The following is a 69698-nucleotide window of genomic DNA, read 5'->3' on the forward strand; positions in this document are numbered from 1 at the left end:
TTTCCTAGAGACTGCCTGAGCTGGATTATTTACACTTGCACCTCAGTATATTAAGGCCATTCATTTTTGCCTTACAGCCAGCCATAAAAAGAATTTAGCTTATATTTTACCTGATGTACCTGAGGCTGAGGAAATGGAGTCAGTTCACCTCCATCCCTTCACTAAAATACACCACAAAATTCCAAGGGAATCAAGGCCTTCAGGTCGAACTTGTCCTGTGTGGGAGTGTCTTTCTGTCCCCTGGGTTTGTTGCACTGGTGGAGGAAAAAGCAATCCATGGGCCTTTCTCTCTTGTAGTTAAAATTTTTCTCTAGATAATTAAGAAGCCTTAAATCTCAGTAAGTGCAAAGAAGAAACCAGGCAAGCAAAACTGTGTGTCCTGCCAGGCCGACAGCTCCTCACGTGGTGGTAACTCCTGGCAAGAAAGGCAGCTGTGGATGCAGATCCAGGGCCACATCTCCTGGTGGCAGCTGCAGCAGGTTTGAGTGGGTGACAATCCCCTGGAGCAGGGCCTCTGGGGGCTGGCATTGGCACCGCTGAGCCACAGCCACGGAGTTTGGTGCCCATCAGCAAAGGCTCCCCAGCCTTGCCTCTGCCCCATTGCACACCAACCTCTGACCCTGAGCTTCCACCTCCAGCAGCATCGGAAGCCAGCACCAGGCGTGCTGGAACACTCCTGCAGCCAGGGATGGCGGGTGGTGCGCGGGCAGGAGCAGCACTGGGCAGCAGGGATTCCCCGGGAGCAGGTGGGCACACCTGAGCGACACGGGACAAAGCCTCGCTGCCCGTTTCCTCTGCCTGTGGGAGGGATTCCCCGGGAGCAGGTGGGCACACCTGAGCGACACGGGACAAAGCCTCGCTGCCCGTTTCCTCTGCCTGTGGGAGGGGAGGGATTGCTGCGAGAAAACAAAGGCAGTGAGAGCCCTGGTGAGCAGGAGTGTGGGTGTGAGTGTGGAGGGGTTCTGAGGGATGAAAATCCCTCAGCAAATAACGAGACTTGTACATTGGTTCTACTTAATAAAAAACAAAAGTGAATAAATTAATGTTTCCTGCTGGTTAATCTGCTCAGCATTTCTCTCTTGCCCCATCAAGCAAACCTTGGCAAGGCAGCTCACCCCTCCAGTGGGCAATACAGCTTTATAATGGCAATGTTTTCTATTTTGTCACACCTTTATCTGGCTGAGGAACAATACCTCTCAGGAGAGCAGAGCGATTTCCAGCAGCTCTGCCTCCTGCCAGTTCCCCTGTCTGGGGAAAACATGACAGCCCAATTCGGCACCAGGGACAACATGGCTGATGTCAGAAAGATAAGTCTTCCTGAGGAAAAACTCCTCTTCAAGTTGTTCTTGGAAGACAACATGCTGCTGGGATGGTTTGCTGTCTGAAGGCTTCTCTCCTCCCAGCTCCAGATAATTTTAGCTATTCAGTGGAAATCTTTTTGCTTTCACCCAAACAATAGAGCACAGGGCATTTTCCACAGAAACACCATGACAAAGCCCCCCAGTTGCTGTAGAGGCACAAAGGTGCTTGGATTGATCATCAGAACAACAGGACATTAAAACCCTGGGGAGGTGAATTCACCAGGGTTTTGTAAGTAGATGCTTTAAAAATATAATCCAAACATACTTGTTTCAAGTACCTCAGAAGATGAGAAAATTCAGTGCATCTGGTAGCAGCTACCACTTAATTTCTGACATTTAATCTCATTGAGGTGCATTATGTCAAATAATTACCTTAATGAAGACTTTAATGGAAGCAGGGAGGAAAATAATAGACATGCTTCGATAAATGAAGCTGTGAAGTTGCTTAGTTTTTAGCCTGGCAGGGATTTATCTCCCTCTCCTCTGGCTCCTGCAGAGGTGTCCAATGTGGCTCTCTATCAGAAATAACACATTTCAGATGCTGCCTAAGTGATGCATTTATTAATTTGGATACAATAACATAGTTTCCGAGCTTCAAACAACCCAACATTTAAAACAATGAAATCCAACCATTAACCCAGCACTGCCAAGGGACCATTAAAACATGTTCCCAATTCTACATCTTTGTGTCATTTAAATCCCTCCAGGGATGGTGACCCTACCACTGGCCTGGGCAGCCTCTGCCAGTGCTTGAAGAATTTTTTTCCTAATATAAAATCTTAACCTCTCCTGGCACAACCTGAGGGTGTTTTCTCTCATCCTATCACTTCATACTTGGGAAAAGAGATGGACACCCAAATTGACCTTTATTGATTGTTCTCATTCTCTTCTGAGGTCCTGCAGCTATTTTATTATATTTTCTTTTCAACAGACATTTTGAAGAGATTTTCTAAAACCCTCATGTGCTGATTTCTACCACCATGCCCAGGATGTGCCTCTCATGGTCATATTGATCTTGAATTTACTTCAGCAGGTTGAAGTGACATTTTCTTTGGTGAATAAACTATCTTCTAAATTTATCTGGTCTACCCAGTTTTCTGTGCACAAAGCCTGAAAGAAAAACTCATTGAAAGTTAAATTAATCAAGTCAAATAACTTTGCCTTTTTGTTGCCTGAAGGTATAACTTAAGAAAGAAAGTGTGTACTTCTTCCAGCACAGATGTGGTGGAGAAGGTGAATGAGCTCCTCCCTGACCCCAACTCCCATCTGTTTCTCAGTTAGCCTTGCCTAGCGCTGCAGATATGCAACAGCTGCCTCCAGACCTTCTTCCAGATGTTAAAATAATACAAAAAAAGGAAATGTAGCCCATTTTTCTCAAATTAATGCAAAAATGTGACATTTCAACTTTTTTTCTTTTTTAGCGTTGGGGTTTTTTTGGGTTTTTTTTTTTAGTATTTTCCCCCAAGCTCCAAACACTTCCCTAACTCTGGAAAATTAAACGCGTGACCCTTGTGGCAGAAGCCTGTGCTGTGGTATCAGACATGCAGCCATCCCCCTGACTTCCCAAAGCACCCTTCACAGAGTTTTGCTCCTTCCTGTGCCTCCTGGCCAGTTTCCTGTACAGGTGAAGCACTCTCTTCTCCTCGCAGCTCTGGAAGAAGGAGGCGGCGATTCCGCGGCACAGGCGCCACGCGTACGTTCCCAGGAACACGGTGCCGTAGAGGATGCAGAAGAGCAGCCCCACAACGAGCAGCACAGAGGGGTTGGGGGGCCTGGGGGGGCTGATCCTGCAGTGGGCAGAGCTGAAGATCAGCTGATGGTGGTAGGTCCTGTTGAAGTCCTGGAGCAGTAATGCCTCAGAAGGACGCCAGAAAACTTTGAATAGAAAGGGCATGATCCCTATTTCAGCCTGGAGAAAGGAGAGTTCAAATGTAAATGGGGTATGAAGAAACCAAAATCAACTGGTTACTACAAAACATCTGCCTGGGGGTATGGAATTACTGTTACAGCACTAAGAGAAGGACACTAAAGGGTGTGATCGCTTCAGTCTGAGTAACAGTGCCGTGTGTAGGCACTGAGCACTGGGCAGGGTGAGAGCCAGTCCCATCTGTCATCTTCATCCACTGGAACAGACATCATAGCAGGCACTCACTGCATGAGATTTATGGTGAAAGGCATCATCCAGACCATGGTATTAGTGGCTGAATATCTGAATATTAGAGGGTTTTTCTAAGCCCTGACTGTTTTCCTGTAAATCTGTCATAAGCAGGTATCTGCAGTAAGGATCCTGGGCTGGGGCAGGAGGCAGGCTGTATGGCAGAAGTGGGAAGTTAAAACACCAAACCAAAAAATATTGAATTAGAAACTTGGGAGGTTTGTGGAAATGATTGCAGAAGGCAAGAGCAAAGCCAGCAAGCAGGGATTTCTACTGAAGAAACAGCCTGTGCAATAGGATGAGGAGACATTCTCAGTGTTCATCAGCTGCCCCCTTCCTTTTGGAGTTGCACCCACTCTGCAGTGGGGGGACAGTGTCCCATTCCTCCACCTTGCTTAGGGAAGGGGTCTGGAGATACAGGGACGTCTGACTGCCTGGTCTAGCAGTGTGTTTGCAGCATGAGGCACTATTTGCTCCCCTTCCAGCTCCCAAGGGCTGTAACTTGAAGAGTGTCTGCTGCTATTTGATGCAGCTGAGCAGCTGAGGTTGTGCCACTGCCTCCTTCCCCAAAGCCTGTTGCTCATCCTGCTGGCTGCTGGGAAGGGAAGTCAGGATTGTGTAAATAAGAGTACAAAGACTGCAATCCCCACCACCCCCTCCCTGAAGGGACACAGAGTGGGGTCCCCCCACAGGGCAGGGCAGGACACCCCAGCACTCACCTTGTATTTGATGCTGAGTGTGACAGGCACTGCAGAGAACTGAGCTGCCTTTCTCACCGCCGTGTCTGCCACGCTGAAGGCAAAGTGGTCCATGGCCACCACCACCAGCATCAGCACCAGGGCCACGGTGACCAGCATGGCTTGCACGAGGCACAGAGCCACCTCTTCCCTGGACAGCTTCAAGCCTGTTGGTCGGATGAGTTTTTTGGATGAGCTCACCAGGAGATGAGTTGCTCTTCTGTCCATGGCTAAACGTTCCAGCTTCTTGGTGATGTAAAAATTGTCAAAGCTGATGTTGGTGAGATAATTTTTCAAATAACAGGTGGACTCAAAACAGAGATAGAGCATGAAGAGTCCAGCAGCCAGTCTGTTGGCAACTCGGACAGAGTCTTTGACCAGTTCCTCAACAGACAAGAACTCTCTGCTAATTTTCTCACCAGCAAGGTGCATTTTTTGGTAAATCAAGGAGCTGTTCTGAAGCAATGAAAAACGAAAATGTCCATTCATAGGCTTATAAATGGAACGAGTGGCTTCTTGGACTGCATCCCCAAACTCCCAGGAAACTTTCTCCAGCAGGGCAGTTGAGTTCAGAAGGCTGTCAGAGGAATTCTTGCAGATGCACTGAATAACCTGCAGTATGGTTTTGATGTTGCTTATGATGTTGGGTGTTATGTTCACCACTGCAATCATGATGCAGGTCGAGAAGAGAAGCTTCCTGCCCTGCTTGGTGCCTAATGTGGGCATGATCATGCTGAAGACACAACGGGCAGGATGCACCAAAAAGAGAGTCAGGAGAAGGAGCAGGCTGAAGGAGATGGCCATGGCAGCGGAGAGGTGCCAGGAGTACTCCAGGGAAGCAAACATCCAGTTGTAAAAGAGGCCTCCTATCACTGCTGTAATGCAGGAGCACTGCAGAAACAAGGTGCAGAGCTCTCTGCCGTCTGCTGGGACAGGTTTGGAGTAAATCCACCACAGGTCTGCCATAGTTCTGTGCACCTTTGGGAACAGAAAGTCTTCACAGTAAACACGGGCTCTCACCCTGGAAAAACAAGCACCTGTGTGTTAGCAGAGGAAGTTCATAAACACTGATTAGGGGGCTTTCTTGAGATGATCACTTAGGGGGGTTTTATATTGGCCTCCTCTGGGTGCCTCTGGTCTCACCCTTCTCTATTCCCTGCAAACTTCCCTGAGTAGCTGGGGCTGAGATCTCCCCTGGAAGCAGCAGGACAGGGAAGTTCAATGCATTTAGTGAAAAATAAATACTAAGCATGGTGCAACTGTTCTCTCTTAATGCAAGCACAGGAAAACATTGTGTTATTCTATAAAAACCATAATAGAGTCATTCTGAGGTGTCACCTCATTGACAGTGGTGGAGGCTTTAATGCTTATTTTAGAGGATGTTGGAGGGAGAAAGAGGAGACTATTGGCTTCTGTGGATACTGTTAGGCCAGCTCTGTATTTCAAAGGTGTTACATGGACAAGAGGCAGTTGAGTGGTGTTCTCTCTGCCTCTTAAGAGGAGGCCAAACACAAATCCACATGTTTAAGGGTGACAAACAGAGAAAACAGTTTCACACTGAAGTTGCAGTGCCAGAGAAAGTCTCCAAGGACAAGAATTTGGCCACTACAGACAGGATGAAATGTCCCATAAAGCTATTCAAATGTCTAATGGAAACAAACATTTGGGAAAGAATATAATTTCTCAGGCCTCACATCTGGAGTGACTCTCTGGAAACCAGAAAACCTGGAGGGGAGAAGAGCCTGTCCTGGGGGTTAAACCAGCCAGGCAATCCCTGTCTCCCACTGCTGGACAGCCCCCTCAAGTATCCTTTGAGGGACAATTTCAACTAGGAAAGGGGGTTTTCTGTGAAAAAGCCATACAATAGCTATCAAGACAGGGGGAAAGAGAGGGAATAAAGCTGACTCTACATACCCAATAGCAGTGAGGTGCCTCAGACTTGCCCAAAAACTCTCCATGTTGCAGTGCCTTATTGCTCTGAGAGGATCCTGGATGTGGCTGTTGGGAGAGGCAGGGTAGGAAACAAAGGCAGCACCAGAGAACCAGGACTCAAACCCCAGGATGTTTTAAGGCAATTCAGATCAGCAACACTGGCAATCTCTGAAGTGTGCAAAACCTGGTGAGTGAAGCCAGGGGAATAAAAGCACTACAGAACAGTGCCAGGATGCACAGCACTGCTCGGGATTTACACTTTTTCTGGTCTTACACTTATTGCAGAGAAGGCTTATTTTAATGACACATAAGTAAAAAAAATGAGTCAATGACACATGGGCTGACGAAGATGGAACAAGGATCCTGGAACCTGGGGTGTCATCATTCCATGTGGGGAAATCAGATGACTACTCCTCACACTGCCCACCAGCAAGAAGCGAGCAGGGCTGGCATCTCTCTCAGGGTGGAAGGGACCTTTTCCTCTTTCAGCTATCAGTCATGGCACAAAAGGCACAGCAGGATCCAGCAGCCCAGTTGGTAACTGCTCATCTGTTCTGACAGGCTGCTGCTCCCTGCTGAAGGGAGTGCAGGGTTCACAAATGGCACCAAGGCTCATCTCACAGTCCTAGCAGAGGAAGAGCAAGTTTCAGTCTCTAACCTTTCTGAATTCCTGATAGCCAGCAAATCCACTGCAGAGAACACCAGCCACAGTCAGGATTCCCAAACTGTTGAGAAGCTGCCAGATGTACAGGCCAGGATGTGCAGGTCCCAATGGACCAACCTGCCTGGCCCCCAGGATGTGCCCAGCAGAGCTCCAGCCACCAAACCTGCTGACCTGGAGATGAGGGCCAACCCCAGTGTTTGCTCCTCAGTTATGAGCTCAGGGGTTACAGGAGCCTTCCCTGCCCCTTTGCCAGATGCTCTTGTGCTAAGCCACCATTTGTGGGCAAAGGTGACACAGCTCACCCAGCTGCCACTGAGCCCATCCCCTGTGGGGACCCACTGTCCCAAGCCAAGCCCTCCCGCCAGCTGGGAACTGCCGGGCTCCCGGGATGTTCTCATGCTCCCCTGGGTGGGAAAGGGCAAAGGGCTCGAGGTCAGCTCTGTCCCAGCCATCCCTGGGGACAAAGCACGTGGGGCTGTGCCCTCCAGAGAAAGGTGGGAGAGCAGCACCTTCCCCAGGGGACATGGCTGGATCCCACGGCAGTGACAGGAGTTGGAGGACAAGGAATGACGAGCACAGAAGGCAGAGCAAACCTCTGCTGCTTCCTCTGCCCTTCCTGCAGGCACCAGGTCCTTTGTGCCCTTGCTGCTCTCCTCAACAGCTCCTCTTTATAGCTGAGGGTTTTGTTTTTCCCGCGTGGCTGGTGGAGCAAAGCTTTCCTCCTGGTGCCCTGGAGCACAGGGGCCAGATGAGAAACTCTGCCTGGCTCCAGCGGGGAAGAGGCACCAGCCAGGCGGGCGGGAAAGAAAGTGCTGTTTGTTTGGAGCATCCATAGCAATTGCTTGCACAGGCCATGAATTAGGTCTTTAATTCAATGTGCACACTAGAAGGGACTAGCCCAAAAGACCCATAGCTGGATCCTGCAAGGCTCATCAGCTTCTTCCACGGCTAAACTCCTTTCTCACTCTACTTCAGAGTGAACTGGTATTAGCATCAGCCCCTGGGACCCCATCCAGGCCATGCAGGCAGCTTTCCGGAGTAGAAAAAGAAATAAATTTAGCAATAGGCTATAAAGAACAAAAACCTCTGAAGCCCACAACATCGTGGTGTTTTCTGAGTCTTCCACACCATCTGGCAAAGGCACCTGAAGTCTGTGGAGACACTGAGCAGTAACTCTGGCAGCACCAAGAAGTGTTTGTTTCCACTTAGATTTTTTCCTCTGGCTCTACTCAAAATTGTTGTCTGCCAGCTGGACCTACAGCAAGGGCATAAATCTGGTGAAGCTTCAATTTTATGTACCATGAATGACCTGTATATGAGACAGAAACCTAAATGCCTAACCTTGCCCGGAATACAATGAAGAAGCTTGCTTTGCCAAAAAAAGAACCCAGTAAACAAAACACAGCAGCAAAAACCCCAGAAACAGCGTGTGTGTTCATAGGGATACCTGGGGGGTGAAGGCTGGGAGTGGGAAAGGGGCAGGACTGGGGCAGGGCAAAGGCAGAACCACGCATCGCAGCAAAGCAACTGTGACATCTTGTGGTCACACTCTGCTCAAGGACGCTGAGGTCTGGCTCATTTTGGTTCTGCAAAAAAATACTCTGTGGTTGGGAGAGTTCTAAGATAAGGAGGAATGCTGTGTCCTCCTGGGATGCTCCAAGGTGCCTTTTCCTACCCTGTGTCATTTCCAGATGGTATAAAAGGAATTTGCTTTCTTGATGAGCTCCAGTCTCTGTAGAGCCCAAGCTCTAAAATTTTATAACATCACCAATTTTGATTTTTTTAGCACTACAGGAGGAGCCCAAGCCCCACATGGCTGTGAGCAGTTTGCTGGAACTGTGAGACAGCAGAGGATTCCTTTGGCATCATTGCCAGGAAGCAGAGCCTGGCTTCACCTGCATAAAGGATGAACACTGAGATTGTACCCACCAGGGCAGGGGTTTTAAACTCAGTTCTGAGTGCAGACTGCAGTGTTTGGGGTGGGCCTGTGCCAAGACACCTGCAAGTTCAACCTGTGGTGACAGTGTCACCTTGTCATGGTGACAGGGATGGGAAGGGGTGCAACGCTGTACCCCAGGCAGAGGGTGGGGTAAATGAACAATGCAGCTTAAGAAAATGGCTGGAGAAAGAAGATGAATGAAGGACTAAAATAGAATTATTTAAGTCTGAAGATAATTCTTCATGGCAGTATCATCAGCACCTGTTGATCATGTTATTCTGCCCATTTGAGAAATTGAGGGTGTGGGAAAGATTAACTAATTAGGGGTGGTTCTTTGTTAAAATCACTTGCAAATGAACAAATTACAGTAACACAGAGCCAGATCATGTCTTCTTAGGTTACTACTACAGAAATATAGGAAAATCTAGCACTATCCTTTATAAGGGATAAATGTGAAAAGGGAACCAAGGCTGTCTGACCTGTAATAGCTGAATTCCCTATCATGCTGGACTTTCATTTGTTTCACGACTCTTTCCCTGCCTCTCCTAAAATTCCAGCATCACTGCTGAGTGCAAACTGACAAGCACAGCTCTGGAATCACTCCCTGCTGTAATGACCCACAGAGCAGCTCCTCCATGTGAACAGTTTGTAAAGGAACTCAAATGCTTCTGGGATAAAAGACAATGATGAAATGCTTTCCTACTACAAATAAACCAAAATTATTTTCTTCCGAGTGTCTCAGGAGAACATATGGATGTTAGTCCAGGACTTGATGGGGAACATCAAAGGAGTAAAGCAGAGATATTCTGGATGTTGAATTTCAATGAGTGGCATTTCCTGTTAATTAAAATTCACAAGGAGGCTGCTAATGTGAATGGCTTTTGTGATGGTTGTTGGATTTTTACATTCCTAGAGAAATAGTGGATAGACAAGAAAAGTTCCTTTAAAATAACACAGTCAAAGTAATAGAAGGTTACTACAGCACTTGAAATACCCTTTCCTGGGAATTTTCATATCTCTACACTTATCACAGACTCTTCAAGACTGTTGGGGTTGACTTGCCATTAAAAGCTGCTTTTGGCAAATCTTAGTACTAGCAGCAGCAAATGGAATCAGAAATTATTCATGCAGGCCTGTTCACCTTTGAACCTCAGAAATACTAAATCTTAAAACCTTGGCTCAAAAAAAAAAAAAAAAATTAAAACTCAAGCATACCAGATTAGTCCTACTTTCACAGAGGTCTGGGTAAAAAAGAGCAGAATTAGGTAATGCTGCTGTCCACATGCCTTAAATCAGATCCTCTGGGGAGCCCTGGGAAACACAGGGGCTGCTGGCAGAGCTGGCAAACAGGTCTTGGACTAAAGAGGTTTAGGATCCAGGTGCTTCTTACAGCTTTCCCAGGTGTGCCAAGGCCTCGTTGTGGACCTTGGGTAAGTCGCTGGTCCCCTCTCTGCCTCAGTTTCTCACGTTGGCAAGAGATCACAACCCTGCCCTGGCTGCATTTGTGAAATCCTTCCTGATCCCTGGACAGACAGTGCCACAGGCATGCCAGGACACTGGAAGTGATTTTTGGAGACTACTACACAAATTCTGTGGTCTCAGCTCTGCTTTCAAGCCAAAGAAAACCATCCTGGATTCGATCACCTAGGATGCACCAAGTCAGAGCTGAGACCATAAACAAACCTGCGACCCCAACACCCAGAGGGAGCTGGACTGGGTGTTACCCTTCAGAACGGGATGATCCCAAAGCTCTTGCTGCCTGTCCTCCAGGCTGCAGGGACAGAGGCAGCTCTGTGCCCGTGGCTGACCAGGATCCCCTGCAGCAGCAGTGGCTCAGGGCAGTGGGACCGCGGGGCTCCTTCCTGCGGGCACAGCCTGTTCCCTGCTCCCTGTTTGTTCCCTGTTTGTTCCTTGTTCTGTGTCCCCTGGCCCGGGACAGCAATCCTGTGCTGTTCATGGACAGCTGGTTGAGAAAGCAAACTGCAGGGAGCAATTTCCCCTTCCCATTCAGCCCATCTTTGCTAAGGCATGACAAGAAGCATCCAAGCAGAACAACAGTGCCCAAACCCAGCACAGCCAAGCAGACAGGGATTTGGGGTATGCTCAAAGGCTCTCGAGATGCTGAGCCAGGGGTTTTCCCACTTCTCCGGTGTTTAACAGGACTGCACTGCCCTCCTGCTCCTCCTGGGGAGCCACTGCCCAAATCAGAGGTGAAGCTGGAGCAGGGGGGGCTTTGTTTTCCTCCCCTCAAACTACAGAGCAAACTGGACCATGTGATGTGCTAACCAATGTGCTTTATTTTAAGTTTTCCACAATCATTAAGGATTTTGTTTGAACATTGAGGATTTTTTTTTTAATTGATTGATTAAAGTTCCACATTCAGTTGGTTTTGGCGATTTCAGTTCAACCCCCTTGAGCTGCCACCTGCCACATCACCGCAAGGTGACCCCCATGGGGTAACCCCTGCAGCAGCAGCTGGTGAACATCTGCCTGCCAGCCCTCCTACCTGGCCCTGGGGGTTATCAGCAGCACAGGAGCAGGGAGATGCACTGGATCCCTACCCCAGGCCGGTTCATCTTGTCAGCTCCACCAGTTTACATTGTCAGAGAAACCAGTCCCAGCACAGGGATCTAGTCACTCACCTTCCACAAAACAAGAATCAGATCCTTTATCATTCAATCATCTATTTCAATGACTGATGATTTAAGTTTAATATTTTATATTCTTACAGAAAATAAAAATAATTGGATAAAATGGTGATTAAAATCACAGTCAATTTGCAATGCTTTCATTGAAAGTACCCAAGCAATCTGATTTAAAAAGACGTTAAGAATCAAAATCTATTTTTTAAGAAATGTCAATTATATTCCAATGCAAGTTGTTCACTGACCTGTGACTCAGTGGGTCATTTGTGAGTGAGTCAATCTCACAACCTAAGACTGGCCACAGTTACCCACGGTGAAACACCACCGATGTCCAAAGTTATGCCAGAAATTAATTTGGTAAAAATAATTGGATAGAATGGTGATTAAAATCACAGTCAATTTGCAATGCTTTCATTGAAAGTACCCAAGCAATCTGATTTAAAAAGACGTTAAGAATCAAAGCCTATTTTTTAAGAAATGTCAATTATATTCCAATGCAAGTTGTTCACTGACCTGTGACTCAGTGGGTCATTTGTGAGTGAGTCAATCTCACAACCTAAGACTGGCCACAGTTACCCACGGTGAAACACCACCGATGTCCAAAGTTATGCCAGAAATTAATTTGGTCCCAAGCCCCCATCCGTGTACTCAGTGCACAGAACCAGGCAGCAGTCGCTGTCCCAGGTTTTCAAAACATTGAACATGTTTGGAAACAAACTGTGGCCTTCCAGTTTCCAAAGCATGGAGCAATGCACCGAGTCCTACCGACACATCTCCTGAGTCATCCCTTCACACACAAACCTGAAGAAATGGTCTTCATCCTCCATGAGAGAATTACTCATGAGATGGCAACAAGACCCCAGCCTCACACCCTGCCAGAAGCACCGGCCACGCCGCTCCTCCCCGGCCAGATTCTGATACACTCACTCACGTTGGGTTGCACATAAATAATCCAGTTGCTTCCACCCCATTGCCAGGGCTGCTTTCCAAAACGAGGTAGGGTATCAGAAGCTAGAGCAGCAAGGCTCATCAGCTCTCATGGGGGGACAGGCATCTACCCAAAGATGCTCCATGCTTACAGGTTGTCCACTTAACAACCACCTGTGACAGAAGGACCCTGGGAGAGTCGGATTTGTACCTGCAAAAGGTGGGGAAAGATCTCCAGAGAAAATAACGAATGGATGTTGTGACACTGACCAGAATTTCTAGAAATAAAATTAAACCAGAAGGTCCCACACAGTGTGAGCGGCCACGTGGCTTTTCCTCCTGTGCAAACTCTGACGATTCCAGTGCCCCAGTCCTAAGTGAGTGAGTCCTTCCCCGGGGGTGGCTTTGTTCATATTTTATTTAGTGCACTTAAAGTGACATTTTCTACAGCTGTCACAAGTGAGGTGGCATTTTCTGCATGGATGTTGGCCCATGCAGGGAAGGTCCCCAGCTGGAAGATGCTCTTGGCCCATGTGTTCATAGCCAAGCTAAGAAGCAGAACTCCCATTAGATTCATGAGCAACCCAGTTCTTGCCTACAAAAGAAATACAAAGACAGCTGTTGAGTTTAGACTGGACATCTACAGCATGTGAAGCACGAAGCTATTTGAATGCAAACATTATAAAAATGGAAGGTTTAATTGCTGTTAATATTAGCAACATTTAAAGCAGGCTTAAAGCCACAAAGGCCATTCTGCAGCTGCTTACCAAGCTTTGATCCATCAAAAACATTAACATCTGTTTAGCCTCAGGAATGTGAGCAGGAACTGGGACTAAGCCTAATTTTACTCATAAGCTTTGTTTCACTGAGCTGGGGAAATCTTCCTGCATCCAGAAACCTATGAAAGTTGAGCTGTTGACACTAGAGAAACAGGACAAGGGGCTGGGGGATTCAAGACCACTTTTGTCACAATTTGGAACCATGGTGGCTCCAAATTTCAACTTCATGCAAGCTCCTTCCATCCTTTGCCTTCAAACACTGTTGAGAACAGTATCATACGTCTGTCTTCTCATTTTACTGCATATTGAGTACTAACAATACAGAAAACTCCCTTCTTTAAGGTGAAGACTGATTGTTTTCATCATTTTATGTATCTAAAGGAACTTACCATATCCTTGACCATCAAATGTCCAGAGGAAAATGCAATTGAGTTGGGAGGTGTTGAGACTGGCAACATGAATGCATAGGAGCATCCTATAGTTCCTGGTATCATTAAATAGAGGGGATTCACTTTCAGACGAATGGCCTGGAAAACCAGAAAGGAACAGAAATTGGACCTTTGGGATTTGAGCTGCCAACAGATGAACCAAAGGATGCAAATAGCCAGTGTGCTGTGCCCAGCCCTATCCCACACTCTGTAATAAATAATCACATCTCTCATAACAAAGTCTGAAGGATTATTATCCTTCAGTGCCCACATTATGCTGCTGGACTTGTTGCTCCCAAGGGTTTCAAAGAGCCTGAAGCCCAAGAGCAGGAAAATTCCCCAGTGCCTGTCCCAGCACAGACCCAACACAAACCCACCCACCCAAGGGACATGGCAAGGAGGGGGCAGAGGAGGAGCTGCTCTTGCCATGGGATGACCTTACCAGCTCTGCCAAGACAGGCAGAAAGATGATAATAGTGGCAGTGTTGCTGGCAAACTCTGTGAACAAGGCAATGACAACCGTGATGAGGATGACAGCCACGGGAGGTGGCACACCCTCCAAGGGATGCAGACGGCCTCCTATCCACACAGACAAGCCAGACTCCTGCAGAAGGGAGAGAAAAACAGGAGTCATCCCTCTGCATCCCTGCAGGGGAACTGGTCCTCTCCTAGAACTTGTCCTCAGGGTGTCTCACAGCAAGCTTGCAAGGAGTTGTAGATATCTGCTGTCTATTGTTGTCACTTGGAGGTGACAAATATGTCCTTGGAGTGTGATGACTCCATTGATACAAGTTTTCCAAAGCCAAACGGGAACACCAAGTGACCCCCTGATAAGATCCAGCCCTGCTGGGCAGGATGATGCCACATGGCATCTGCTGTGGGCCTCACCTCACAGCCCTTGGCCATGGCAAAGCCTCCTCCAAGCAGCAGGATGATGTTCCAGGGCACGGTCTCCTGGGCCTTCCTCCAAGTCAGCAAGGGCTGGGTCTCTGTGTTTGGTGCTGGACAAAGAGGAAAGGCCTGTGTCAAACACCCACCCCAAGAGCAGCATCAGCCCTGGCCTGACTGAATGATGCCATGGGTCTGACAGCAGTGCTGAAGCACTGACCATGAGCTGCTGATAAAATACACACACGGAGTGTCTTGAGTTAGCCAACTAAAGGAGCATTTAACTTAACTTTAAAATAAAACCAAAAGCATTCTAGCAATAAAGTTTTCTGTGAGGCTTTCTTGATTTAATATTTAATATTGGGTTAATTTTCTCTCTGTAACAGACATAAACATTGTCTTCAACAGATGGGGGTCCATGGAAGGAGGAAATATTCTGCCATTTGAATTAAAGTTATTAATTTTCCATTTATCATTCAACATCCAGTGAGTTTTACAGCAGAGAGCTCATTGCCCTTAAAAGCTATTTCTTAATACGTGATAAAGTGAGCTCTGTTGCATGGAAGGATGCACTAAAGGAACTGAAATTTTCTGTTGAAAAAGGGCACATATTTTATCCACAGGAGGCCTGATTAAACATCTTCCTGTGTATGGACAACACAACAAATGTGCATAACTCAGAGCAGCTGCTATTTTGTTCCCACAGACCCCAGGCGATTCTCCATCATCCACAAAAGGCCTTCAGCTACTTCTCCCCATTCAGATCATCTCTTTTTCCAAGAAGAATTAAAATTTGTATTTCATTGCTCCTCGAGAGTACTGACCCAAGACTTCAAAACCTGCTGGAGAGTTTGAGCTCTAGGAGTTCAAATTATTCTAGAACTTGAGGAAGAGCACCTATATCTGAGAATGGACAACTAGCCCAGCTCTGCCCTCTCAGAGGTCCATGAAGGACAGGAGCTGTTGGGAAGTCAGACACCAAACCTCTGTTCCACCACCAGGTGTGATGTGGTAAATGAACACCCATTTCAAGTCACTTCATCCCACCATGGCACCAACCCTGACAGCTGCACGAGCAACGGAGTCACTCCTGCCATCAGCAGCAGGGCAGCAACTGCTAAGCCTTGTTGGTACTTCAGATTTTTTTTAAAAAGCCTCTTTACAATCAAATGACACCTTTGAGCCATCCTGCTCCACTCTGCAGCTCCAAGGAGGGATAGCATTGCTCCTTGCCCCGTGCCTGCCCTGCCAGGACACAGGCAAGCACAGAGTCCCTGCCTAGAGGGGTCTCCTACTCACCTTTCAAGTCAAACCACCACCTGAAGGAAGGTTTTTGTGAAGGGAAGAAGAACAGTATAATCACAATGGTGATTCCTGTAACTGCATCTGAGATAAACCTGTCCAAAAGAAGCAGAAACACTTGTAAGAAGCAGAAGCCTGTAGAATTAGAAAGTTTATGAGAACAGGGATTTACCAAAGAAGATTACAAGTTTCCATCAGGTTTGAACAATGCTTGTTGTTCAGAGTTCTTTTCTTTTTTAATTCCCTGTCGAGCTAATTTTCTACCATGGGCTGTGAACTCCCATAAAACCTGCCCTTCAAAAGTAAAAACCAAGATCTAATCCCCTCCACACTGATGTTCTGGTTTTCTGATTGCAGAGTTATAAGGACAGGTTTCCTGAGCCTGTTGCAGGGAGGAAGAGAGACAGAGCCCAAACATCTCATTTATATGAGCTCTTTGCAAGATGCTCAAACTCTTGGGTGAAAGGCAGGCTCCATCCAGTAAAAACCTTAAGCGTGTGTTAGATTTAAGGAGTTATTAACTGATGAGGAAAAGGTCCATAACTACTTTGTTATATTAAGGAAACATTTATCAAACTAGGATTTTATTTGAAGAAACCCACCAAACTATGAAGGTCTCTTCTTTTAAGAAATAACAACACACTCTCTGAGCTCTAGCATCCCCTAACTGCTGTATCTATTAATCTTCACAAGGTATGGTTGTCACAGCGGACACAAACTGGCAAACAGACAGGACAGCACTCAGAATCAGCTCCTGCTGATATCTCTTCAGTCTTCAGACCACTGGTGAAATCAGTGGATTGCCTAAAGAACTCAGTATTTTACTGTAAATATACCTATAAACAGCATTCCCAACATTAAATCCTAGGGATGGCCTCAAACAGACACATCACAACTTCCCACTGCTTCATGCACCTCCTCTAGGAGACAGAAAATGTAAAGTTGGCTGTGCTACTTGCTGCTCAGTTAATTTACTCAAGGAAATCTGAGTAATAGTGTTAAGCAACACAATCAGAAACTCAGGAATGTCAATGACTTGGAAATGTTACTGCAAAATGGCAGAGTGGAAGGAAAATAAAGTCTTACCCTGGTGCAAACAAGCTTGCCCAGCCTGGAATGAATTTGGGATCCCTGGAGAACAGCATGATTGCAAACATGCAGAAAAAGAAGAAAATTGCCTGTTCTGCAAACCTGAAATGAAAAGAAATGAGGTCAAAATGCTGATGTGCTGAAGGGGTGGATCCAAGCTAGGACAAGTGTCCAGCTCCTGCTGCAGCACCTTGGCTGAGAAGTGAGGCTGATTTTCTAAAATCAGCTACAGTGACACATTGGGACAGATTGTAAATCTGTTTGCAAATATTGGTGTTTGCCAGTAACAGCCTCTCATTAAGGAGGCATTAAGGAGAGGCAAGATGGAGACCAGGAATGTCCCAACAGCGGGATGCAGGGCTGACCCTCTGGGTGGGGCAGAGGAAGGGCCAAGCAGCTCCTCATGGTCACTCCTCTGACCATGTCCCTCCAGGACCTCAGCCAGGGATGGTGGCACTGCAGCTCAAGCCATACAAAAGGATGATTGAGATTCAAATCATACAGGAGACAACAGGAACAAATTCCTCCAAGGTCAAAATCTAAACACTGTCCCTTAGACACATGACAAACAGCAGGGTAAAAGGCAATAGCATTCACTAAGTATCTAGTGGAGTTAAGGTTTAACCAAGGTTTAAGATGATGCCTCAAAATTCTATTTAAAATCTCTCTGAGCACAGGCAAGGGCACACAAGCCCTTGGGAAGAGGCTGCTTGAGCTGATTTTTAGTTATGGGACTGCTAATCAAATTGGTAGAGCTCAGCTTAATGGACCTTCCCACTCCTAGATCTCAAAGTGGGACTTTGATTCTTTCAGAGACATTTTGCAGGCTGCTGGATAATGTACTGAATGGAACAAATAAACCAATTTCTTTCATTTACAGCACAGGCACAGAGAGCTGTCTTTGAAGAACCACTCCATGTTCTACACAACAGAAATAATTACAATGTCGATAGCATGACACAAACATCACTGGATATTCACAGCATTGCCCTGGGTATGAAAATACTATTTTACAGATGGGGAAACACAGACCATTTAAGGAAAAATCCTACAGTTTCAACACTCTTCAGTAATCTTGGCTGCCCAGAATGTCAGTGGATGGTTGGACATATTCAGGGTTGGATTTCTGGAGATACTCAGCTTTTCCTGCTTCCCCCTTTTTCTTGGCATTTCTCAGAAGTCTAAACCTCATGTTTTTCTTTCTGCTGGTGCTTTACTCCAAAATCCCCATCCCCAGTTTGTACCAGCTTTTACTTTCCTCACTTGACTAGCATAGTTGAGGGAATTATTCAGAAGAAATAATTTGTTCCATGGCATGGATCTGACTTCTTCCTGTATACTTTCTCTGAGCTTTAAGATCTCTTAAAGTATATCCATAATCCATATGATTCATATCCATAATATGATTCATCAGCCTTCTCAGCAAATGCCTGCTGCTTTGCAGGACAGGTATGCACAAACCCTTGAAATCCAGCCTGTGTTGGTCAGCACCTAGCTCACACAGAACTGAGTTTGTTCCTGGAGTAGAAAAATCATAAAGAGTAATTAAACAACCCAGCATGAATTCCCTCTGTACCAGGAATGTTGTTCTTCAGAAGATTTGAGTGCAAGCTGCTATTTGCAATTATTCATGCTAGCAAAGGTGAGGAGGCTGGAGCATGCAAAAAGCAAAGTTCAGCAGGTTACAAACAGACTGAGGAGAAATATAGATGTAATTTTCTTTAAAAAGCTCCATTCCCCACAGTCCTCCACTCTTAAAACAGGATATTTCCAAACCCACTTAATTTCTTTCTCACTTCTGTCCCAGCTTTACAACTCACTTTGTTGGACCCAGTTTCTGATAGTCCTCCTTTATCACCTCCTTGGCTCGGGCTTCTGCATCCACTCTTATATTTGACTTTTTTGTTTTCCAGCCCCTGCCAAGAAAAACAATTATGTTTTTACATGCATTTTTACATGCCTCTGGCCTAAGTGACACATAGGAAATAATGCATTTTCTCTGCAGCACATGCAGGACTCAGTGTCCTTCTCCAGGACTGGCAGCTCAGTTTGTGTTATCTTCAGATTGTGAAGACTAACAATGAAAATCTCTGCTGAGATAAAGGTAATAAATCTTTATTTTATATGTTCTTTTTCTCTGCATTCATACAAATGAGACCCTGCAGAGGTGAGGAAGTTTCCTCTCATTTATATTCTGAATGTTTCCTCCAGCATGGGCTGTGATTGCCAAATGAAAGTCCCAACATTGCAGGATTTCCTTGTCTTCCTTCCAAGCAAGTTACCTACTTGGACAGAACGACTAGGAATAGGGTGACACAGAAAATTAATCTGTCCCTTCATTTTTCAAGTCACTTGTAATTTCCTGGGTGATCCCAGGATGCTGCTGAGGATCAACAAAAAATGTGAGGAATTTCTAAGTGGCCGGGAATGTTAATGTGCTCCTGGCTAAGCCTCTTAGCCTGGCTGCACTGACTGCTCACAGTTTGCTCCTTTGGAGCATGTGCATACAAATGATATATTCATATCTTGCACTTCGTCTCCCATCACATCCCATGACACTGAACCTGGTTTCTAACACTGTGACCTTGATTAAAGCTACGACCCCAAATTTCTGTGTCAGACGCACCTGCTCATCCCCGTGGTCCCTGCCCTTCCTTAATTCATTTATTGTTTCAAAGGGTGGCTGGATGTTCTACAGAGATGAATGGTTGATCATTCAGAAGCTCCTGCATTTCAAGTTCCTGGCCCATTAATTTCTTGGGTTTTGGGAGTGTTATTAGCAGCAGCCTCATCTCAGCCAGCCCACTCCTCAGCCTTTTAATGCCTTTTGGATTCAAGCAAAGCCCAAGTGTCCACCTGCCCGTGCCCTGCTGCAGGACCTGCCCACAGAGAAATCCAGCCACTATCCCCAGGCACTTAGAGCCCAAGCAAGGCTCCTGTGGAGCCCTGGCTGCACTTGAGGAGCTTTGCAGTGTCTCCTCCACCACGGGGGAATTCTGGCATCCGTGCTGGCCCAGCTATCCCAATGGAGCTGAGCCCTGTGCCGGGGGATGTGCCAAAGCAAACACAGAGCATCACGTCCCCGAGCTCCACAGCAGCTCTGCCTTTCACCGGGGCTCTGGCCTCTTCCCTCACCTGAGGGGCTGGGGATGGGCCATGCCCAGCCCTCGCCAGGGACACGGGAATTCAGCTCTGCACAAGCCCTGGCACACGGTGAGAGCAGCACAGCTCTGGGCAGTGGAGCCAGCCAAGCATCACACAGCACACAGAGCCTCCTGAGAAACCCCACCAGCAAGTCAAGGACAAGCCTTTGGCATTTTCTGGATTAAAACTTTCCCATTGATCTTTTTTTCCCTATGTCTGAGACAATGTAAATATTTGGACACCTGTTCTTCTCTTTCCCCTCTCCCCACATTTGCATTTTAAAGTCAAAACAATTAAAGGCTTTTCTAAATATCACAAATTCTGTATGGTCCCTGGAGGAAGTAAGACTCTGACTTGGTTACCATCACTTGTGAGAGTGTGGAGGGGGAAAAAGGTCTCCACATGAGCAGCAGAGCAGTGCTGCAATCGCTTTAGGTTGTGCACACTGAGGGGTTGCATGTGTCCAGCAAAGATTTACCGGAAAAACATGTTATTCTCAGTTACAGATTAACACCTTGTTGTAAAATTAAGCCCTCTTGTGAAGTAATCTGTTCCAAACCCAGGTTTTTGACCCAAGAAGAAATCCTGTCTCTTTCATGGGGAACAAAGATTTTTATAATGGAGTTCAAAGCTAGATCCTGCTTTTTCCTCTGTGATTAAAAATCTGCCATTTACCCTCCACAGGCCAAAGTCAGGCAGTAAAACAACCTTTAAAATTATACATTTAACTGAATGAATATAATACATACTCTGTACATGTATTTCAGTTGGATAAAGTATATGTAACTATGACATATCTTTTAAACCTTCTTATTTTATATCAGTTTTTTTTAATTAGATCACTTGTTATGGGATGGGCCTGCTAGAGTTAGTTGCAAATTCCCCCACTTTCCAGGAGATGATCCTGGGTGATATCAGCAGATTTAGGATGAAAAGCATGATGAACACATATTTCATAATGCTAATATAACCAGACTACATATATGTATAGTGAATATCAACATACCTCAGGTTAATTCCTCCATACAGGATGGAGATCCATAGCCATCCCATGAGAAGAAAAATCAGCATTAAAGGAAATGCAAACATAAACCAAGAACCAAAGTTCACCACATCACATTCTGGAAAATAACTAAGCAAACGGGAAAAATCAAGTTAATGCAAGATGGGAAAGCAACCCTTCCATCCATGGGTAAACAAGCATCTGAAATCAGCAGTGAAATATCCCACAAACCTGCCCCTGTGCATTTAGAAACTGTCCCTGTGAGTTATCTGGACATAAGGAAATGTGAGGAGCGTTGTGTTGGGACAACTCTCAGGACACTCTGCCACCCCATCTCACCCAGCCCAGCTGTGCAAGCCTGCAAGGAAAGTTCTGGAAATCTCTCTCCAGCTGGACAATGCCTTCATGCAAAGATACTCCTGAACACCCAGGGTTAAATCCTGCTACAGAAACTGCTGGACAGTCTGGACATGAACCTGGCAGGGATGCTGCAGGGCCCAGGACAGGCTGTATATGCTCCTTGTAGAGGTCAGCAAAAGTAACAAAAACCTGTGGGCACCTGGGCTGGCACAAATCTCTGCTCCCATGCACACAGGAGGAATCTTTTATGACTAAGAAGTAGTGGGTTCATTATTTTTCTTTCTCCCGTACTGCAGTAGCTATAATTGCTCACAAAGCACTACACAGTCTATTTCATCAAAAGACTTACCAGGTTAATGGTAGGTGTGGAGTCAAGTCCCATTAAACTCAATGGGATTAAAAGCACCAGTGAAGTGAGGCACACATGCTCCAGCTTGGCTGACAGCCTGCCTGGCTAGGCTGGAAACCTGCTTATTAAGTCTAAAGCTGGTGCACTCCCTGCTTTCATTTCCCAAAACATTCTGGAAGAGAATGAATTTTCCAAACCAGCACTCAGCACAGAAAGGAATTTCCTGCAGGGATGAAGAACGTGTCTCTATCCTTCAGGATTTACAAGGATCCCAGGACAGCCTCCCATACCTCTTCAGCTGTCCCAGAAGGATGAGGTTTGGTGCAGTTCCTGTCAGCGTTGCTGTACCTCCGATGCTGGCTGCATATGGGATTGAGATGAGGAAACCTTTCCATATGTTGGTTTTGTATTCCTCCTCCTTCTTTAAGTCTGAGAGAGCATCACTGGAAAGCTCCTTCTCCTCCGCCAGATCTTTGCTTTAAAATAGTCCAAAAGAGAATCCGGTGAAAGCCCTGGTTTAAATACAGTGCAACCACTTCAGAGCCTTGACAGAAGGAAAATTCCCAGTTTTTAGAAATCCAAGCTACCAGTGTGCTCAAGGACACCTTAGCAGCCCAGTGCTGCAGAGGGGTCTGCTCCTGAAGTGCCACACGGGACTGTCAGCCTTGCAGAGGACAGAGCACCCTCAGAGCCATCCACAGGAGCTGAGGGTGCCTGTGCCTTGCCCAGCCCCTCAGCAGCTTGTAACACTGAGCATAAAGTCCACAGGACTGCCAAAAGGAAAAATAACTAAAATTGGATAGATTTGAGGAAAGAAACATCTGGTTTTGAGTTCCTGAAAAGATGCTTCCTCCCCATCCTTGTTATCAAAGCAGGACCATCGCCAGTGTGCAAATCCTGGGGGGTTTTACATCATGGGCTTCACACATTTGATGTTCCTGAGAAAACCAAGGCACAAATCCCCAGCAGGAGACACCCCTAGCTGTGATTTCAGAGTGGATGAAAAAAACTTCTGTAATGATTTGGACATGCAGAGGGATGCTGGACACACAGAGAAGGGTTTCTATCATCAGGCTGCTAGCGACTGGGATGTTCGGTATAATCAAAACATTGCAATGATTGAATTTCAAATTCCTAACACTTGGTCTAGCTCCGGGGATAATTCTCTCTCAACTCTCTAATACAAACTTTATAGTTAACTTACTCCTCAGTACTTGCCAGAAACTGCATCTCAGTTGGTACAGTGTAAAGTTTATTCTGCTGTAAAGATGCTGAAAAAGAAAGATGAGGACTTTAAAACAGTTCAAAGCATCTAGAAAATTTTCCTTGAACCAAACAGAGGGACAGAGGAAACAACTACCATCTTAGAGGAGGGGCTGTGCAAATGAAGGGTGAGCTCACACCAAGGGGATGGGGTCAGCAGCTCACACCTGGCAGGGATGAAGGAGCCCTCCTCCTCCTCCACTGCTCCAGCCCCACCACAGCACCCAGCTTCTCCTCCAACACCCAGACACTTGGTCCCTTTACAGCTTCTGCCACAGGCTGGCCTTTGGGATCTTCTAACACAGCCCAGACTTCCAGGGCATCCCTTTCCAAGTCATGGGTTTGGGGTGGGTTTTCTTGGGGGAGGATTAATTGTAATTATTCTTAGGAAGGAACACTGTTGGGCTTTGTTCCCCAAGGCACAGCAGGAGCACTTCCTGTCACTGAGCTTCATTCCCATGGGCTGAGAATTTCACACCCTGCAGACATCTAGTGCAGCCACCACAAGGCTGTAATTCCTTCTTTAAAGACCAGAGTGAGACACATTTGGGGATTTGGTTTTGTACCGGGTCCTCCAAAAGCCACCCTGACAGCAAGGACCATTCCAAGCCCATTATCCTCTCCACAAATGCCAGACCCTGCAGGCTGAGCAGCCAGTCCCAGTACACTGGGAGCTGCACACCACCTGAGCACACCAACCCAAGGGAGAACTCAGAAATCAAAAAATGGAAATGCAATACAATCGCTCTCTGTTTCCACACCTGACATTAAGGCTTTTGGCATTTGTGGTCATGGCTTGACCTCCTGAGGCTGGGAGATGTGCTAAAACCTCATTTTCCACATTCCTCACAGGACTGGAGCACTTGTGAGTTTTACCCACCTTCAGCCCAGGTGGCCCTTGCCCGCCCCTGCTGGCTCTGCTGCCTTTCCTTGTCCTCTCTGCGTGGTTTTGGGTGCAGAGCTTTGTGTGCCTGCACTTCCCAGCGCTCTGCAGACAGCTACAGACAGAGCCCAATTCCTGGTACTGCCACCCCAGCAATCCCCAAATTTCCTTGCACCCCTTCTTAGCCCAAAACCCAATCCTCTTCCACCCAATATGACCTAGAGATCAAAAGCATGGAGAGGAGCCAGTGGTCAAAGTCTCTGGACTCACTCCCGCGTGCACCAAAGGCACCGTGCTCGTTCCAGCTCAGTGAACCAAGGATTTTTGCAATGTCATGTTTTACACATGGCTAATTTACTGAATTGGAGTTAATTGGCTTGGACACACACATGCTGAGCTATCATCCCAACTTTGCCACCATGAAGGGATGTAATTAGAAGGATGAACATTAACCCATGGCTGACTGTTGGTCCCTCGGTGGATTTAGCCCAAACGCTTTTACACTTCTGTCCCACTGAAGCCCAGTCCTGGTCTGCAAAAACATTTCATTCTACCTCAACATTTTTAAATCTTTTTTCCCCAGCTAAGCTCAGACTACAAGCCCATCTGAGCAGGACCATCTGTGAGTTAGTTTTCAAGGAAGGATTGCAAAGGTAGCCATGCAAAGGAAAGTCAGGCATACTGCAGAGATTTTTCCATTAAATTTATAAAAAAGGAATTGAAAATTATTACAGGTCCATAAGTCAGAAAAGGGCAAAGGTAACAGAGTTTGGACTCAGCTGTACACACCTCTCACAGAGCAGTATGAAAATTCTGTGGCCACTTCACCCAAATACCTCATATGCCTTAGAGGCAGAAATGCTTTTCCTAGATAATTTTTGCTTTCATGACATTTTTAAACGTTTCTAAAACATTGAGAAGACCTGAAAAGAACTATTTCCACCCACTGAGGGATTCAGGCAGCAGTGCTGTGGCCACACCCTGCCAGCACTGTCTGGGATTAGGCTGTCAAACCAGGCAGCACTGTCCAAAAATGCACATTTCCCATCTACCCCTTTAGAGACATAATTTCCAAATCCGTGACTCAGTTACACCTCAAGCACTGAATGCAGTTTATCTTGAATTTGCAGAATATTCTCTATGAAGGAAAAAAATATTGGAAATATTTTCTTGTGATTTTTGCCTGGAGATATTTAAGGCGCTCAGAGAAATAAAACATTGCCAATGAGGAGTTAGTGGGCAGGAGCAGGAAAGAGGTCAGGCTCGCTGGCACAGCAGATTCCAGCTTGTCACACAATTATTGCTGGAGATGTCAGACAGAACTGCAGGGATCACCTCCCAAAGGAAAGTTCTAGAAGCTGAAAAATGTCTGTTGGTGTTAAATTTATACCCCTGCTTTGATCCACCAGAACCAGCTGGGACTTCAGCCACCCAACCTCACTACCTGCTCTCCTGCATCAGAAGCCAAGCATGTGAAAATGAGCAAATTATTACACCCACTTTTAGCTGTCAATGACACAAGAATGTAAGTATTTGCTGATCTATAACATGCTGCCCACATGGCTGAGAGTGGACATAAATGATTGAAAGCTTGAGATTCTCTCATCAGGAAAAAAGTGCCACCAACTGATCAGAGGTCACTTAATTTCAAGCACCATGTGTGGAAGCAAAGTCCTACACAAAACTGGTTTCATGCACTGGCTGAGATTTTTTTGCTGTAAGTCAAATACATTGAAATATCACATATTCTTTATTATATTTTAAATTGTTATTTTTAACCACCCAATTTTTTTTTTTTTTTGCCTCATGGACTCTACCACGGTGCTATAAAACCAAGTCAATTGGCAGATGGATCTTATCACATGCCATTGTACAAGTTTTTTCCACATACACCTCCCTTCACAAATGAATCTGTCTTTTTTGGAGCACAGGTCACAATTCAGATAAATTATAAACATTTAATAAACTATGAAATGAGTATACCTTTTTCTCATCTCCACTTCTAAGTGTAACATCAGATTCATCACTTTTTCAAGGACCTCAGCTTTGTTCATCCATTCAGAAAGATTACAGAAAAGGATGAGTCTACCTTGGGACACTAAAGTTCAAATAAAAAGTCTACATAAAAATGCAGATTTTGATGCATGAAATGTACATTTTACAGGTGCTTCCTCCTTTGCCTGTATCATAAATAACTTTTAAAAGCCTTTATCTCAAAAAATAAAAAAAAACCACACCAAAAAAAACCATAATCACACCATCACATGATATTTGCAAAGCATCACTTTATTCATTCTTCTGCCTGCATGCCTCTCCCTTGCTTTTTCTGGTTTTTCTTACCACTGCAAGTGTGAGTCAAGGATGTTAATTCTGTGCTTAACAGTGTCTAGGACATGTGGGGAATTTTCCTTTTATGTGTTCCCAAACTCCACTGTATTTACAGCCACAACTAGACACTCAAATTCAGAGACTGGGGACGAAAAGGTTAAAAGCAGACTGACAAAACACAGAACAGGAAACTATAGCAAGGAAATCAGTGAGTTTGATTTTAATAGAGTAGTCAAAAATTCATAAAGAAAACATGATAAAGCAACCTGGAGTGCAAATATCTCATGATTGCTAAACATCAATGATGAATGATTAACTGTATCTTTATTAGATGTGCACATGTTTGAGCCTTCTTCTGGGGACTCCTTTATCCACCTGAGGACTCAGTGGGAACTAAGAAGCCATTGCTTTTAAATCACAGAGGCAGAGGAATTACTAATTAGTGCAAGAAGAAGCAGAAGAAGAAGAAACTGTGAGTACTGCTCCAGCTATCAGCAACAGCTGCAAAGGGGATGTCAGGATGTCATTTCTGGATCTCTGTTTCTCATCACTGTCTGCCAGAAGCCCAAAGTTCTGGTGAATGGCTTGTGAAGAGAGGGCTGGAGAAAGGCCTTACCTGGCCACACACCCTGACCTATCCTCAACCTGCTCAGGAACAACACCAAACAGCAACAGGGAGATGGAAAAAATCACAAAGCACTTTATAGACAGAGATTTAACCTGCCAGCCTTCCCCTGAGTCCTTGCTTTCTCCTCCAGTTCCATGGGTGAAGACACAGGAAAAGCAGAGAACACACGTGTCCCAAGTGCACGACAGCTCTGGGTGCCACAGGCAGGGACCCCAGCATCACCTGCCCTATCCACAGCCCTCCCTGGCTCCAGCTATCCCCACAGCATCCCTACAAATCCCACCACCACTGTGCCACAGAGCTGGACTTTAACCTGTGCCAGCAGCAGGTTTATGGAGCAGGTTGGCTGGGCATCACCTCTTTGGTTTTCCAGGCCAGTCATTGTCTCCTGCATGACATGAGGAAAGGGCAGATAAAAGGGAGTTTTCTGCCAGTATTCTTCCACCATGGGGATAAAGTGTGCAGTAAAGTGGGACCAGCCCTGAGATCAAGCTGCAAGCTAGTGAACACGGCATTTGTGCCAGTGAAGTCAATAAAATGGGGCAGATTTGGGAGCAGCAGGGCAGACCTCAGCTGGCTTATACTACTGCCCTGTCTCAATTACCTTGGTTTTCTTCATTTTCCCTGTTCATATCCTTAGATGTGTCTTTCTCCCCAAAGAGGCTTTTTAAAATTGCATTTGCAATTGGAAGCATCATAGCAGTGGAGGCAGTATTACTTAGCCACATGGACAGGAAAGACGTTGTCAACATCATCCCTAAGATCAGTCTGCAAGAGAGAAAAAAGGAAAAGCTGAATTTCTTCAGTTTGGCAAGTTCTCTGACACATTAGTAGGAAAAGCTCATGTGCAGAGATACCAAAACCAATACCAAAAAGGATTTCTATAACCCTCCTGAAACTGGATGGAGCACAAGTATGGGGCTGAACCCAACGATTCTCCCTGTGCTGCACTGGCCCGGGGCAAACAGCTGAACAAACACAATAAACTGGAGAAATGGGGGTGTGGACAGCCCCCACTATTGCAGCAGCACAGCAGAGCCTCTTCCCAAGCACCTGCAGCTCACATTCCCCAGGGAGAACCCCCTGCTCCCATAGTCACCTGGCTGGCTGGACTCCCACCAACATGAGCACCCGGAGAGCAATCCTGCGGTGTAAATTCCACTCCTCTATGGCCGAGGCCATGATTAAACCACTGAGGAACAGGAAATTGGTGTCTAAAAAGTACTGTGGGCAAACTTTGTTAGATGGGAGGATCCCCAGGAAGGGAAAGAGGACGATGGGCAGCAGAGCTGTCACAGCCAAGGGCAGAGCCTCGGTGCACCAGTACAGGGCCATCAGCAGGATCACATAGAGACATCTTCCTTCCTGCAAAAGGAGGAGAGAAAAAGTGAGATGTGGCATTACAGAGGCATCTTATCACTTGGAGATACTCAGAGAAGCAAAATGTTCCAGTTACTCCCTTAAGGATACAGTACTTCTCCCAAATCATTTCCACCAAGCACATCTTCCCCCCTACACTGTGTAAGGGGTTCAGGACTGATCTGAGATCACAGCAAAACCAAAATCCTCCCTGACTGCCTGATCTTCCCACATGCTGCAGGCTCATAGGCATCAACCGAGGAACCTTTGGAGACCAAGAATTGTCCCACAATATTGAATTAGGGCTGGCATTGCTGCTGACATGCTCAGGTGTCTGACCCATTTAATGTTTGTGCTTTCTTTCCAACTTCCACAGACCATGCTCTGCACAGCTAGGCAAAAACAGCCTTGGGAGATGTATGTTCCCCACATTTGCAATAGGCAGCGCTCAGAAAGGTTTCCTTTCTTGGATCAGTCTCCAAGTGATTTATGAGAACCCATTCCATGGCAACTGATCCCAGCCCCTACGGAAATCAGTAAATCAAGCACCCCGGTGTCACAGCACTTCCTGCGGGCAGGCATCACCCAGCATCACCCCAGCCTTGGCCAAGGCTGGCAGAAACCCAGTGCCCCCGGGCCACAGCATGAATTCACCCATCCACCCAGGAGGCACAAACTAGACCAAAGCCATCTGTCACCACAGCCACGGCCAAAACAATGAGCGATGGAAGGAAGCGGCCAGGACGGGAGAGCCCAGCGCAGAGCCGAGCTCGGCCACAGCAGGGCTGAACAGGGATATTGTCAGCAAGCACAGGCAGAGTGCCCACAGCGCTATAAATAACTGCTGAGCATCACTTGGAAGCCACGGAACTATTTATTTTATCACTTTTTCAGCTTGTTGAGCAGGTTGAATTGTGACTCAAAGGCACCTCTGTCCCTCTGCTGGGACCTCCCTCCCCTGGGCTGCTGAGGGGGATGATGGCTCTGCTCCCTGCCAAGGCTGGGAACAGCGAGGGCTGGCGACTCTGGGCAGCTCCATTTTGGGGATAATGTGATCTCAGCCCCATCATTTAAGGATTCAGCCAGGCACCAGAGCAGGTACAGCACAGCCACACCTGCCTGTTCAGCTACAATTTGCTGCAGGCCTGGGCTGAATGAAGTAAAAACCAACATGGATTTATATGTTCACTACATCTGCAAGTGAGGGTTTGAAAAGTGGACAAAATTATAGAAATCTTTTTAGAATCATTTTATAGAATGATTTTCTTTTAGCACCCAGGCTTTGCATTGACAAGGGGTCCTGCTAGCAAGGCCCCAGCACTTCAGTGAATGTGGAAACAGGAACACAGCAGAACTGAGTGTAACTGATTTTTTTTATACATTAATTGTAGCAGCATCAATGCCTCACATAAAGTGCCCAAGATCTGGATTTAAAGATCACTTTCAGACCTAATTTTAGATGCCAGTAAAATGACCTATGAGAGTGTGTGAAGCAAAACCCTCAGGCTCAGCTCAGCCCTGGCAGCTCTCATGTGCTCCTGTGCTTCATTTCCCCTAAAGCAGCAGGACCAGAGCAGCAAACCTGGCAGTGACCAAAATAAAGAATCACATTTTAAAGTGTTTGCCACTAGATTAATGATTCAATTCCTGTGCCAACTCATAATTCCTCTTTACTATGATTCTTTTTATATGCCAAAGAAATAGCTTTGCTCTCATTAAGCTCTTTTCCATTTGATTTCCAAAGGCACCATGGATAATTTTTTTCTCCCACTGGCAAAATATTCTTCAGTTTCCCACAAGGAAAGTTGCACCAAACTCAACTTCAAAGTAAAGACACTTTTGCTCTTAGAGGAGTAGAGCAACTGAAAATATTCAACAATGATACAAGAGCATATCACTGAAGCCTTTAATTGACTTTATAAAATAGATGATGTACAATTTAGAAAACTAATTATAAGTAATGGATATTTATTCTCCAGTGTATGGAAAATGTTCTGGAAAACACTGCAATGAGACAGAGCATCAATCTAATAACTCCTCTTCACTGCAAGATCAAAAGCCAAGGCGTAAAAATGAAAGAGGGCAGAAAGAACTGCTATGTGAAAGGCTTCCCTGAATTTTTGAAACCTATATGGATCAACAGGGAACCACTCGAAGAAAGCAGTAGTGCTGTTTATCCAATTTATTCTACCCTAAAAGAACACAAATTGCAGCTATATTGGAAAGGTTTTTGAGACAGGACCACCATTGAACAAAAAAGGAACAAGACCGATCCACAATAACTTCAACTTCAACCATGCATTCCCCAGAATGAAAAAAAAAGTCATCAATAAAATGGAATCATATGAAATGAAGGCTTTTTGATTACAAGATATTTTGTAAATATTAATCAATTATGTCCCCAGTGTTTGTTATATTTGGTTAGTACACAAGCAATAAAAGCTAACAAATGTTAGGACAATGGTCCTTTAGGGATTTGGCCAAGGGTGCCCCTGGACAGGCTGAGCTGAACTCGCTGCTCTGTGTGGCACCATCACCTCCACATGATCTTTATCCTCCCATCCCTTGGCTGCATCCCTGTCAAGACTCCTACTTCTTGTATCTCCCTGCAGCTTTGTATTTATATTTTTCAACAGAATTCTATCAAAGTTCATGGTGGCACATATGAACTTTAAAATGGATCTTGTGATCAGGTTAATTTTGTAGCCATTTAATGATTTCCAGGAAAGCACTTGTGGCTCTGGACTGCGGCAGCTCTTCCTCCTGTTGCTCAAGAGCCTTGGGATCGACCTCTGCCCCTGCAGACACAGATCCTGTCTTTGCTGCTCTCAAAGCACTGGGGATTTTCCACCCTGGGGGACCTGCTGAGCTGTGGCAGAGGAGCCAAGCCACGAGGTTGTCTCCTGTGGGCAGGAGCCCTGGCTGTCCCTGGAAGGGCAGATGAGGTGCCCAGGGAAGGAGGCTCTGGCAGGGAATGTGGGTCAGGTGAGGCGGGCTGGCTCACCCCGGCAGAGCACCGAGACACGGGCACAGCCACCAGCCCCCACTGCCAGCCTGGAAGGGACACCAGGACCTTCAGCTGGACCTTGTTCCCATCAGAGCCAGGGCCCACAGCTTCCCCACCCGGCAGACTCGGTGCTCAAAGCAGCCCTGCCTTGGCACTGCCAAACTTTGGGTTTTCTCCATCAACCCCTGAATGCTGCAGGGTCATCACAGCCCATCAGCCACATGGACTCTCCCACACCCTCTAACCAACTAAAAGAGGGCTCCTCCAGGACCTTGATACCAATACCAAGAGAGATTTTGGCTGAATTGGAGCTTCTCAAGCCCTTTTATCCCTCTGCTATCACAAAGAAACATTCTACCTGTGATGTACAGAACCCCTTGGAGCAGAAAACAAGCACTGAGTGATCTCATGGCACAGCTGTAACTGTGCTGCCAGCCCCACTGTGCCCACTGCCTGCTCTCCAGCAGGATGGGTCTGTGAATCTGATTTCTACTAACCCAGCTCCTGCAAGCATTATGTAATCTGGACTCAGCCCAAGCCCTGTTTACCAGCCTCCCTGCCAGTGGAGTCGTTTTGCTCCCTCTGGCTATTTGCAGAGTGGCTAGAAAGGGCCAGTAACACAGGGCCACAAAGCTGCAAGAGCTTCAGGGAATCTATTTTCCTCTGCTAAAATGACATAAATCTTATTAAACACTTTTATTTAAACTTCTTGAGGTATTTCATAGCTGGCAAAAAAAAAATCTCCTTTAAAATGAGACAGCTGAAGCTCAGATAAGGTGGGCAAATTGAGTGTGTGGCAAAAAGTCACCAACTCAACAAAGAGCAGCCTGGTAGACTCTTCACTGCTGCTGTCAACTTTCACACATCCCATACACACAAATACCACATTAACCACCTTGGCTGTGGGTAGCCAGTCATGCAGCTGTGTTGAGCTAATTACATATTATGACCTCCTGCATTTTATTTTTTTTTAATGCTTCCCAAGGGAGGCTACAGATCAGCCTGGCAGGTGGTCAGCATCCCTGGTGATCTCCATCTGTACTGGGGCTTGTAGAAATACACCCACTTTATTGGTACACAACAAACTCTTCAGGCAGCTCTTGAAAAACTATTGTATGGAAGTTGTCTGAACTTATAGATTTTAAAGCAGCCAGGGTTAGATGTAAGAAATTTTAAATTTCTGTTTAGTTACTGTCACAGTAAAAATATTTATTATCAGTCAATTTCTTATGCTGTAGGATTGCACTATCAGAATTTTGCTCAGTATAGAACAAAAATGCTTCACTGAGTGTGGCTTTTTCTGCACTGTCCATCTGGCAACACTACATTTGTGTTCATCACCCTCAACACCCTGCCCAGGGATTTCTTCCATATCTCTTTTCATAGAACCACAGAAAAAAAGTAGTTAGGAAAAGACTTTACAATCATAGAGTCATCCATTGCAGACACAGGCAGGAATCAGGCAGACATATTTTATATGCAGTCGTGTTTTCCAATTAATATTAACTCCTGTCAATAAAGACTTCCCTTTCCCCCAACCCAACATTGCTGCTTTCACATCCTCCCAGTGCCAGCTTGCTCTTCGCCAGGCTGGCCCTCTCTCTGGACCGAAGCTCACAGAGGATGTGGTAAAATGTAGTCACTGTACTTTCAGTTATCCCCCTCTTTCCCCACTAAAATCCTTGCTTTCATCTTTAAACTGACCATTGCTTCCAGGTTTGTGAAACTGGCCTTCCCAAATCACCTCACACAAACACTGCAGAGATGGACTTTGTGCATGAAATGTAAAACCAGGCTGTAATCACTTATTTCTCTGCCAGGCTGCTCTCTAGACTGTTCCCTGCCTGTCCATGCTCCTGCTCTGCTCTCCAGCCAGGATCCAGCACCCCTCCAGAGTGCAGGACAACCCACTCCCATCCCCTTTGTCTACATTAGCATCACCCCTCTGCCCACAAAAACACCCCTCATGCTCTTTGCTTTCCAGTGCAAGCAGTGTCATTTTTATTCCAGAAGATCTTAAAGTCTCCTGTACTAACCAGGAGGACCCATCACATCCAAGTTAATTTTAAATTGCTCTATGGCCACTGAGGAAGTCAAGTCTGTTTTCTGAAGGCACTGGGCCCTATTTGCCTGCTCAGAGCTCCTTTTAGCAGATTTGGCTGCCTCAGCTGTTACCAAGCCAAGAGGCTGTAGACATTGAGTTCATTAGAAGCTGTTGGAACAAGCTCTTTGCACAGCTCATTAAAAGTGCCCCCATGCCCCTTCCAGCAGAACAGTTCCTCCAGCCCCTCCTGCCCTGCCCCAGCTCTTTGCAATCATTCACAGCCCCCTGAGCAGGGGGGTCACAGGCACTTCCACTCACGGGACAAATATTCAGCCATTTCAGCAGCACCCAGAGCGAGAGGTGACACACAGACCCCTGTGCAGAGAACTGGCTCCTGGGAAGTGGCTCCACACAGAGCATTTCCTTCTGCTGCCTGATGGGATGGACACAAAGCGCTGTTCCAGACACAGCCTGGGCAGCACACCCTGAGGTCTCAGCAAACACACCCACAAAGCAGAAATTTCATTTCACTATTTAGCAGAAAGAAGGCTGCAGACAAAACCATTTACACCAGCCTCCCTCTACACAACCACCACCTACAGAGGCCATCAATTAAAAACAAGGGCAATTAACATAACAGCAGCAGTGCCAGCCCTGTCACCATCCCTCTGTGAAGGGACTCACATAGGGATCTGGAGAAAAACCACTGCAGAGTGACAGCTGGCAAGAGCTCTAATCACAGCTTGAAAATGTGGATGCTGGAGTCCATCACCAGTGAGCAAGAGCAGACCTGATGGATTCTCTTTTGTGTTTCCAGGGGGATGTCACTTAAGTGTAGGTTTCCCTGGAAAACCCACTGCACCCACATCACAGGGTATGACTCAGAAAGGACATACTAATCCAAGGAGCCACAGCCACAGTGTTCTATCAGCTGTAAGTCATGAGTTCCTGGTCTCTAGATCCAGTGAAATGTTGCCCTTGAAACCAAAGCTGAGGTGGCTTCTTATGGTGGCAATCCCTTGGGAGATTAAAATTTCTGAGCATCCCAGTAGGGAGCATGTAAATGGTGACATGATGTGAGAGCAGATTTTTAACATCGACAGAGCAGGAAATGACTGCAGAGGTGCCTGTAAGACACGTTCTCACAGGGGAAGGCTCACCCTGAGACCAGCAGAGGCTGACCTCACTGCTTCTCCTCTCCCACCAGTTTCTGTTGCACCCTGCCAGGCAGCATTCCGACATCCCAGCAGGAGCACAGGGCTCTCCAGCCCGTCCAACACCCCCCCGCTCCAGATGCACAAGCACTCGGCAGCATCACGGCTGTCACAGTGACTGCACACCACGCAGGACTCCTCCTGCCCCAGCCTGCTGTCCCTGGATGCCCTGCCTGGGACAGCTCCCAGTAACTCCAGAGCAGCCCAGTCAGTTGAGTTCTTGCTGGACACCTGCAGCAGCTCTCACGACCCGGCTGCCCAGGAGAGCGCGAGCTGGGCTGGAGTCCGGCGGCAGGACAGACCGCCTGAGCAGCGAGGGCATGCAGCCTGTGCCATCACGTGCCAGGACAGCTTCCACACTCTGCCACCCCTGATCCCCTGCCTGCTGACCCCTGTCCTGCTCCTCCCCATGGCTGTTCTCACAGGGTGGTTAAAAGCGTAACCTGCCCCTTCCTCTCCCACAGCCCCTCGCGGCCCGGGCTGCGGACAGGGGGTCAGGCAAGCTCCAGACGTCAGAACTTAATCCCCTGTTGGTGCAACAGCAAGTTTCTTTTCTTGTTGAACAAGTGAGAGAGTTTAGTGTTGAAACCCTGGATGAATCATTGACCCCTGAACATGAGCAGATACAACTGCGTACAGGAGTTAACAGCTACAGGTTCCCCCTATGCCAAACCTTGGGAGAACCTGGGGAAGCTGCAGTTTGGATTTGCTTGAAATGTTCACTCATGTGAGCATCCAGGTTTTGACAGGCACCAGCCAGTGCCACTGCTACCACCTGTGATGTTTTAAAATCCATGGGGAATGAAGAACAGACCCCCAAGGCGAGCAGCAGAGCAGCCAGCTCTGCCAGGGTCTCCTTCCATTACCACAGCTGTATCCTTGCTTTGCTGTCCACTCAGCTGCAAACATTTCCGCTTTCCCAACACCATTTTTTCTTCAATAAAACAGCACTGGTCAGACCACCCTGTCCATGAGGTCCTCCATGGACTGCACCCTGGAGTGGACTAACATCTCACTGGGGAGCTGAGCGGGAGCGAGCAGCACCATTACACCACAGAGACATTTTTTAGCTCTGTACACATACAGGAATCCCTTTCCTGAACATCCAAATCCTTGTACTGCCTGTGTGACACTACACACTTCAGCACACAGAGCATCTAGATCAAGGCCCTTCCCACAGACTGGGTTCATCTGAGATTTCTTCTCACTATTAACCCCTGCACAAAACAGACATGAGCTTGCACTCAGCATACAGTGCAGCTCCTCCCTCTCTAATCCTATCTCACAATTTTACCAAGTGCCAAAGTCAAACAAGATGCTATTAAATACACTTGAAGTCATTTGTTCAGCTATTGAAAATTAATGTAGAAATGTAACTATTCACTTATGAATCCGCAAGGGAATTTAGTACCTGGTGTGCAATGTGTTTTCTGCTCCTTGAGGACATTCAACACAGTCCTATTCATAACTCAGCCAATAATATAAAACAGAGAAAAAAGTGACATTAAATCCAAATAAGTGTCTCTTTTCATATATGGTGCCACTAAAGAAAGCAATGGTCAATCTATATTTTTTAATTTAACAGGTGCATTTTGTACCTCAAAGGAGAAGGTTTCACCTGACAAGCACTGAACAGGCAGAACTAAGTGCCAGCTTCGTGTCCTTACAGCACCTAAACTATTCTATATTCACTACATAGTGATCATTACTTATTTTCTGATGTAAAAAAAGTCATTCTCAAATGGATCTGAGTCAGAACATGAGGGTGAAATCCGGCTCACGCTGAAGTCAACGGTGCAAAATTCCACAGTGTCTTCACTGCCCTGTGGACTTCCACCCAAGGCTCAGAGGTTCCTGGTGCACAAGAGCTGTGCAAAAAAATCCTCCAGTCCCCAAAGTCTTGCCGCAGATTGCTTTATGTGCAGCTCATCCATCACATGCTAAAGCACAAACCTTAAGAGGAGACCAGTTTCCACATTTACAAAACACCATTTATCTTTCTCGCAAAGCTTTTTCAGACACAGCACCGAAGGTCCCCTGAGAGTCACCCAGAGCGGGGCAGGCACTCCCAGCCCTGCAGCACAACCAGCAGCACAGCCCTGCAGCCCCCTGTCCCACCGTCACTCCCATCGCTAAGGGGATGTGCCAGCGATGCCAGGCAGGCTCCCAGCACCGGGCACTTACCTTCCACCCCAGCTCTGCAAAGCCCCGCCCTGGGTGATGCTGGTCTTGCCTCAGTTTCCCCAAATGCCATTTGGGCACTACTGGTAAAAACTACAGGGCGCTTGGGTACCAGCAAGAGGCACTGATCACTGCCACTGAGCTTGAGTGATACGATCCTCCCACCTCCCAATGTCCACATAAGAAACATTAAAGAGAATTCATGTTACCTATCCCTTCTTCCCCCCATAAGCCCGACATGACCGCAGGACGCCCCCTCCATTCGCACTTGCCCGGGATGGCTGTGGGCATTAACTGATTTGTTACTATTTGTGAAAAATTACATATCTGCTGTTAAGAAGAGGGAGGGGAATGGAGGAGGTGGATCCAGACCAGGAGCAGAGTCCTTTCAGATGGGAGCACAGTCCTGTCTCTCTTGCTGATTGTGCCACCACTTTCTGATTCCTTGTTCCCTGTGTGCCAGTGATTCATGGTTTATATAAGGTGGATGAGGGTTTCTCACATCTGCTTTTTAAACCAATGTATTTGACTCCAGCTTCCTTGATGATCTAGGAAATTGTCTCAAGGAGGAGTAACTCTCCAGAGAGCTGATTAATTCTGAAATGGAGAGGCTTTTCTGTCATATATGGATGGCACTCAGAGTATGCACCTGAAGTACTAAGGGTGTCACTTTGCTTTCCCATTTTTCCCCCCACCACTCAGCTTTGCTTAGCCTTCACTTGCAAGAATCCAGGCGGTGCAAAAAAGCAGCTCCCTTGGCTTTGATCTCTCGCTCATCTTGTTGCAGAAGGGTGAGGAGCTGCGCAGCCCACCCTGCTCCACGGTCCAGCCCGGGCAGGCAGCAGGGTGCCCCTCTCCCGAGGCGAGCACTGCTGCTGCTGCGGCAAGCGGTGGCACGGAGCAGCCAGGCTGTGTCCCCGCTCCGTGTCCCGCCGCTCCCGGGGTGGAACGCCGCTCCATTCACCCTGAGCTCCCGGCGCAGCGTCCCCGGGGCGCTCTCCTGCCCCGTGCCCCACTCGCTGCCCCGCAGTCTGTCGCTGCCCGTGCCCCTCGCCCCGCAGCGGGGGTCCCCAGCCCGCAGTGCCCACCCGGGGTCCCCTGGCGGTACCTTGGGGGGGAGGCTGAGCAGGATGGGCACCAGCGCCAGCGGCGCGCACAGCAGCACCACGAACCTCCGCACGCTCCACGCCTTCTTCACCAGCGCCCCCAGCGCCGCCATCCCGCGCCCATCGCCGCATCCACCCCGCGCACCCGCTTTATCCCCCGGGAACGGCCCTCCCGGTGGGCGGGACACCCCCCCGGGACCCCCCCGCCCTTCTCCGCCCCGCCTCGCCCACCGGGAGGGGCCCCGCACCGCCCCGCGGCACTGCGCCCCGCTATACCGCCTCCCATCCCCTATAGCCGCCCTTTATACGACCCCTATATCCCCCTCCTTTCCCCCATCTCGCCATTTCCCAGCCTTTCTTCTTTTACTTTTTTTTTTTTTTTTTTTTCTTTTTAAAAATAAGCAAACACAACCAAACAAAAGGTCAGCGGCGCAGAGCGGGATAGAGCCATGGGAAACAGCGGAAAAGCAAAAGGCAAAGTCTTGGCTCACACAAGTGTGAGCCCCAGCAAGCAAGCGAAGAGCCTTGACTGTACCCTGGGTGTCCTACCGGGCTGGACCTTAAGGACGCTTCATGAGTCAGAAAGAAAACACAAAAGCTGCCCAATTTGAACTCCGAGGGTGGATTTTCTTGCCAGCTTTGCCCTGTATCAGGGTCACCAGAAAGAAGATGGGGGAGAATGTGGGGCAGGACAGGATTCCCTCTCCTGACTGCAGTGAATCTCAGCAAGTGCTGCGGAGGCTGCTGGTCTCGTCTGAGTGCAGTGAGAGGCAAACAGCCCAGGAAACTGAGCTGCTCCACTATCAAGATGAGCGAGAGATCAAAGCCAAGAGAGCTGCTTTTTTGCACCGCCTGGATTCTTGCAAGTGAAGGCTAAGCAAAGCTGAGTGGTGGGGGGAAAAATGGGAAAGCAAAGTGACACCCTTAGTACTTCAGGTGCATACTCTGAGTGCCGTCCATATATGACAGAAAAGCCTCTCCATTTCAGAATTAATCAGCTCTCTGGAGAGTTACTCCTCCTTGAGACAATTTCCTAGATCATCAAGGAAGCTGGAGTCAAATACATTGGTTTAAAAAGCAGATGTGAGAAACCCTCATCCACCTTATATAAACCATGAATCACTGGCACACAGGGAACAAGGAATCAGAAAGTGGTGGCACAATCAGCAAGAGAGACAGGACTGTGCTCCCATCTGAAAGGACTCTGCTCCTGGTCTGGATCCACCTCCTCCATTCCCCTCCCTCTTCTTAACAGCAGATATGTAATTTTTCACAAATAGTAACAAATCAGTTAATATCCACAGCCATCCCGGGCAGGGGCTGAAGGGTGGCGACATCACCACTGCGGCTCTTTTCCAACAGCAGAAGGGACACAAAAGCTTTTGCCGGGCACTGCCGGGGGCCGCTGGCAAGGCGAGGATCCGGCATCCGCCTGGCGCCCGGCCCCGCGGCTGCCCTGCCCCGCTGGCACCTTCTCTCGGGGCCCAGAAGAGAGCACAGAGCTGACCGAGAGGAATCCATGAGGATTTTTATCTTGCTGCTTTTCCTGAACTGCTCCACAACATGAATACTAAGTTTTCATGGCCAAAGTAAATGAGATTGCTGTGCTGTCTCAACGCCACTACAGCTGTGGGAGCAGAAGCTGCTGCATTACTCGGGAGAGGATGGACAGAGGGATGACTGAAAGCAAAATTCAGGCCAGTAAAACAATGCAACTGCTTAAAACAGGTTCAGCTTACCCAAAATACCCATCAGCCAGAGACTGGGACCCCGTGTTTGAGTGTGTGCCACATGCCGGACCAAAGGAGCTCTACAAAACTTCTCTCAAAATCAACCTTGAAAGTTAAAAAAAGCTTCAAAACAATAACAACGGGCACAGTTTGTTCTTTCTCTTACAAGGATACACATTTCTGGCAGTGTGCAGGGCGAGGGGACGGGCAGCACGATCCCCTGCAAGTCGTGGCTCACGCCGGGACAGCCCCTTCCCCAGCCCCTCCGGCCCCTTCGGCTCAGCAGGGCAGATGCTGGCCCAGCCCGCAGAGCTGCCAGCCGAGCCCATTGTGCCTGGGCTGCACGCTGGTCCTCCTGGCCTTCAGAGGGGAATTAACGTTTAATTAGTTTGTTTTCTTGTAAACTCCATCTCTATCACCCCCATTTCCAGTGCCAGCAGCAGCTGCAGGTGCCCTGTGCTTTCCCTGCCATCACCGGGCTCAGAAACAGCTGGAAACAGACTGCTTCAAAGGGCTTTGCAAACAGAACTCAATCCTGGGCTACTACTTAAAGTAAGTTTAGTTTATTACAAAAGAGAGGTGCTGTGAAGTGCCCAAAGGGACCACTGTGGGACACAGCTTGTGCTTGGGCCAGGGAGGGGCTTTATTTATCTGTAGTGACCCTCACAGAGTGAACACTGAGCTGCAAATGAGCTTTTATTGCACTAACTCGGTTTTCTATCAGCAGTGACGGGAGAAGAGGCTTGCAAAAGGTTATCAGTGTTCTGCATCTTGCAAAACTGGAAAATATCAATTTCCTGCAGACATCAAGGCCTAGACTATAGAGAAGTTCAGTGAAAAAAGCTACACCATATATCTTGTATGCATAGTTTTTACATATACACAGTAACTGCCATCACAGAGCAGCCACTGTCCAGAAATCACGGCAACAGCATCCCCAGATTATTCAACAGTATCTCCGTCCCTGTTCCTTGCTTGTATGGGTTTTTTTTGATGTTTCGTTTTTCTCTTACTGCTCCTCTAGGTCTCCAAATCATATTTATCTTGAAAAACCCCCTTAGTTTAGTTCTGCCCTCATGGCATCAGTGGGCAAAACAGAACTTGGTCTTATTGCCAAGCTCAAGTCAGGCTGGTTGCCAAGAGCTCCCCACTCCCAGAAACCACTGATGATGTCAGATACCAAAATAAACAGAAAGGCAACTCCATCAATAATCAGCAATTCCCTCCAAAATACTATACTGCACTTTCTGCTGATAAAATGCCTATATTTCCATTTCATTTGTCTTTCCCTTTTTCCTTTCATTCCTCTTTCCACATCTTATCTGCACCTCCTTGTATTCACGGCATTTTTGAGCGATATCCAGGTGTGGAGCAAGGTCAAGCAGGTGCTGGGAAGCCTCTGGAAATGAAGCTGTTCCCAGCAGGCCTGGAGTTGATGCCCTGAGACAACAATTCACTTTTAAAAGCAAAAAGATTCAGGCAGTAGAAAGGCCCAGAGTGATCAACTGTACATCCCGCACACAGCTGTAAATACATTCTGCTCAAAGGTTTTCCCTGAACATACAGGTTTTCCTGGTGTGCTAGTGATGGTGGCAGAGAGACCCCCAGTGGCTTCATGCACCACCAGCCACCCTTTGTCACATCCCAAATCTCGGGGTCCCCCCAACAGGCAAGCAAGAAGGTTTTGGAGGGGCTGAAGGACAACACAGCCTTTGGGAGAACAGCCCCTCTGGGTAGGACAGGGCAGGACATCACCACTTCTGCCAGTGTGGGTGCCAGCAAGGACTTTGTAAAAAGCCAGGCCAAGAATATTGGTGGCTCAAAACTGGATTTGCAGCATATAAAGTATTCAGGAAAATGAAAGGGAGGGAGGGAGGGAGGGAGGAAGGAAGGGAGGGAGGAAGTCCTATTTACCTTACAAGAATGGACATGCACTGCACATAAAGCCTGAGTGTTAACAATGCAATGGCAAATTATTTCAGTAACAACAATAATAGTAATTCAAACCTCTGTGCTTATGAGCACAGAGATGCACAGAAAGCTAACACAGCAGCATGTCAAACTATTCCCAGCCAACAAAAACTGGAACCTCCACCTGCGCTGTGAACCAGTCAGAGAACCAGTGGTTTTCATCCAAGGAGGTGCTGCTGCAGACACAGCTCGTCCCAGAATCACAGAGGGAGTTGGAAGGGACCCCCAAGGATCACTGAGTCCAGCTCCTGAGGGACTGATACAGCTGAGGCTGCAAGAAGATGTGAGGTGGACTTTGCATGTCTGGAGTGTCCTTTTTGCTGGACACAAACCTGCTGTGATTTTTCCACCTTCAAGCAGCAACAGTTCAGCATTCTCTACAGCAATCCATCTGACACACCAGGCTGAGCAAGAGGAAACATCAACAAGCCCTAACACAGATGTGCAGAAAGTAACACTTATATAACAAGGAGGGGTTTATCCCGCAGTGAAAAAGCAAAACAGTTTGCTTTTCACGACCAGTAATGTCCTGCTTTGTTTTGGAGCTCCATCCCAGAGCTGACTTCAGCAGAGGCCAGCTCAGGAGGCCCTGCCCGAAGGCCAGTCCCAGCAGAGCTCCCCGGGAGGGCTGGCCTGAGCACAGGCACCGCTCCGCCCGTGGAAACCTCCCGTGGGTCGGCTTTGTTTCTGCTCCGCCGTCCCGCAGGGAGAGCTGCATTCTGACAAACACGACGATAGCTGGAAACAGACTGCTTCAAAGGGCTTTGCAAACAGAACTCAATCCTGGCATCACCGGGAGACGCTGAGAGCGCTGTTTGTACAGATGGGGGACGGCGGGCAAGGGGGGGGTCAGGCTGCTGCCTCCCCTCCGCGGGGCCGGCACTCGGGGCTCACATCCCTCGTCAGGGACGGGACACCCGGGGAGCACCGATCCAAGTGCCGAGGAGCAGAAGGTGCAGCAGCAGGGGCTCGTCCAGCCCCGCTCCTCGCCAACGTGCCCGGGACACGCAGGCACCCAAACAACGCACGACAGCTACAGGGGGGTGCCGTGCCGGCGCTGCAGGGAAGGTGCGGTGCCCGGCCGCGCAGCCAAAGCTGTGGCTGGGCGGTGGAACCCGAGCCCCACTCGCCGGGGTCGGGCACTCGCCCAGGCGGCTCTTCTGGCAAGAGGTGAAATGCACGGCGGGCACGGGCAGCCCGCCGCGCCAGGACACTTGCGGGCCGCGGGACTCGAACCGGTCACCTGCGCGGCCAGGGGCGGCGGCGCTGCGCAGGCGCCACCGCGTGGAGCCCGGTTGCGCTCCCGGAGGCGCCTGGTGGTTCTCGGCGCCGCCCGCCCCGTCCCCTCTGCTCGCTGCGCTGCTCCAAGAGGGCAGGAAAAGCCTCATCCCTTCCAAGGGAGTGCACAGGAGAACAGAGGATCTTCCCCAGGGATAAAGACTGCCCAGCACAGCCAATCGCTCAGCAAGAAGTTCACCGTTTCTTTGTATCATTACCTGCAGTGATGCTCCGGCGTTCACCCAGCTCACAGCCCAGCCTGCTCACACAGCTGCTAATCTTCTAACCCACCCACTGTGGGGTGTGCAAGATTCTCCTCTGGCACACCTTCCATTCACACTATTAGATACAGTAAGCCAGAAAAACAAAGCAATATAGAGAAAACATTGCAAGAAAAAGGTAATTAACCACCTACCTCTGCCAAATGCCTACCTGGGCAGGCAACGGCAAAACCAGCAGTCCCCCTTGTAAAGCTCCAAAAGAGGAAATTTACAGCAGACTTCTTGCTTAAAGTTGAAGTTTCTCAGTAGAAAACCACTCTGGATTAACAAATTTTGTATTTCCTTCAGACAGTACTATCGACTGAGAGTGAAAAAAGCCAATTAACTACCAGAAGAAAACAAAACTGATTTATGTTTAGTGTGGTATTTCAGCATTGCCCATGTTCCAAATTCAGTTCTGAAAATTTTCAGGATGTGTTGTGTCGTTTTTAACGATTTAAACCCTTTGTTGTTAAGTCTTCTGAGAAAAACAACACACTTGTTTTTCTCAGTTACCTTTTGTAGATGCTGTTTTGTAGTCTCTGAAGTAAGAACCTCCCACAAATTTATGGTCTGCAGGCCAAGAAAGATTGCTCTGAATGATTCTAACCACACAAAGATGAGTAGAATGACATTGTAAACACTTTGTATTAGAAATATTTAGCATTTAGGACAGAAGTGACCTCTAATTGTTTCTCTCTTGGCTGTGCCCCAATCTCACAATTACTTTGGTTACTTGATGACATTTAGAACTCATTCAATTTTATTTATATGAATACACAGTTATCAAAATAGTGATCTGTGAAATAAAACCAACTAGAAATATAAATAACCCTCTTTGCAAAACCTACTCTTTCTCCATCCCTAACCCCACTCCCTTCTACCCAATCATGGATCTCTTCCTTCCCCTTAGCCGAACCTCATCCAGTTTTTTGATCACAGGAGCAGATTTTTTAGATGTGGCTGCATAGGTCTTTAGCAGAGCTTGGAACATCGTTTCAATATCTGGATGAGTGCTAATGAAGGCTTTCTCCAGAACATACAAATCAACTCCTTTATCCTCTGGAAGACCTGAAATAAAACTGAGTCCAAAGTCTATCAACACCAAGTCCAGTTTCTCCGTGGGCGGCCGCAGGAGGAGATTGGCAGTGGTGAGATCCCCATGGATAATATCCTCATCGTGCATCCTCGCCAACAGCTCACCCATCTTCTCTGCTAACTTATGGAGGCCGCTGGTATCATTTCCACTCTTTTGTACAAAATAAATATGATCCTGAACAGTAACTGAGTCTACAATATCTTCAAGATAGATGGAGTTGGTGACATAATCCACGAAGTAGACCGCTGGAGCTGGAATCCCTATTTAAAAGAACAAATCAAATGCCAGCAGTTAATTTACATGACTCCCAGCTTTATTTTAACACAGCCTATAAAAGCCTTAAGCAGAAATGCCAGTTGAGATCACACCCAGCCACTGATGATGCACCCCTTGGAGTGGCCGGGCCAACACTCGATCCAAGCCATCTGCACAGCCCCGCAGCCTTACAGGACTTGGCAGCTCAAACCTTTTGACAGCCCAGCCCCCCCTGGGGGAGCCTCCCCGATAAAACACGCTCTGGGACACACCGAGGGCGAGTTTCAGGGGCACTCTGAAAGAGCAGAGCGTGTCGCCCCGGGCTCAGAAATGCCCCCGCATCCTTCAGGATGGCGCTAAGTGCCTGAGATCTGCTCTGAGCGAGCTGAGGAGCCGGGGTGCTGGGGCTCACCCCGCCCCGGGGTGTGTATGTGTGTGTGTCTGTCTGTCTGTCCGTCCGTCCTGCCAGGCAGCCCCGGCCCGGCCCGCCCGCCCCCGTGCCCACCTGCCCGCCGGCACCGCAGCAGCGACCGCGCCTCCTGGGCCAGGCGCCGCCGGCTCAGCCGCTCCTCCAGCGCCGGGTGCCGGTAGCGCTTCGGGACGCGGAGCTTGGCCACGGCCGCCCGGCCGAGGAAGAGCCCGCGGTACACGTGCGCCTCGGCGCCCTGCTGCACCAGCCGCAGCCCCGGCAGCGCCGGCGGCGCCGGCGCCTCCTCCGCCACTATGGCGTCGCCCGCCGCGCCCTCGGCACCGTCCACGGCGGGGCCCGCGGCCCCCAGCTCGGCCGTGGCGGGGCCCACGGGCCCCACGTCGCTCATCGCATCCGCGGCCCCGGCCGTGACCGAACGCGCATCGCCCGCCTCAGCCTGGGCCGCCGCCATTGCTGGAACACACACAGCGCATGCGCGAGGCGCCTGTTCGGCAGTGCTCGGTAATCTCCGGCCATCCTCGGCAACGCTCGGTGGGCCGTGACGGAAACCTACGAGCTGCCGAAGCGCCGCCCGGCTGTACCGCTCGGCCGCCCCCGCTATAACGCGCCCTGCCCGCTCTGCTCCCCGGACTGCCGGCGCTGCTCCTTCCAAACCGCCCCCTGTGCTTCCCCCCGGGAATCCTGCTGCCCTCTGCCTGCCTCTGGGTAACTGCAGCACGGTGGGACCCGTTCCCGAGCATCCCGAGCGCCCTCCCGTGGTTTTGCCGGCGCAGGAGCGAGACCTGCAGCCGGCCCAAGGCTCGCAAGGGAAGTGTTGGATGCGTTTCTTCCCGAGGTGGCAAGTGGGAGCTCGTGGTTGCCCCGAGGTTTTCCCAGCATCACGGTGGAACCCCCCCTGCAGGTTCCAGGGATGTCCCATCATCCTGGAGCATCGCCGTGGGGACTCCATCTCTGGGGCACCACCACCAGCATGCTCCATCACTGGCTCTTGTTCTTTCACGTGCCAAAAGCCTCTGCTGGAGCCTGTGCAGAGCCCCTGCAGCTGCCCAGCTGGTGGCCGGGGAGGAGAATGGGTTTGCCCGTAAGCTGACGGGATCAGCAGCCTGCAGCAGGGCGAGCTGTGACCTCGGCTCCCCACGCTGGGCACCACCAAAGCTTCTGCCCCAGGTCTGCCATGGGCCACTCATGCCGTGAGTCAGGTGGCTCCCCCTTCCAGCAGCCAAGTCCCCCGTTGCCGTCTTATTAAGAGATGGATCAACCTCATTATCCTCACAAACCTCACTGGAGCAGTGCTTGGGTTTTTATGGCACCCTGAAAACCCACTGCCCTACTGCGTGATCTGCGCATGCTGCAAATATGTTCCTCAGAAGATACAAGAGAATTCAGCCCAGTCCTTGTCAATATGTTTTCAATTGTTGCTTTTGGAGGTGCTGCAAGTCCATTTTGTCTTTGTTTTCTCACCCGCAGCATTTGTTTCCTTTTCAGAACATTTATATTTTATTAACACATTCCACACAGCTTACATGTCATTGCACGGTGGGATCATGCCTGGCAAATATTTATCTTGCTTCAGTGACAACTTTTAAACAATCTTTCCAAGTTTTCAATGATACAGATAATCCATCCTGCAGTTCTGCCCACCCGTGGCACCCTCCTGCAGCTGTGGCAGGGCTGCAGGAGCCCAACAGCTTGCCCAGTGAATGGGTGAATTCTCTGTGGCTGCAATTTGCAAATGCCTCAAACCCTCCAATAAAGCAGAAGGTTTTGCCCGTGTTGTGAACAGATTTTAGCAGAGCATCTGTGCACAGATACCCCCACAGACAAGATACACAACCTATAAGCAAGTGCACACAGATAGCCTTAGGTTCATTATTCTGGCAAACATGATGGTTTTCTCTCATGCTGGCCAAAAACCTCCTCCAGAGCTTTCAAAATATGAAAGAAAATATTTTTGGTTTATTTTCCCCTTTATTTTATTTATTTAAATTTTATCTTCCCTGTGATTTCACTTATTCTTTTCTCTTTTAAGGCAATAAACAGTTGACATAGCCCTTGGAAACTAACTAGAGCCATTTACAATATTTATGGTATCACCCAGTATTTTTATTGGAATATTGAATCACTCCAGAGAACTGCTCTGAAGCCACAGACTGGTACATGGTTTTATTATGTAACTTTGTGCTCCTGGTGACAAGCATTTACAAACTTTCCTTTCACAAACAATGTAATTAAGATAAAAATTTGCAGCCTAGCGAACCAAGCTAATGGGAACCAAGGTAGGTCTCATGGGCTCCTCCCTGCTGTCCTACAGATCCCTTGGCACCAGACAGGTTCAGCCCTGGAAGCAGCTCTCCCAGCTTTTTTAGGGATGGAGCCTGCCATCCTCTGAGCTGGACAGATGGGAAAAGGGATGAATTTGAGTTGTTGCAGGGTGCCATGCTGGCATCCCTAAAATGTACAAGGAAACAAGATTCCCGGTGGGACCAGCACTGCTGAGCAGCAGTGCCAGAGAACCCCCTGGGTTAGGACATCATAACAGAAAACACCTGCAGCATGGCATCAGGGGGAGAAACCTCTCTGGTATGCAAATAAACGTGCAATAAAGGCAGGTTCCTGGTGAGCTGGCTCCATCCAGGCCAGCTGTGACACTTCTGCCAGCTCAGGGACCATCACTTCCACCAATAACTGAACAGAGTTTGGTCACTTTGGTCCCCTGAGCCCCTTCCTAAGGGTCAAACATAATAGAAGGAAATACCCTTGAGGGTGTAAAGAGGATTCCTGAACATATCTTCCTTTTGCCAGGATGGACTTCTTTCTCCTCTTGTATTTGTATTTCAATTTGTGGTTTTGCAGCCTCTTTCAGCTGCTCCAGCTCAGAGGTAGAGGGTAACATTCCCAGCAATCACAGGCGGGTGCTGATGCCAAACACAGGCTGCCGTTCCCAAGGCGGAGCTCTCAGGAGCACATTCCTGTGGCTCGGCCCTGGGGATGGGTGTGCCAGCCCTGGGGATGGGTGTGCCAGCCCTGGAGATGTGCCAGCCCTGGGAATGGGGGTGCCAGCCCTGGGGATGGGTGTGCCAGCCCTGGGGATGGATGTGCCAGCCCTGGGGATGGGGGTGCCAGCCCTGGGGATGGGTGTGTCAGGCCTGGGGATGGATGTGCCAGGCCTGGGGATGGGTGTGCCAGCCCTAGGGATGTGCCAGCCCTGGGGATGGATGTGCCAGGCCTGGGGATGGATGTGCCAGCCATGGGGATGGGTGTGCCAGCCCAGGGGATGGGTGTGCCAGGCCTGGGGATGGGTGTGCCCGGGGTGGGGATGGGTGTGTCAGCCCTGGGGATGGGTGTGTCAGCCCTGGGGATGGGTGTGTCAGCCCTGGGGATGGGTGTGTCAGCCCTGGGGATGGGTGTGTCAGCCCTGGGGATGTATCAGCCCTGGGGATGGGTGTGCCAGGCCTGGGGATGGGTGTGCCAGCCCTAGGGATGTGCCAGCCCTGGGGATGGGTGTGCCAGCCCCGGGGATGTGCCAGCCCTGGGATGTGCTGCCCAGCCCCGCAAGCCCGGCAGCCAGGAGCGAGATAAGGATCGGAGGGGAAATGGCACTGCCAAGACACACGGAGTGCACAGGAGGAGGAGGAAGGCATCACAGGAGGAAGCAAGGAGAGGAACGTGCCTGCAGGCACGAAGCATTGGTGGATCCAACCCCCCCAGGCATTCTCACGTGGAGTTTAGGGACAAAGGTGCTGGGGGAAAATAAAAGAAACAACAAGTTTTTTTACGGAAAGAGTGATAAAGTTCTGGAATGGCCTGCCCAGGGAGGTGGTGGAGTCATCATCCCTGGATGTGTTTAAAAAAAGACTGGATGTGGCACTGGGTGCTACGGTTTAGTTCAGGTGTTGGAGAATGGGTTGGACTTGATCATCTTGAAGGTCTCTTCCAACCCAGAAATTCTGTGAATTCTGTGAATTCTGTGAATTCTGTGAATTCTTTCAGCAGGCCCAGAACACCCATTGGCTACAAAAGGTGTGACTAGAAAGCAGTACTTTAAGGACCCAAAAAAAAGATTTTCCCCCCCAAATTATCCCTGCTGCACATCATAGCAGGTTTTCACCCTTTTCTCCAGAGGACAATAACCCACGGCCTCCACAGTGTCCATGTGACAGCTGCATTTCTGTACACACTGATGTCATCTTTTTGTCCTCCTTTGGTAAACACACCATAAAGCTCTTCCTGTCCTCACCAAGACCTCACCTTCTTGTTGTCAGTGCTAATAATATTTTTTGCCCTGCTGGAGACCAAGAAGCCTCCAGAAAATGTTCAGGTGGCAGAAAAATAAATGCTGAGTGACCATAGAGAAAAATATAATTTCTTCCTTCTCACACTGAAATAATTTCAGAAGGGAGGGATTGTTCAGGCAAATTGGAGGTCATGTAGCCAAGAGTGAGTTTGCCCTGAGGCTGATGAGGACTCTGGGTTCTCTCTGGCTTTCTGCCTGGCATGGTGGGGAACAATGCATGGGAGACATCTCCTCCAGTTCCTAACACACCCAAAGTGCCTTGGCTTGAGCTCTGGGGGCCAGAGATCATGGGCAAGATCATGCTGCATCCCCCTGTGCTCCCCAAATGTGGAACATTAGCCTAGACACAGGAGACATGTAGTGTTTGCTGTCTGCCATGAACTGATTTCATGTGGGTGTTGGGGAAGGGAGAAAATTGGAATAATTTCTCCCTCTGCTTATCATGAGAGCTGGTTGTGATTTCAGAGCTGTTTAAACTGCTCCAATATGAAATGCAAATGCTATTGAAAACCATGAGCACCGTGGGTTTCTGTTGGCTGGTGTTTGAAGCCATTCTTCACCAAGTGTGTGATCCCTGTTGCAGCTGTCAGGCTGTATCAGATACAAGGTTTTGGAAAAGGTGTTTTCACATCCTGTATTCCCACTGAAATTAGAGCATATGAATGGGAAGCTTTTATTTAATCTATAAACCAGGTACATGATTTTACACACTTTTCCTATTCTCTATGATTTTGAGAAGAAAAAAAACCAAAACATTTGATCAGCTGCTGCTTATGTTGCAGCCAGATATCCAACAGACTAAAGCTGAAAGGACATACATGATCCAATATGGCCCATCTCAAGCATCCCAAAACTATGACTTGGAATGAAATGAGTTGGTACCACTGCTCTACAGAGCAGAGACATGAGATGTATCCCCATACTTGGAAAAATAACAATTTTTAAATACTTCTCTTAAATTCCCTATTAAGTTAACACAGGGGATGACTGAAAAGGCTCTTTAAAAAAAATCATGTACTCCAATGTTCTTTATTCTTCACCCCACCTGTTAATTTTTGCATGTGTCAGAGGCACAATGGTCACTGATTCAGACCTTCCCCAGTTCAATTCTGTACCAGGGCAAAAAGCTTTATCAGCACAGGCTCTACAGAGTGCTGTCCTGGAGCTTGTGTGCTTACAACATACCAAATATTAAAATTCAACAAAGGTTTTTAATGCAATATTACCTGCAGACAGGTGCCAGCTCACAAAGCAGGTTCGTGGTCAGCTGCACTTACCCTGCAGTGGCAGTGCCTGCTGCAAGGCTCTGTGCATGTCTTCCCACCTGTGACACCACATCCTCCTCGCTGTCCCCTCCCCTGCCAGCTGGGTCACAGCAAACTCCTGAACATCTCTGTACTTCAGCTCAGCACAACCTGCCCAGCAGCTGCCATTCACACAAACAGCACCAAGGGGCAATGTTTGCCTATTGTGTTAAACAGTTTTGAAAGCACTTCGAGTGTATCATGCTTTGTAAAGTCCTTGTCTAACAAACTGGACTTTGAGACTCATGAAATCAGCCTCAGAAAATAATCTTGCATCCAAGCGCAAGTCCCAGTGTCTTTTATGCAGGACAGCATGTTGCTGTTCCACTCAGCAGGTAAGGAATGTTAATTGCAAAGGAAGGTGAACACTGGATGTTTTGCCTGATGGAGCACTGTGAGATAATCTTGAGAGGCTGATTCTTTCTGTCCCACGGCCATAAAAGTTAAGAGGACAAACTCAGTCCCAGAACCACGGAATCATAGACTCAAACAACATGCTGAGATGGAAGGGGGCCACCAGGATCATTGTGTCCAACTCCTGGCCCTGAACAGGACACCCCAGCAATTCCATCAGGCGCTGCAGAGCATCATCCAAATACTTTATGAACTCTGTCAGGCTGGGTGCTGTGACCACTGCCCTGGGGAGCCTGTTCAGTGCCAAGCACTCTGTGTGAAGAACCTTTTCCTGATATCCAACCTAAACCTCCCCTGCTGCTCTTGTTGTTTTCAGCTTTCAAGTGGCCACCCCTTTCTTAACAGGTTCCCGTGGCTTTCCAGCCGAGCTACCTAAAAACATGAATAAACCGTCAATCTCTTGTGCACTTTCTGGAGGCTTTCTCGTCTAGAGAGGTGAAGCTGTGCGCAAGAGCAGCTCTGCAGGCAGTGAGGCGATTTCTGTTCCTCCAGTGAGACAGGCTGGGGACAGAGCTGACCTTCCAGCCGCCAGACCCCACATCTTCCTTTCTGGCCCAAATCGCCACGTACCCCCGCAACGCGTCCCGGCCACCCGCCGATGCCCGCGCCGGTTCCGCCGGGCTCACCCACGGGCTCCCCCATCCCCCGGCATCCGGCTCCGCATCGCCCCGCGGCGGTGCAGCTCCCCCCAGCCGGGACCCCCGCCCCCGGGAGGGGCGGGCAGGGTGACTACAAGCCCCAGGCTGCCCGGCCGGGGGCAGGGCAGCAGCGACGTGGCGCTCCGGCCCCGCCGCGCTCCGGCCCCGCTCCGCCCCGCTGCGCTGCGCTCCGCGCCCGCCGGGGCTCAGCCCCCGCCATGGGTGAGTGCGGGGGGCACGGGGGGCACGGGGGGCTGCCAGCCCCCCTGGCCACGGGGCAGCCGGGGAGGAAAGGGAACGCGCTGCCCCGGGGAGAAATTTCCAAAAAATAACACAGAAAAAAAGTTTGCAACTTTATTTTTCCTCAAGGCTGGGGTGCATCCCCCGCCCCTTCCTTTCTTTCTGTTCTGTTTTTAGCGGTCCCAGCAGCGCGTAGAGCGAGCATAGGAGCCAAGGAATTTCCTGTGGCTCTGCCCCGGGGCTGTCCCGGGAGGGAGCGGGTTCGGGAGCGCGGGGGAGCGGGGTTTGCTGTGCCGTGCCGAGCGCTGCAGGCAGCGGGCGGTGCCGCTTGGTGTGAGCAGGGTCCGGTGCCAGCCCGGTGCCAGCCCCAGCCCGGCCGGACAGCGGGCACTGCCCTGTCCTGCAGCACGGTCCTCCGACCTTTGCTGCAGGGAGGGAATCGCCTGGCACAGCTCCTTGCTCCACCAAACCTTCTGTCCTCCTGTGGAGGTCTGAAGAGTCCTCGAATTCCCCAGCTACGTCAAAATAGGCGATACACAAACTGGATTTCAGGCAAAGTTCATAAGCCATGAGTGCTTATTAAGTTAACAAGAAACGCAGCAAAACCTGACGGAATCAGCCATGGTATTTATAGTGGGACTGTCTGTGTCTAATAGAATTTGTGGCTTGAAGCTAATGGGAAGGCCACTTATGCCTTATGTCCTCAGCAGATATTTTTTCTAATTATCTGTACAAGGAGTGCTAAAAGCAGTGCAGATGGTCACACAGAGCATGGTGGGAGGGACTGGGATGGCATAAGTAGCACAAATGAAACACAGAGGGTTGCAGACTAAATAAAAATAATTGTATTTATATACAGCCATCAGTGAGAAATAGCCTTTATTGATAACTATAATTAAAGGCCAAGCAGAGACACTTCCCATTAATCACAGCTTGTGACAGGAAAAGAGTCCTTCAGCAGGGTGAGAAAAGTTTCCATGGTCTGGTGGTTATGCCAACATTTTTTCCATGTACAGTCTACCAAAACCGTGAGTATTTCTAATTAAACGAAAGAATACAGATAGTATTACATGCTGCAAAACAGCACAAACCCCAAAACTAATGCACTTCACCTATGCTTCAAAAGTGTAATTGGAGGTGGGGTCACTGTCACTTCTGTCCTCAGGGGTCCCACATCAGCTCTTGCCTCAGTGCAATCCGTGCTGGTGGAGCATGGCTCATGTTCACACATGGTCACCCCTGCATCCCCTCCCCATGGTGAGAAGCACATGCAGCACCTTGGTTTTGTAGGGTTGTTTGGGCGGGTTGGTTTGAGTTGCTTTTGCTGCTGTTTTTCCTCTTATTTTAGCTAAATTTGCCTACTTAGGAAACTGGTACACTCAGCCCTGGGGGAAGGGCAAGGTCAAAGAGTCATTTCTTGTGTTTGAGGGTGGCAACAATAAACTTTTCAGCCCACAGTGAAGTTTATCCTGTGGGCCTGGACCAGCCTGAGCAGACTGCAATTGACTTGGAGATCCTGGGAGCTGTGGGCTGCAGAGGGAGAAATGAAGAAATCAGGGCCACCCTACAAAGTGATGCTGAGGGTGCAAGATTAACTAAAGGAGAAAATAAAGGAAAATAAACTTTTTTGAGCACGGTTTTTAACCACAAGATAGGAAGTAAGAATGCAAAACCTGCAGGGAGAGCTGCATGCACTGAAATCTGAAAATGATAATGCAGAACCAGAAAGCAGAAGCTGCATTTCCTGCCCAGAACAAATTTTGTAATTACAATCAAGAGATACCACAGAGGATCCCACTGTAAACTCCAGGCACTACAAATCACTGTCCTGCACTGAAAAACAAGTCTTAATTCTGTTTAAAAGTCCTGATTTAAAGTTCTGCACCCCAAATGAGTACCCCAGCAGTTGGTGGAAGTCTGGTGGGTTGTGTGACTGTCTGCAAGTTCCTCTATACATGTGACCTAGTTACCTATGGGGGAATTCCACATCATGACTTTGTAGATGGAAAACTGTGGCTGTCCTGGGAGAGTTCTTCCAGCCTGTGCATGCTGACAGCTTGTTTTATAGCCTCAAAAACTGAACCTAGCACTGCTTGCTTGTTTTCCAGGCCGTGCACTGCTGGTCCTCCTCTTGTCCGGAACAGTGTCTCTCTTGGGCGGGCTGATATTTGGATATGAGCTGGGGATAATCTCTGGAGCACTGCTGCAGCTGCAGGCAGAATTTCAGCTCAGCTGCTTCAAGCAAGAAGTTCTGGTGAGCTCCGTCCTTATCGGAGCCCTCCTCGCCTCCCTGGCTGGGGGGATCCTCATCGACCGCCACGGGCGGAGGAGAGCGATCCTGGTCAGCAACCTGGTCCTCCTGGTGGGCAGCCTCCTCCTCACACTGGCCAGGTCACTCACCGTGCTGGTCATGGGGCGCATGACCGTGGGCTTTGCCATCTCTGTCTCATCCATGGCCTGCTGCATCTACGTCTCAGAAATGGTGGCTGCTCACCAGCGAGGGCTGCTGGTGTCTCTCTACGAAGCGGGGATCACCGTGGGCATCCTGCTGTCCTATGCACTGAATTATATCTTCGCAGACGTGGATGAGGGTTGGAGGTACATGTTTGGACTGGCCATTGCTCCGACGGCCATGCAGTTCCTCAGCATCCTCTTCCTCCCAGTGAACCCTGTTAAATTAAGCTCGTGGGACTCAGACTGCCAGAAGGGCCTCATACCATTGCAGGACACAGAGGACAGAGCAGCAGCAAAGCAGGAGCCCTATCAGGAGAAGCATTACTCATTTCTTGATCTTTTTAGGACCAGAGACAACATGAGGAGGCGGACTCTGGTGGGCCTGGGGCTGGTGCTTTTCCAGCAGTTCACTGGGCAGCCCAATGTGCTGGGCTATGCCTCCAAAATCTTCCATTCCGTGGGGTTCCAGAGCAACTCCTCGGCAATCCTGGCCTCAGTCGGGCTGGGAGCAATAAAGGTGGTGGCCACGCTGGTGGCCATGGCCTTGGCAGACAAGGCAGGCAGGAGAGTGCTGCTCATGGCCGGCTGCGTGGTGATGGCCGTCTCTGTCACCACCATCGGCCTCACCAGCCGCACGGCTCCGCTGGCCATGGCCAGGGACTGCAGAGCAGCCGCAGGCCCCAATGCATCCCAGAGCCTCAGCCAGCCCCCCCTGACACCTGTGCTCCCCCAGGCTGCCGTGTCACCCGTCCCACCAGCGTCAGCCGCTGCCAAAAGTCAGGCGGGCCCCGGTTTTGCTGCCACAAGGAGCCTTACGGAAGTTTTTGCCGGCACTCAAAGCAAAGAGGTTGTTCCTAATCCTTCCCTCACTCAGAAAAGGGACTTGGCAGGTCAGTCCAAGAAAGGAGCGCTGGAAAGCACGGGCCCTCCCCTCGGTGCTGCTCCCTGGGCACAACATACGGTCTTAAATTGGATTACACTGCTGAGCATGATGGCTTTTGTGAGTGCCTTCTCGATTGGATTTGGGCCAAGTAAGTGTGGTGTTTATCCTTGCATTAACCCAGAGAATTAAACCAGGGCTGATCTGCAAGCTGCCTGCTTGAACCATTCCTTAATGTATCTGCTGTGCTGAGCAGCTCACTGTCTGGGAACTGGAAATATGTCCCCTCCTGCCCCCTGAATCATTTTCTAGCACTGCAGCTCTGTCAGCTACAGCACTGGAGTAACTTTCTCTTCCATGCTATCCACTACCCTTTTAAAACTGTTTTTTTCTCTGAAGTTCAATGGAAAATCAGAGCATCCTACAAACTCTACAAGCACTACATAAACTTCCTGTCTCCCTGGTGAGGAGGAAAATACAGGACTGAGGACAGAGGAACTGAAGGGCTTCTGCTGTGTGATTATGAAAGTTAGTGCAGAACTGGAAGTTGAACCTCATTTGAAGTTTCTCAATATCAATTGGGGTTTTTATATTCTAATTTTTTTTCATTAGATGAGATTAAAGATTAGTTCTTGCTTCCATGTAAGTTCTTCTGTTTTCTGGCATTTAAATGCCTTGATGTGAGAAAATGGCATAAAACTCAAGGAAAGAATGTTAGGTGAGCAAGTCTCATGGATTTGACAGCCACCCTGCAAATTATTTCAAGCAAAATAACCCCAGGATGAGAGAGACTTAAAGATATGTATTGCTTTAACTCTGATTTTAGCCAAATGCAATGTTGTCTCCCTAATTCCACCCTTTTCTCATTTCTTTACAAAGAGCATGACCTGACAGCAGGCCTGTCAGAGCTCTTCATCTCCTGTGAATGGAATGACCAGCTATCCTGCTTTCTTCTTTACTCCCTGGGCCTGTTTATTGCTATTTCATTCCTCCATGAAGCATTGAGCACAGGAGGTTTGAAGTGTTCTGCTGTGATCTGCCTCTGAGATCGATGAATGTTTGACACTGCCAGCAGTGGGGGCTGGGTGAAGCCAGAGTTTAAACCCCCTGCTGGAATCTCCCTTGCCCATTTCCCAAACAAATTGCTTAACTCCACACTGTGTTTGTGATCTCTCTAATCTGTGCAGTGACCTGGCTGGTCCTGAGTGAGATTTACCCTGCTGGGATAAGAGGAAGAGCCTTTGCCTTCTGTAACAGCTTTAACTGGGCTGCTAATTTACTGATCAGCCTCTCCTTCCTGGACCTTATTGGTAAGTAGCCCCTTCCCCTCCTCCACCTCCCACAGCTGGTTAGGGAAGGTGGCCACCACGAGCCATTTGGAGATTAAGTGGCATTTTGAACCGTGAGGACTTGAGGCTGGAATAGGTGCGACCCTTTGCTCCTGAGAGCAGGAAAGCCAGGCACCAGCAGCTCTGGTCAGAGCCTCTCTGTCACTCGTTCATAAAAATCCCCCACTGCCCACTGGGCTGCACTGTAGCTCCACAGTTTCAGAAAACAGAGTGTGAGCCTGCACACAGGCAGCGTTACAGCACTGCTCAGCAGGCACTGCTGACCCTGAACCCCGGCTGCCTTCTTGCCCCTGCTGCTGGCAAAGCCTGGCATGCACCAGCCTTTCCCTTTGCCAATTCTCAGTCCAAGCCTTGCAGATAAGGAGTTTCCCAGCCCTCTTGAAGGCTTCACAAAATAAGGTGCCCCTGTCAGGCACCAATGACCACCTCACAGTAAGCAACCAGTTTCCTTTGTACCCCACGGTGTGACTCCTACATTCACACACCTGAATCTCTGCAGATGCCATTGGATTCTCTTGGATGTTTCTTCTCTATGGGCTGATGGGAGTGATGGCTGTTGTATTCATTTACCTTTTTGTGCCGGAAACAAAAGGACAGTCCCTGGAGGAGATAGACCAGCAGTTCTCCAGGAAACGGTAGGTGTGCTGCTGTCCCAGCAGGAGTGCTGCCTTTGGGGCTTCCCACTGCCACCCCTGGGCTCTGTGGCACTGGGCTGATGTGCTACTGAGAAAATAGAAAATGTCAAGTTTGTGGCAAGGGCTGTGGGACAGGGTGGGAGAGCTGCAGTGTCTTCATCAGCAGGTCTCTGCCCTGAGCTTTGCAGCTGTGCTGCTGGGGGGCAGTAGTGGCACTCAAGAAAAATGGGTTAAAAACCAGGACTCATGGTCAAGGAGAGGAGACCAGGACCACAGCATGGGACAGGAAGGTTAGGACTGGGAGGAGGCAAGAGGGGATGATAGTCCTGTCTTTTCACCTTAGAATAATCCCAGGCTGATCCTTCTCCTTTGAGGCAGAGACATCTCCTGGAACATGGGCTCCCACCTGGTAATTTTCTCCCAAAGCTTGTCATGGACTAGGGAAGATCATCATGTGGTTTTGCCATCCTGGTTGTGATGGAGATGGCAGGGCAGGCACTGCTGGAGCAGGGGAGGTGGTGCTGCCAAGGGAAGGGAGCACACAGCCCTGGGGGCAGGAGGGGTGGCTGCTGTCAGCCCCTGCCCGCCTCCCTGGTGCTGCAGCTGCTGCTCCTGACCTTCATCACTGCCCAGCAGGGTGTGGGAAACAAATGTGTTCAAGCAGAGACGTGGAAGAGGAGCCAGCTGCACACACACACTGTACCAGAGAGTGGAGCACACCAGCAGCACATGAAACCAGCGCCCTGCCCACAGCATCGAGCGTGAGGAGCTGCACCAGCAGAGGAGCAGGCTGGGCCATCAGGACACTTCTTCTCTGCAGCCTTGAACTGGTGACCTCTGGTCAGTGACAGTTCTCCCTGCAGTGCCTTGGATCTGGGAACACACCAACAGCATGTCCTTTGGGTCCATCCTTCCTTCGATGTCTTTGTAATTTTTCATCATTTGTGTCTCCTAGCATTTAAGAGATTAATAGTTTTATACGCAGCAATTAAAGCACGGGTTTTGATGACAATTTCTCCATCCTCGAGGCTCCTTTGTGAGCAAGGTGTGTTATTTTCCAGGCTGGTTTGTGAGCAAGCTGTGTTATTTTCCAGGTCAGCGGGATGGGCCGGGGAGGGCGCACGGCGCCGGCCCTGCCGCTGGCAGCGCCCGCGGGGGCTCCGCCGTCGGACCCGCAATGCCCAAAATCAGAGCCCCCGCACCCCCGCAGCCCCTTCCTGCCTCCCCGCTCTCTGCCCGGGGCCTGAGGGGTCGGGCACGAGGGATGTGCCAGTGGGAATTGGGGGCACCCCGCCTGGGGGTGGGCAGGCTGCTGGGGCTGGGCTGGGGACAAGGCAGGGCAGAGGATGGGGATGCTGGGGTGTCAGGGACCAGGGGCTGGCTGTGCTGGGAGGACACCTGAATTAGCTTTGGGGACAGCAGACAGGGCTGGGGACAGTGCCACGTGCTGGGGTGATGGTACAGAAAGCTGTGAGACAGCTCCTGGTAAGGGAGCTCAGTGAGCCCAGGGTAAAGGACTGTCATTCCCACTTTATACAAAAAACCACAGTGCACCTTCCAAACCCAGCAGCTTCACCCCCCAGGAGGAGGAACCTGCGAGAGATGCCCAGCTTGTCACACACTGCACAGGGTTTGGCGTCTGTGCTGCACAGCCTGCAGGGTCACCTGAGGAGAGGAGGTGTGGGAGAGCCCCAGCGCTGCAGGGAAGGATCCCAGCTCTGCTCCTGCAGCCCTTGGCATGAGGAATGCACATTCCCAGGAAGGGAGACAGCTCTGGAGCTGCCAGCTGGTTCACAGGGCCTGGCTCCTCCATCACAGCAGAGCTGGGCAGGTGGCACTGCAAGATGGAAAAGCTGTAAAGGGTGTTCAGATGAAAAGCTGAAGGAAGGTCAGTGGGTGCAGAAATTCAGACTGGCATCCTGGTGAGGAGGAGGTGTCCTGTATCCAGGTGGAGAGCAGCAAGGAAATAAGGGAAGCAGCTGCAGTAAAAAAGGTGAATTTGGCCATGAATGGTACCAGCAGACTCACAGGAACATTTTTAAGCAGCCAAAGACAAAACCTAGATGTGCTTCTGTCACTATACCAGAAGCTTAAAAAAGAAGGTAATGTCAAGCTTTCCAATCCTGCATAACAATTCCAGAACCAGTACAGATTTCTTGAGATGGGAAATTACAGATTCCAGTAAAAAGAAAAAAAGTAGAGTGTAGTAGTGTGTTACTGAGTCCTGATAAGAATAAAGGTAATGAACAGCAAATACAAAATGAGATTAGAGAAGTTAGTCAGCTCAGTGATCCATCAGGAAGGAATAAAAAGTGGGTTTGGGTACAATTAAAGGGTCTCCAGGAACAAGCAGTGCTAGAAGTGCTGCTCTGGGTTTGGTGGGAGAGGTGCACAGGACCTGCTTCACAAGGTGTTTGTGGGAGAGCTGGTCTCTGCTAGTGACCACAAAACAACCTTTAATGCTGTAGTGGGAGAGTGCACACCAAATAAATCCAGCCTGGGGCTCTACAATTTCAAGAAAGGGAACTATGAAAAAAGAAGGTGATTAGTCAATAACAACAAACCAAAAAGGAGCAGGCAGAAAGCAAGGAGCCTGCAAGCAGTCTGGAGGCGATTAAAAAATGCTCCATTAAAGCCTAAGCAAAACATGTGCCACAACTCAAAAAGTACTAAGAGGTCCTAAAAAACACCCTGCCCGACTCACTGCTAAGGTTAAGGAGGTATCACAGGGAGAAGGTCAGTGCTTTAAAAGTGAAAAGTTTTCCCACATGAAGAGAAAAGGAAAAGCTATAAAACATGGCAAGTAAAGAGCAGACAGAAAAGACAGCTAAAAAAGAGCATTAAGATCTTGCAAAGATCTTGCAAGTATCTTCTAAAAATCTTTATTTAACTATATCAAAAGGAAGAAACTGGATAGGGAGCCGTTGCTCAATACAAAGATGCAACAGGGTGCCAGGGGGACAAGACATAATGAGGCAGCTTAGGCACAACTGAGTGTTGTTCTCCACTGCATATCCACAGGTATTTGGAAGAACCTCACACCCAGTAAATTAGAGGAACTGGATCAGGGTGACTTTCCAAATGGCTGCTGTACCAGAGGTGGTGGCAGGTTGCTAATGCAGCTCTCAGCTACAAACCAAGCTCTGGAAGGGGACCCTGGGAGCTGCAGGGCTGAGTGTCACCTCTGTCCCTGCTGGGCTGGGGGCTCTGCACCAGCAGCAAGCACACGGGCAGCTGGGAAAGAGCCAGCAGACAGGGATGCCAGGGAGGGAAAGCTTCCCTTGCCAGCATACAAGGACTCTAGGAATATGTAAATCATTCACGTGGATAGGGAGGACCCAATAAACAGAACAGATGAAAGATTTTGTCAAAATTATTTTAAAAAACATTTACATTGTCATGGGATTGAAGCAATGTTGGGTTTTGTGTGTGTGTGTGTTTTTATTTTAATTTTTTTTTTTTTTTTTTTTTATGTATTGAAACCTCTTTAAGACGTCTTTAAAGATATTCCTGTCTTATACATAGCAAAGTGCAGGGTTTAACAGTTTTTGAAGATAAATGAGATTCAGCAACCAGACTGCCCAAGAATCTCTGTTGGGTCTGGTTTTATTCAGAACCTTCAGTGTTGGCAAGGGAATGGACAGCAAAATCTCCATGGTTGTGGGTGATACTAAACTCTTTTAAGAATGAACACATTTTGCCATTGACAAAGGGCTCTGTAAAACCCTTAGAAATGGGACTGAGTGGGCAAAAAGGGCAGCTGGGTTGGTGCTGCAGGCTGGTGCCAGCGGCCCCTGAAGGCTGGCTGGGGTCAGCATGGATGGCAGGAGTGCTTGCCTGGGCGGGTTGGCTCCCTCCATCACAGTCCAACTGGACGAATGTGTCCCCACTCCAAATTTTGACCCATTAACATAGCAACAGGCTGTTTCTCTTCTTCCCTCCCCTGAGGCTGAGACCTCATAAGACCAGAGGATACAGAAATGCTGGAGGCAGTGATAAATCTTCTTTAGTGGGCTTTTATTTCCTTTTCTTTCACAATATTTTCTTTAGTTTCCTAGCCAAATTTTTTCTAAGGAAAGATTTCTGACTTCCTTTGAGCCACAGCTCAACATCTGTCCACATTGGGGGCTGAAGTAATACACTGTTAAGGGGTTTTGATGTCAAGCCCAAAACCCCACCAGGGATTTACGCAGCTCTCCCCTTTCCTCCCTCCTCCTCTTCAAACAGCCTTTCATTTGCTCTCACTAATTGTGCTGTCATGCCTTTCTTTTTCCCCCGGCTGTGCAGACAGCCCTCCTCGCAGCCAGGTTTCGGTGCCCGAGCTGCAGCGGAGCCGCGCTGGAGCGGTCCCGGCGCGCATCCAGCCCGGCACGGATCAGCCACCGCCGGCCCGGCCTCCCCCGAGGGGCTGCCGGATAATCACTGCCGCTCGGGAGAGCCCGGCCCACCCACACACAGCGCTTGCTCCTCAGAGTGGGCAGGAAAAGATCTCTTGGAGAAGTGGAGAGGAAAGGATTCGGGATGGGCGCGGCGATGCTGCGGAGCCTGGTGGCCCAGGGAACGTGGCTGTCAGGTGGCTGTCGGGGCAGATCTTTAAAAAGCACCAACCAGCCACCCCCCACTCTTACAAGTGCTGCTCTAGTGTGCCATAATGAAAATATGAATGATGTGAAAAATAAGTACCAACTTTGGCTGGCCCAGACTGACTTCAGGAACCAGCCTGTAGAGGGGTGATGTGAAGTGTCAGTGGCAGCATGTACCATCCCTGAGCCCGCAGTGCCCAGCTGTGGTAATGAGATCTAGGTGGTAGACTGAAAGCAGAGCAAGGTGTGAGTCCCTGCTGCAAATATTCCCACAACTCAGCAGAGAAATGTGGGATGTGAGTCCACATCCCTTTGGTGCATGTGAAGGCAGCAAGCTCAAGGACTGGATCCTGCTTAGTCTCTGCTCGGGGGGATGCAGAGCTGGCTGAAAGGAGCCAGAATACGTGAAACACGATAACTGGAAAAAATACAAACCAGAAGATGGGCTGTTTAATGCACTACAGATCCAGCAAAATTACCAGAGCTGAACAAAAACCAGTCCTCATACAGAAACAAAGATACCAGTTCAACCCAGGCTAAACCTGGAAGGAGATGGTTGTGTTGTGTTTTGTTAGCTTGTGCGTCTCCAGGCTCTGCGTGGGTCAGACCAAAACCTAAAACGTGGCTGGTGCTTCCTCCTTTTACTGCTTCTCTCCCCTCTGCAGTGCTGCTGCCAGCACCAGCACCTCCATGGTCTCCAGGTTTGGTAACCATGGCTTGTGTCCTGGTTCCTCCTGCTCCATCTGGCCTTCTTCCTGCTGCTCCTGGACCCAGCTCCCCCAGCCCTGAGGTCTACTAATTCAACGAGGAGAGGGAAGAAGGAGAGCTGCTGTCACTTTTAATCACAGCAGTAAAGCAGAGACACAAAGTTAAGGTCTCCACCCCTCTGCTGATGGTTTGCAGAATGAGTTGCTCTGACAGGTCACCCACCCAGAAGAGCCTGTTGTCTGCAGGGAGGGAGACAAGATATCTCTGTCTGGGCTGGGGTGAGACCTCAGGTGCAGCAGGAGCAACACCAAAACCATTGCTCTTCCCCTGGACCTACAAGGACAAACTCAGTTTCCAGATAAGCAGGAATCACATCAGTGCCTTTACAGGGATGTTTTCCATTTTTCTTCAGGTACTTTTCAGCCACTCTCACCACTGGGAATCCTCCTCTCCTTGCCACATGACAAGAGTTGCAAGGAGCCATTTCCACTTGTAAAGGTCTCTACAAGGGGTCAGGTTCAGGTGCCACAGTCCCAGAGTGACAATCCTGGCACCACACCCCTGGCAGTGTCCCAGCTCACTCTCAGCTCCTGGGGGTCACAGCCATCCTTTTGTTCTCACTCAAACTCGCAGCTGAGTGCTGGTGCACGACATGAACTCCTGCAGCAACACAAATAAAATGTCAGCACTACAACTATTAATAGTGTTTCTATTCCTGCTGCCATTACGATGGCTTTTGCTACTATTAGTAATAATATTTACATATGCAAAACCACAGATGCAAAACAGATGTTTTGGTTGGGATCTCTGAAAAAAAACTTGTCTCTGCCACATATATTTATGACAAAGATGGAGGGTTAACCACACAGAGTGCCATATAGAGAACAAATAGATGGGGAAAAAGAATGAAATAATTCCTTCCATATTCCTAACAGAGCCCAAAACTTATCCATCCCCTCTCTCTGCTCCTCTCCTTTCCAGCATTTGAGACTTTTCCAATACCAAGCCAGGGATGGTTTCCATATATGTTCAGACTTGTCTAGTTTTATTTTCCAGTTCAGCTATTTTTTCAGATGCAGCTTTTCCTGATGGATGGAAAATACAAAAGGAATTGCTCATCTGCTCCCTGTGAGCTTTTTCCTGACCACTGGGAAGCTCAGGCACTATTCCAGCCCTGGACTAAACCTTGCCTTGTGGAGAAAACTTGATCCTTGTTTGCTGAGTTCACACGTCTGGGAATAATTTAAGCTAAGGGGAAAAGTAAAAGTGAGAAGAACTACCACTGTCTCTGAGCCCACCTCATTCCCTCCAGCAGGCAGCCCTGCCTGGGAGGATGGCTCTGGCCATGGATGGGGAATGATCACATCCCCACAGCTGGCCAATACTGGAAAGCAAGAGAGTGGCAGCTCAAGGCAGAACAAGAGTTTTGGCACTCTCACCCAAGCTTGTTTCACAGAAACAGAAAAGAACAGAATCTGCCAGCACCAGGGCATCCCCCTCTGCTTTTGGCAGTGGCTGGTGTAGGGCTCGGGGACACAGCCAGGAGGATGAGGAAAAGCAGGAGGACAAGGCAGAAACAAGTACCTCTCTTAAAGGCATTGATGAGTGGCTTTGCACTGGAGTTACGCAGAGCCCCACCAGCACAAACAGCTTCCCTGTGAGCCTGCTGTGGCCTCTTATCCATATATTTATTTACAATCGTGTGAGCACCAGACATTCCCCTGCATCCACAGGTCTCACGTTTGTGGCCAGCTAACCTCAGTCCTTTTCTGCTGACAAACACCCTCTAGGACACCTTAATATCCCTGGGCAGCCCCAGGTCCAGCTGCTCCTTCCATGAACAGGAGGAGGAAGAGGAGGAGAAGGAAGGCTCCATCTGCTCTGCAACAACACAGCAATGCTTGAGCAGAGAAAGCCACCAGACAGAAACGAGTGTCCCTGAGCACTCATGAGTAATAAAGTGCCCCACAAACTAAAGAGCCCCAAGTGCTACTGAGGACTAAGTAGTCCCTGAATACTCACATCTCTCTCAGGTCAAATTCCACTCTTTAAACCAATCCCCATTACGTTTTACACATCGGGCTGCAGAAGGCCTCGGAGGGGCTGTTAGAGTCTATTGTAGGGGAATAAAGAAAGTGTCAAAAAGACTTTTAATGCCCAGTTAAAAGTGGCCAAAATATAGTCTGCAGTTACCTGATAAGCTGCAAGGTCTCTACTGGGAGAAGTACTTTGGTTTTTCAATTGTCTCAACCCTTGCATACTTGCAAGAGGCCGGCCTTAGCTCTGAACCAAAGCTTTGTCAAGTACATTAAAACATTATTGAAAGCCTGGCTTTTGTTCCATAAAGACTTTTTATGCTTGCTGGTTTGGTTTTGGTTTATTCCTTTATAATGTTTAAGACCAGTAATTATTGAAGATACCAGAGCACTGCAGCCTCTCTGTGGTTTGCAGCATCAATACTTTTTCCAGCACAGTGGCTGTCCTGACACTGCCATGCCCACTGTGCAGGTGTGGGAATCAAAGTGCTCGGGGGGATTAACAGCTCCAGAGATGAATAACAGGGCAGTGCCAGAGCCAGAGGACAAAGCCTGAGTCCCGTGTTCATGGACTCTGCTCACTGCAAGAGAAAACATTCACAATCCTCTCTTGGTGCAAATTACCCTCTTTAAAGGGAATCTTGGGAGATTTCACCTACTTGCTGGTTCAGTTACCCTTTTTCATGAACAGCTAGCTGATGGCTATGGACTACACCGGTGTCTATGGCTCTGGTGGTATTTTTAATGGAGATATTTGGACATGAAAAAGTAAGGTATTTGAACAGCTAGAGTTTTGGGTTTGGTTTTTTTTAAACAGATCTGTAATTCATTCAAAGGTTCAGTCTCAAAGTGTCAACAGGCAAGAGCTGCCAAGTTGCTGAAAACAGGGTGTTTTTCACCATCCCCTGTTTGCTTCTCTGCACTGTGAGGGCTCTCTGGGGTGGACAAGCCCTGTGGTGCTGTTTTGCTGCTATTGCTGTGCTTTGGGAAGGGTGTTTGCATAGTAGCAAGCAAGGCCAGCACACAAAATTAATGACATTTGAAGTTCAGTGCAAGTCTTGACTGTCAGGAATGCAGCACTGAAAACAAAACTTTAAGCTTCCATATTGCAAAACCTATTAACTGCTTTACCGTTTTTGCAGTCGTGCCAGCTCACTCATACTGGAGCTTTTACCAAGGCATGACAGCTCATTTGTTTAGCTTGGGCCAGGCTTAAAGTTCTGATGAAGCCTAATCTTGTGACCTGTATTTATTTTGGCCAGGGATGCTTTTTGCACAGACGACTTCCTATCCTCCCTAATCTTTCCCGCAGGAAAGGAGCTGGGAGTTACGAGTCAGGGGAGGAAGGCAAAGCCAACCAGACATGCAGTGAGAGAGAAACAAGTGCTGCACATGTCAGTGAAGTGGTCCAGGTTCAGGGACCCTGTCTGTTAGGGGAAGGAATTAAAGGGGGAGTCAACACCTCCATGGTCGTCGTTTGAGATGTGTCAAATCCATTATGGTTTCTCTGGAATTTTACCCATCTGGAAATATGGCTGTCTGCAACTTGGACAGCTTCACAACTTATGGATGGAAATGTCTCTTCTTGGCTTGAACTTATCACACATCCCACTGAAACAGAGAAGAATTTTGTGGGGGTAAACCCCCAGCAACCCCACGGGATGTGTCACAGGCTCCCCAGAGCTGTCAGTCCCCACGGAGCGAGCTGGCCCTCAGCAAAGTGCCTGTGGGAGCAGTTGCTCTCTCCTGTGTGACTACAGAGGGAGGACAGACCCTGTGTCAAGCAGCCCAGCTGGATGCCAGCAGCTCCATAATGTGAATTCCCTCACTCCTCACTTCCATTTCTTCTAAAACTAACTCAGAGAAACACATTTAAGTACCTGCCTTGGGCATCAGGCTTTCACCACCCCTCTAAAATCTGCCTCTTCCCATCCCCTGCAACCACAGGCCACTTGAACATTATGTGTCCATTTACTGGAAAATCTCTGAAAGAAATCAGGGAAGGTGTAATTGGTTCCAGTCCTTCACCCTCTGCTTTAACACACCAAAGTGTCTGGAGAAGCCCCATCAGGACCCTTCTGGTGCCTTTGCAGCTTGAGCTGCACCAGAGAACACCCAACCTTCCCCTTGGCCTCACCTTCAGACACCCTACACAGTAGCTGTAAGATTAAAGACAGGGAGAAAAAAAAAAAAGAGAGAAAACCTCAGCACACCCTTCTGGCTGCTTTCCAAAAGAAAGCCAGAACCCCGTGGTGGCATTTCCCCAGCTCTGAAGGCACAAGTCACCTAGGACATGATGCCATTTTTTCCACTGGAAGCCAGATGCTTGAAGTACCAAACTGCTTTCTAAAAATGCCTTTTCTCTCAAGTTGTGAAGCAATGTGGTGAGCACAAACCTGCACTTCTAATGCAGCAGTGGGACTCTGCACCGTGCTGGCACAAGAACTGCTGGTGACCTTCACAAAACCCCTACTTTATATTCAGAAATAGGGCTCTGAATGCAGAGCTGTAGCAATGGGCAGAGGGCGTTTTTTTTGTTTTTTTTTTGAAAGACAAATTGCCAGTCAGGTTTGGTTTCTGTTTGATATCTTGAGTTTGACCAATTCCCATGAGTTGAAATAAAAAATTTCTGAGTAGCTGGAAATATTCCCCAGTTTCATTCCCATGGAAGAAAAGTGCTTAAAAGCATTCTAAGGTTAATGGGAACATAATGAAAGAGACATTTCTGTAGAGCAGCATTTTGAGTATATGCCTCCTTTAAATACATTTTCCAAGCATTAAAGCAGAAAAATTTGGGATAGAGTTCAAATCCCTCTCAAATCTCTGGAAATTGAGTGGCAAGGAACCAATCTATTGTGCTGCTGCAGGGATGCTCCAGTTCAGGGCTTAAAGGCTCTGCAGTGGCTGTGCTGGGAGTCAGCACCCACATGAGCAAATCCCCCTGAGTGGGGAACAGCACCCACGTGTGCTCTGGCAAAAGCCCTGAATCCCAGCCCAGCCAGGCCAACGGTGTGTGCACTCTGCCTGCAGGGATTTGTCCAGGAATGACATCTTTCCAAGGCTGCCTGACACCCTTTCCCTCAGAGGGGAAAGTGTCATCCTAAAGCTTTCCTAATTAAGCAACTAGGGAGCATGTGGGCATTCTGCACACCTAATTGCCATCTAACCGCTGGCCAAGAGCAGGGATTTGGGAAGATGGTGAAGTTGGTCAGTAGCAGGGTCACACTTGCCTCCCAGTGTCAAGCAGCCTGTCCCAGAGGTGCTTTACAAACCCAGAGGTGCACAGAAGACATTAATTACTAAATCAGGGGTGATTCTCCCTCCTGCCTGCTCCACAGGGGCTGGGATTTGCAGAGGGGGTCGCAGCAGCTGCTTGTGCTCATTGGGTGCTTTCCCTGCCTGCTTATGTGCTAGCTGTGACTGCATACAAAGTTGGTAATGCAATTACACATATATCATGTTAATTAATTGTGCCACCACTTAAACCAAAGAGAAAGATGGGCATAATAAATAGTTTAATAATTAATATTTCATTATTGTATTTTCTTTGTGGTTTACAAATATACTGACATTGGACTGAAGTGGTTGCAAATATTTTGGTAAGAATGTCAAACCCACAAACAATATTAGGAGAGAGCCTGAATAGGCCACTGGCTTTTGAGCTACTTGAGAGCTGCTTAATGTGCACTGTGCATTGAGTTTAGGTCTACAACAACTGCCTTGCAAGGTTACCCTTACTGTGACCGTTTACAATAAACTTTAAAAAGACTTCACCATCAATGCACATTTCAAACCCTAGGGATGTGTTTTATGCAGAACAGACACGCACAAATCTCACAGGTGATTTGCTGAATCAGGACAGTCAAGTGGGAACTATTTTCTGCCACAGCCTTGTGCTTTTCTAAAGCACTGAATTTTAAATGCCCTGCCAAAGAGGAACACTGATCTTGCCACTGACGTGCTCTTGTCCCCTCTGCTCCAGTGCCACCCTGCCTGGATGTGTTACAGCCCAGAGGTGAGGGCCCAGCAGATCAAATCCATTGCACAGTCCCACATTATAGATGTTAGCAGACAAGCTCCTCGTGACCCCTCACCTTTCTGCCACGGGAAAATGCTGGGAGGCTCACTTCCCCCGAGAACAAACAGCAGCAGTTCCCCATGGCAGGACAACACCCCACTGCAGAGCTCCCTTTGCAGCGCAGCTCAACAGTTGTGCAAACCATGAGCAAAGTGCTCAAGAATTGTCAGGCTGAGGACACAAGTTTTTCATTTCTATTGACTTAGTTTAAGTGCCACAGGAGGCTCTGGGAAGAAGGATGCAAAGAAAGGCTGTGGTGATGGACTGCCCAGCTGAGCTAGTGAGAAGCAGTCGGAGCAGAGCAAAGCAAACACGGGGCTGTGCTGCCTGTCCTGTTTGTGTTTATGGGACACAGCCCCTGCCACCAGCTCCCTGGCAGTGATGGATGGCTTCTGCAGAGCCCTCTGTACCTGCTGGGCCATGAACAGCCCTAGGCAGCACCCATTTTGTATCCTGGGTCAGTCCCGGGTGTGCAGTGCCCAGTGTTCAGACCCTGCACAGGGGACAGCAGGACAATGTGTGTCCGTCAGGTACACATGAGCAGCTCCCTGCAGCCCCCTCCTCAGGAGAGAGGTGAGATACAGAGAGGTGACAGCCACAAGGAACAAGGAGAAGGCAACGGGTGCTTTAGCAGCTACCTGTGGCTCACTGACTCTTTGCCCATGCAGAGCACATGCAGAATGACAAGCCTCATCTTGCAGTTCAGCAGCATTCACAGCACGTGTTTTTAGGAAGCCACGATGATGTTCAGGCATTGGGTCACCCCGAAAAGCCACCAGCCATCACCGTGGCCCGAGATGTCAGCCCTGAGCAGCGCTGGCCTGGGAGAGGCTCCAGAAGACATGCAGCACCTTGCAGCCCCACATGCCACGTACCTGAGAAAGGATTTAGGAAAGGAAAAGGATTTAGAGTCGCTGTGTTCAGGCATTCATTACCCAACCATCTCAACGCAGGGAAGTGAAGAGCAGCCTACCCCCAGCACCCACAGCCCCCTCCCATCTGAGACCCTCCAGAGCTTTGCCATTCTGACCAGCAGGCTCTCGACAGCCGGTCTCCAGCTGCAGCCAGCACGGCTGCCTCTGCACGATCTTTAATTTATCATCACCCTTGACGTGCACGCCGTGCTGCAGAGAGCACCAAGGTGTGGTGCGACCCCAGCGTGTCGCAGTCCTGCAGCCCCAGCCGGAGCCCGCAGCTTGCCGGGCGTTTGCAGAGCAGAGCGTGTCACACTTCCAAAGAGTGACAAATTGCCAGGAAGGGCCCCCCCGCACCCCGGCTCTGCTGTGCACAGCCCAATTCCCCCGTGCCGCATTAACAGCTAATAAAACAATAGAGCTTTTAGTGGGG

At 48.8% G+C, this 69698-nt stretch overlaps 4 protein-coding genes across 6 annotated transcripts; 1 reads left to right on the forward strand and 3 right to left on the reverse strand.

The window, feature by feature from the left end:
- Positions 1–2841: 2841 nt before the first annotated feature.
- LOC121359611 (osteoclast stimulatory transmembrane protein) lies at positions 2842–6211 on the reverse strand. Its single transcript, XM_041478677.1, has 3 exons — positions 6168–6211; positions 4236–5274; positions 2842–3270 (listed from the first exon to the last, which is right to left on the reverse strand). The coding sequence occupies exons 1-3, from the start codon at positions 6209–6211 to the stop codon at positions 2842–2844; spliced, it is 1512 nt and encodes a 503-aa protein (XP_041334611.1).
- A 6551-nt stretch (positions 6212–12762) lies between these two features.
- Positions 12763–37828, reverse strand: SLC13A3 (solute carrier family 13 member 3). Its single transcript, XM_041478732.1, has 13 exons — positions 37718–37828; positions 27904–28169; positions 27409–27572; positions 22907–22973; positions 21993–22178; positions 20997–21122; positions 18667–18762; positions 16844–16948; positions 15755–15852; positions 14456–14568; positions 14010–14171; positions 13529–13666; positions 12763–12955 (listed from the first exon to the last, which is right to left on the reverse strand). The coding sequence occupies exons 1-13, from the start codon at positions 37826–37828 to the stop codon at positions 12770–12772; spliced, it is 1818 nt and encodes a 605-aa protein (XP_041334666.1). The 3' UTR covers positions 12763–12769.
- A 5869-nt stretch (positions 37829–43697) lies between these two features.
- Positions 43698–45205, reverse strand: TP53RK (TP53 regulating kinase). The gene is made up of 2 exons (XM_041478734.1): positions 44814–45205; positions 43698–44313 (listed from the first exon to the last, which is right to left on the reverse strand). Exons 1-2 carry the CDS (start codon positions 45187–45189, stop codon positions 43835–43837), a joined length of 855 nt encoding a protein of 284 aa, XP_041334668.1. The 5' UTR covers positions 45190–45205; the 3' UTR covers positions 43698–43834.
- Positions 45206–51561: 6356 nt separating this feature from the next.
- On the forward strand, positions 51562–57946 carry SLC2A10 (solute carrier family 2 member 10). Of its 3 annotated transcripts, none has more exons than XM_041478842.1 (5): positions 51562–51610; positions 53737–55113; positions 56150–56272; positions 56811–56946; positions 57580–57946. In XM_041478842.1, exons 1-5 carry the CDS (start codon positions 51607–51609, stop codon positions 57677–57679), a joined length of 1740 nt encoding a protein of 579 aa, XP_041334776.1. In that variant the 5' UTR covers positions 51562–51606; the 3' UTR covers positions 57680–57946. The 3 variants fall into 3 exon arrangements, with proteins under 3 accessions (XP_041334776.1, XP_041334777.1, XP_041334775.1); XM_041478843.1 differs by having other exon boundaries at positions 57583–57946; XM_041478841.1 differs by having other exon boundaries at positions 57611–57946.
- Positions 57947–69698: the final 11752 nt, after the last annotated feature.

Source organism: Pyrgilauda ruficollis, unplaced genomic scaffold (genome assembly GCF_017590135.1).
Source record: "Pyrgilauda ruficollis isolate IOZ18807 unplaced genomic scaffold, ASM1759013v1 scaffold46, whole genome shotgun sequence".
Taxonomy (NCBI): domain Eukaryota; kingdom Metazoa; phylum Chordata; class Aves; order Passeriformes; family Passeridae; genus Pyrgilauda; species Pyrgilauda ruficollis.

Bases quoted from the DNA above. Each gene is read 5' to 3' on its own strand.
- LOC121359611 (XM_041478677.1), bottom strand. From the start codon at position 6,211: ATGGAGAGTTTTTGGGCAAGTCTGAGGCACCTCACTGCTATTGG. The intron at 5,275-6,167 runs GTATGTAGAGTC...TTGTTTTTCCAG, and splicing joins AGGCACCTCACTGCTATTGG to GGTGAGAGCCCGTGTTTACT. The intron at 3,271-4,235 runs GTGAGTGCTGGG...TCCTTTCTCCAG, and splicing joins CACTCAGCATCAAATACAAG to GCTGAAATAGGGATCATGCC.
- SLC13A3 (XM_041478732.1), bottom strand. From the start codon at position 37,828: ATGGCGGCGCTGGGGGCGCTGGTGAAGAAGGCGTGGAGCGTGCGGAGG. The intron at 28,170-37,717 runs GTACCGCCAGGG...CTCCTTTTGCAG, and splicing joins TGCTCAGCCTCCCCCCCAAG to GAAGGAAGATGTCTCTATGT. The intron at 18,763-20,996 runs GTATGTTGATAT...TTTTCTTGGCAG, and splicing joins TATGGAGGAATTAACCTGAG to GGGCTGGAAAACAAAAAAGT.
- TP53RK (XM_041478734.1), bottom strand. From the start codon at position 45,189: ATGGCGGCGGCCCAGGCTGAGGCGGGCGATGCGCGTTCGGTCACGGCC. The intron at 44,314-44,813 runs GTGGGCACGGGG...TCTTTTAAATAG, and splicing joins GCTGCGGTGCCGGCGGGCAG to GGATTCCAGCTCCAGCGGTC.
- SLC2A10 (XM_041478841.1), top strand. The intron at 56,273-56,810 runs GTAAGTAGCCCC...GAATCTCTGCAG, and splicing joins CTCCTTCCTGGACCTTATTG to ATGCCATTGGATTCTCTTGG. The intron at 56,947-57,610 runs GTAGGTGTGCTG...GTGTTCAAGCAG, and splicing joins CAGCAGTTCTCCAGGAAACG to AGACGTGGAAGAGGAGCCAG.